Source organism: Muntiacus reevesi, chromosome 9 (genome assembly GCF_963930625.1).
Source record: "Muntiacus reevesi chromosome 9, mMunRee1.1, whole genome shotgun sequence".
Classification (NCBI taxonomy): Eukaryota; Metazoa; Chordata; class Mammalia; order Artiodactyla; family Cervidae; genus Muntiacus; species Muntiacus reevesi.
Window position 1 is genome coordinate 75,660,461 of NC_089257.1, and position 71,692 is coordinate 75,732,152.

At 46.6% G+C, this 71,692-nt stretch overlaps 2 protein-coding genes across 2 annotated transcripts; one reads left to right on the forward strand and one right to left on the reverse strand.

Moving 5' to 3' along the window:
* Nucleotides 1-6,952: 6,952 nt before the first annotated feature.
* On the forward strand, nt 6,953-39,786 carry ENDOD1 (endonuclease domain containing 1). Its single transcript, XM_065944716.1, has 2 exons — nt 6,953-7,356; nt 35,607-39,786. Exons 1-2 carry the CDS (start codon nt 7,057-7,059, stop codon nt 36,807-36,809), a joined length of 1,503 nt encoding a protein of 500 aa, XP_065800788.1. The 5' UTR covers nt 6,953-7,056; the 3' UTR covers nt 36,810-39,786.
* Nucleotides 39,787-64,087: 24,301 nt separating this feature from the next.
* Nucleotides 64,088-67,095, reverse strand: LOC136174399 (tight junction protein ZO-3-like). Its single transcript, XM_065944564.1, has one exon. It carries the CDS (start codon nt 66,945-66,947, stop codon nt 64,179-64,181), a length of 2,769 nt encoding a protein of 922 aa, XP_065800636.1. The 5' UTR covers nt 66,948-67,095; the 3' UTR covers nt 64,088-64,178.
* Between the last annotated feature and the right edge of the window lie 4,597 nt (nt 67,096-71,692).

The window sequence follows — 71,692 nt, forward strand, 5'->3', positions numbered from 1 at the left end:
CAGCATGCCAGGCCTCCCTGTCCATCACCAACTCCCAGAGTTTTCTCAAACCCAATTCCATCGAGTCAGTGATGCCATCCAGCTATCTCATCCTCCATCGTCCCCTTCTCCTCCTGCCCTCAATCCCTCCCAGCATCAAGGTCTTTTCCAATGAGTCAACTCGTCACATGAGGTGGCCAAAGTATTGGAGTTTCAGCTTCAGCATCAGTCCTTCCAATGAGCACCCAGGACTGATCTCCTTTAGGATGGACTGGTTGGATCTACTTGCAATCCAGGGGACCTCAAGAGTCTTCTCTAATACCACAGTTCAAAAGCATCAATTCTTCGGTGCTCAGCTTTCTTCACAGTCCAACTCTCACATCCATACATGAACACTGGAAAAACCATAGTCTTGACCAGATGGACCTTTGTTGGAAAAGTAATGTCTCTGCTTTTTAATATGCTGTCTAGGTTGGTCATAACTTTCCTTCCAAGGAGTAAGCATCTTTTAATTTCATGGCTGCAATCACCATCTGCAGTGATTTTGGAGCCCCCAAAATTAAAGTCTGACACTGCTTCCACAGTTTCCCCATCTATTTCCCATGAAGTGATGGGACCAGATGCCATGATCTTAGTTTTCTGAATGTTGAGCTTTAAGCCAACTTTTTCACTCTCCTCTTTCACTTTCATCAAGAGGCTTTGTAGTTCCTCTTCACTTTCTGCCATAAGGGTGGTGTCATCCGCATATCTGAGGTTATTGATATTTCTCCCAGCAATCTTGATTCCAGCTTGTGCTTCTTCCAGCCTAGCGTTTCTCATGATGTACTCTGCATATAAGTTAAATAAGCAGGGTGACAATATACAGCCTTGACGGACTCCTTTTCCTATTTGGAACCAGTCTGTTGTCCCATGTCCAATTCTAACTGTTGCTTCCTGACCTGCATACAGGTTTCTCAAGAGGCAGGTCAGGTGGTCTGGTATGCCCATCTCTTTAAGAATTTTCCACAGTTTATTGTGATCCACATTGTCAAAGGCTTTCACATAGTCAATAAAGCAGAAATAGATGTTTTTCTGGAACTCTCTTGCTTTTTTGATGATCCAGTGGATATTGGCAATTTGATCTGTGGTTCCTCTGACTTTTCTAAAACCAGCTTGAACATCTGGAAGTTCACAGTTCATGTATTGCTGAAGCCTGGCTTGGAGAATTTTGAGCATTACTTTACTAGTGTGTGAGATGAGTGCAATTGTGCGGTAGCTTGAACATTCTTTGGCATGGCCTTTCTTTGGGATTGGAATGAAAACTGACCTTTTTCAGTCCTGTGGCCACTGCTGAATTTTCCAAATTTGTTGGCATATTGAGTGCAGCACCTTCACAGCATCATCTTTCAGGATTTGAAATAGCTCAACTGGAATTCCATCACCTCCACTAGCTTTATTTGTACTGATGCTTTCTAAGGCCCACTTGACTTCACATTCCAGGATGTCTGGCTCTAGGTGAGTGATCACACCATCATGATTATCTGGGTCGTGAAGATCTTTTTTGCACAGTTCTTCTGTATATTCTTGCCACCTCTTCTTAATATCTTCCATACCGTTTCTGCTATAGGTCCAGAAATGGCCCAAACCATTTCTGTCCTTTATTGCGCTCATCTTTGCATGAAATTTTCCCTTGGTATCTCTAATCTTCTATTCCAGTATCCAAAAGATGGCTGAGCAATCTGGAAGTGCTCAGAGTTCTATGGACCATGTGTCTTTTTTTACTGTGGACTCATGGGGTGAGAGTATGCATGTGGACACATGGCTTCTTCCATAAGGTTTCTAGTGTTATTTCTAGACCTCATCCAAGGTTTAACTTTGCTAGAAAGAAGACTGTTCTGCCCACAGTTTCAGGAGAGCATGACTCAGCCTCTGACTGGCTTGGGTGTTCACCACTTTTGACTCAGAGTCCTTCTGACTCTCAACTTGAGGGTTGAGCGGGGCATGCTTTCTTAGGTTTAGTGATGATTAGGAAAATAGCTCAAGCATTCTCACCCAAATAGGAGCTACTCCTCAGTCTCCTCACCTCTCCTTGTAATCCAAGTGGGATTAATTTTCTTATTACTTGTCAGTTTCATACATGTGTTGGACAATCAGCAGAGATGAGAGGTGAAGAAGTAGCTTCAGAGACCCAGAAATTTAGTTATTTTCTAAGTTATGAGCCATGATTTCAACACATCTCTTCAAGTGTGATTTTACCTCGTTGCTACTGTCTTTACGGAGGTTCTTCTCCCAGATTAGCTTCAGTGACCCTTCTCTGCCCTCATAGCACACAGCTCCCTTAAAGAGCACCTCTCACACTGTATTGTAATTGTTTGTCTGTCTGTCTCTCTCTCTCTGTCTTCCCTACCTACTTTGAGTTCTGTGGTGCAAAGATCTGTGTCAGTCTTGCCTTGGACTAGAGCTGACCCAGCATGAAGTCTACATTACAGAACTCATTAGTGGCCTGAAAGCCCCAGCACTGCCTTCCCTGTCTAAAGCAGAGCATCAGTTCCCTTCTGCCTTCTGCTCTGGTTACCCACGGAGCAGGCGTGAGAGCAGGGACCAAGTCTAACTTTGTTCCTCCATGAATTCTCGGCATCTAGCCAGCTCTCACGGCAGATTTTTAAAAATTTAATTATTTTACTTGGAGGATAACTACTTTACAGTATTGTGATGGCTTTTGCCATACACCAGTATGAACTGGCCATAGGTAGACGTGTGTCCCCTCCATCCTGAGCCCTCCTCCCAGCTCCTTCCCCGCCCTATCCCTCCAGGTTGTCACAGAGCACCAGCTTTGCACACCCTGCGTCCTAGGTCATACTCACACCCCTCATCTATTTTACATATGGCAGTATAAATGTTTCAGTGTTATTCTCTCAAATCATCCCACCCTCTCCTTCTCCTAGTGAGTCCAGAGCCTGTGTCTTCTTTACATCTGTGTTTGCTTTGCTGCCTTGCACTTAGGATAGTCAGTGCCATCTTTCTAGATTCCATAAGTATGTGTTCATATAGTGTTTGTCTTTCTCTTTCTGACTTATTTCACTCGGTATAATAGGTTCTAATAGGTTCATCTACCTTATTAGAACTGACTCAAATGTGTTCCTTTTTATAGCTGAGTAATATTCCATTGTGCATATGTACCACAACTTCCTTATCCATTCATCTTCATGGCAGATATTTTAAAAACAGTTTGAAAATGAATGAATGAATTAGAGCCGCGAGACTCCAATGGAATTTCATGTAGGAAGTTTTCCTCTTTCATTTATTCACTCACTGTATTGAATACCCACTGTATAGCAGGCATTGTATTTATGTCTGAGTGGAGAGGTAGCAGTTAGATACAGGGGGAAAAACTAGGTTTAAGAGGCATAATCAGGGGATTTCCTGGTGGTCCAGGGGTTAGGATTCTGAGCCTCCACTGCAGGGTTCAGTCCCTGGTTGGGAACTAAGATTCTACAGGCTGTATGGTGTGGCCGAAAAAAGGAAAGGCACAATCAGAAAGGGCCTGTAACTGGGCATAGCGCAGGAAGAGGGCAAGGCGTGAGGACATGCTTGTTAGAAAGACGGATGACTGGAGGAACTAATGTTTAGCTGGATTGTGTTAAAAAAAAAAAAAGCTAGATGAAAGAGATGAAGGGATGGGAATACAAGGTGAGAATTCCAGGCCAAGGGAAGTATTTTATGATGCAAAGTCTCAGGGATAAGAGAGAGGAACTCTGCTGCAGGAACTGCAAGAAGCTGAATAGCCCTGTTCAGAGCACAGGGGCCAGGTGGCACCTGTCAGAGGTGAGACCCGAGGGGGCAGATCTCAGTGGTCTCAGCTGTCAGGTAGGGAGTCAGGCTTCACCCCAAGGCAGCTGGAGAGTGAGTGATGGGCTGTGAGAATGGGATAACACCCTCAGGTTTATTTTTAGGAAGCCACTCCAGCTGCAGAATGAATTGGAGGAGGTGAAGAGATTAATAACTGGGTATGAGAGGTGAGGTGGTAGGGGCTGCAAAGTTGGAGAAGGGTCTATGTTTTCAGACAGCCTGGAATAGAATCAACCGAACCACTGAAGTCCAAGTAGAATGTCATTTTATTCCACATCGACCATTACGCTTCCTCTGTGGGCCTTTCTGGAGGCTATTGACAGAGCTTCCCTGGTGACTGACATGGTAAAGAACCTGCCTGTAATGCAGGAGACCTGGGTTCAATCCCTGGGTTGGGAAGATCCCTTGGAGGAGGGCATGGCAACCCACTCCAGTATTCTTGCCTGGAGAATTCCATGGACAAAGGAGCCTGGAGGGCTACAGTCCATGGAGTTGTAGAGTCGGACACGACTGAGCAACTAACACGCATTGACAGATGCTGGATTGGCACTGGTGTGAGTGCTGAGGTCTAAGATGATCTGCTGTGAAACCTCACCCTGGTGAGAAGAGTCAGTGGCAAAGAGAATGGACCTCGGTGGAGAGTGAATTATCACTCATAAAGATGCTGTGAAAGACACTCTTCCCCTGGAATGTGCTGTCAGCAAAACTTTTATTAGACCAAGGTACTCCCACCATGTAGTATGTTCCAGAATGTTGGCATGTGGACATGTGTAATTTGCAAAAGTAAACTCAATATCATAGTATACTTTATCTTTGGAAAGCAGGCAAACAAAAAGAAGCTCTCTTGTTTATACTATAAAACTAAAAGATACTAAAGTAGACAGAATTACCCCAGCTGTGGGATATGCAAATATTCTGTGTATATGTGTGTTGGTTCCTGACTGGGGCCTGGAGGAAAACTAGAATCTGCTGTAGGGTGTGGAGGAGTAGTGGCAGAGATAGTTATGCTTGGGGGTGGGGTGGGGGGAAGAATCAAGAAAGTTTGAGAAACAGTGAATTAAGGTCATACAAATGCCTTAGTCATAAAACTGAGAATTTATTTTTATATTCTGCATTTATTCAAATACAACAAAATCACATATTACATCTATTATTCCAGACTCTTTGGCAGCCAGTGAGACCCAGAGAGTAAGAAGGGACAAGCCTGTCCCCAGGAGTACCTGACTAGTAGAGAAGACAGACTGATTAATACCCTAACATCCAGGGTCCCCAGCCTCTGGGATCTAATCCCTGATGATCAGAGGTGGGACTGATGTAATGATAATAGAACCTGCCTGCCAATGCAGGAGATATAAGAGATGCGGGTTTGATCCCTGGGTTGGGAAGATCCCCTGGGGGAGGGCATGGCAACCCACTCCAGTATTCTTGCCTGGAGAACCCCATGGACAGAGGGGCCTAATGGACTACGGTCCATAGGGTCACAAAGAGTCGCACATGACTGAAGTGACTTCGTAGGCCTGCATGCATGCACAATAAACGTAATGCACTTGAATCATCCTGAAACTAACGCCCCAAACCCATGGAAAAATTGTCTTCCACAAAATCGGTCCCTGGTGCCAAAAGGTTGGGGACAGCTGGTCTAACGTGATAAGTAGCATAATGAGCATGTACAGGGAACACAGAGAGGAGAGGGACCGATTTCTAGTTGTTTAATTGTGTTTAGAGTTGACAACATGAACTGACATTGGGGAACATGAATAATCCTATACAATAATATAAATATTAAAAAATCCCATGAAGCCTATTACTCCATATCAAAGGGGATTTCAAGTCTAGCCATTTCTGTGACATCACAGTAAAGGTGTTTGTCTTTTTTTTTTTTTAAGTAAGAAACAAGTTTAGGTTTCATTTCAGGGACCAGACCTAGTTAACATTTTCAGATATTGAAGCCCATAAGGGATTTGTTAAGAACAACAGCTTAAGAAGCTCCAAAATGTGTTCTCCTGACAATCTGTCTCCTATTTTACAGGCTCACGTTACCAATGTGCTGTGACTTAGAGGAAAGGCCAGGCTTAGGAAGCAAATGGGCCTGGACCAAACCTGTCTCCTCACTCACCAACTGAGCCATCATGGGCAAGCGTCAGAACACTCTGGTCCAGTTCCCCTGTGTCACACTTAGGAACTGAGATTAAACATAATATGTGAGTGGAGGCGCCCTGGTAGGCATTCTGACTCTGTCTAGAGAACCAGCCCAGTCCCAGCTGCCGTCTCTCATCTGTGTGCCAAGTTACTCAGTCACATCTTCACGCTAACAGACCCTGCCTCCCCCAGGGAGCTTCTCACAGCTCCACGCTCCGCGTTCCATTATTCCTTTAATAGACTGTTTCTTTGATTAAGGACAAGCTTTCCCACTGGGTTTCGTCATCCGGACCGCAGGGATCCTATTCTTGTTTACCACTGTACGCTGTCACCGAACCCAGCTTGGCACACAGACACTCGGGAGAGAATAATGTACCAACCGACCTACCAACCAGTGAGATCGGCCGGTCTCGTTCCTTTCTTGGTTTTGGTTTTGATTCCAAGTAAACCACAGAGCTGAACAGTCTACCTAGTTTAGGAATTTCCTACAACAGGACTTCTTAACTTGGGTGTTCCCGCTTCTGACCTGCTAAAACTTCAACGGAGTTATGTCCATGTGCAGGCGGATGCTAAGATTTCCATTGGGAAGGGGGGGGAGACTGATTTGTATCGGATTTCACCGGGGGGGGGGGTCTCTGCCCATCCGCCCCAAAGAACCACAGTTGCTGTGGGCATCTCACGCCGCCTCTTGGCATCCTTGGGGATCCCTGCGGCGCGCTGTCTCCGGAGGCTTCTAGGCTCGCGCCCCGGGGGGATGGTCCCCCCGGATGAAGCCGACCTGGTTCAGCCCTTTCCGCATGGGCAGCGCGCGTCCCCGAACCTGGGAACTCGGACGGCGGAGCCCAGGCGCTGCCAGGTGCGGGGTACCCCGGGGGGACGCGGCCGGCATCCCCGCAGCCGCGCGCCCAGCCCCGGGCGGGCTGGTGCGGGCGTCTTCAGAGGGGCTGGCGCAAGGTGGGCGCGGCCTCGGAACGCGGGACCGCCCCCGCCGCCGGGGCCGCCCAGCCCGGCCGGCCAAGCGCGCCCCACCCGCGCCGCGCCCGGCTTCCGACTTCCCGGCTGCCAAGCTGAGCGGCCTCGCTCTCCGCCCGCCCGGCCCGCAGACGCGCCATGGGCCCCGAGCGCTGCCTGGCGCTGGGCGGCCTCCTCGCCCTGGCCGGGCTGCTGGAGGCCCGGCTGGTGCGCCAGGAGGAGGCCGGCTTCGGCGAATGCGACCGCTTCTTCTACGCCGGGACCCCGCCCGCGGGGCCGGCGGCCGCTGCCCACGTGAGGATCTGTCAGCGATCCGAGGGCGCCGAGCGCTTCGCCACCCTGTACAGCACCCAGCACCGCATCCCCGTGTACTCGGCCTTCCGCGCCGCGCGCCCGGCGCCCCTGGGCGCGGAGCCGCGCGGGCTGGTGGAGCCGCAGGTAAGCCAGGCGCTTCCCGAGCCCCGTCGCCGGACTGGCCTCGCAGGGCGCTTGGCAGCCCTCCGCGAGCGATCGGGAGGGGAACGGCGGCCCCGGGCTTCGATGCCCGAGTCCGGAGACCCGGGTTTCCGACCTTCCCCGCCGCGCCCCCGGAATTATAGCCTGCCTAGACCCCTGTCAACACCCCGGGCCGGAGCTCGGCCATCTGCGAGCCTGAGATGAAGCTACGAGGGTCCGAAGTTCCCAGTAGGCGGTTACAGCATAGACATCTGCAGTGTCTCATTCATTTCCTGAATTGTGAGGAGCGTGAGACGGTGACCCAGGAGATCAGTCGGGTCTGCAGGACGCGGGGGCTGGGAGCTCACAAGTTGTTGCCACGATTCTGCAGGATGGGTGGGTAGATGAAGGCTCAGAGAGGCAGCCAAACTTGCGGAAAGATGCGGTCGGTCTTCCTACTAGGGAAAAGCCTTCCCTTCTGCACAAGGCATTGAGTAAATCCCATCTGAAGTTCTGTTGGATTGCGCCATGCACTCGGTCGAGTCCGACTCTGCGACCCCATGGACGGTAGCCCGCCATGCTCCTCTGTCCATGGAATTTTCCCAGGCAAGAATACTGGAGTGGGTTGTCATTTCCTTCGCCAGGGGTCCATCCCGACCCAGGGATCGAACCCGCGTCACCTGTGCCACCTGCATTGCAGGCGGATTCTTCACCCCCTGAGCTTAGGTCAATGAAATAAAGATACAGATGTTTTAGAAATGGGATGGGATAGGTACAAGTAGTAGGGAATCATTGACTGCCCCCAGCTAATGGGAGGGACAAACCGGTTTTTCCTGACTCTTTCTTTATATCTATTGATATATTTTCAGACCGCTTGGAAAATCATGTGGTCTCTCAGGGGGTTTGGGTTCTGTCTGGTGAGAGTGACCAAACATTCCGAGAGGTCCCCAGAGGTCCTGCTGAACCTGCCTTAACACACTCTGCCCTAGTCAGCTCAGCCAGCTTCTGTCTAAAAGTTCCGGTCAGGCTCCCCTGCCCGACAACCAAGGGCACTTCATCCATGGGGGGAGGGGGCAGCTGGACACGCAGCCCACCCCCCCACCCCCCTTTTCTTTTCCTTTTAAAGAACTGGCTGACTTTGATATTTTTCTTATTTTTTTCCCCCAATGTTTTCATTGATGTATAGTTGATTTACATAAGCCTACCCCTTCTTGATGGCCACAGCTGCCCAGAACCACACCATGAGCAGGGGACTGACTTTCTGTTGTTTTATTCAGAGCCCTGGGTTGTAGTTTCTATCATCTCACTCAGCTATTTCTAGCTCTAAGACCTTGACCATATCTCAGCCCATCTGCACCTCTGTCCTCTTTACCTTCTCCACATCCAGCTGATGAGCTCAGGCTTATGAAAAAGCCTTGGCAAATTAGATACTCTTAGGCATACACTGGGGCTTCCCTGATGGCTAAGACGGTAAAGAATCTTTCTCCCACTGGCTCACTGTAAACTTGGGCAGATTGACTTAGAGGTAATAACAGGGTGGTTCTGAGAATTAAATGAGTTACTTTATACAAGGTTCTCTGAGGAGTGCCTGATACATCAGCCCTAGCTGTTATTATAACATAAGCCAAACACCCTCTGTTTAAAAAGGTAAACAAAGCCCTATTAGATTTAATCAGTCTTGGAGGTGAGAGGAGAGAGCCTTTGGGTCAGGGTGACATTTGTGCTGTGCCTGGAAGGATGTTCAGAAGGGGACAGGGATGAGGATATTCCCAGCAGAGGGAATATGCTTAGTGGGACGTGTGTAGCTGATTCAGGGATTCGTGTGGAGGGAATGGTCGGAGCAGCTGAACCAGTACCAGGAGGTAGATGATGGTCAACTGGTGCTCAGACTGAAGGGGAGTGGTGGAAGGGCGGGGTTGGGAATGGAGTGATCAAGGAAGTGGGAGGGGTGGGGGGCATTTAGGCACTTACTGAAGGAGCCCGAAGGAGCATGACTCATTCAGGAGAGAAGAGAGGGACAGGATTTTCGGGGAGGCAGTGGAGACTCTGGGCCCTGAGAAGTGAGGAATAGGTCTGGGGGGGCAAAATAGGATGGGGAAGGAGGAAGGAGCCGGTGAGGTGGGTGGTTGTTGTTGTTGTTTAGTCACGAAATTGTGTCCGACTCTTAGCAGCGCCATGAACTGGAGCCTGTTAGGCTCCTCTGTCTTTGGGATTTCCCAGGCAGGAACATTGGAGTGGGTTGCCATTCCCTACTCCAGGGAAATCTGCGTGACCCAGGGATGGAACCCGAGTCTCCTGCATTGGCAGGCAGATTCTTTACCTGCTGAGCCGTCAGGGGAGCCCTGGGTTGAGGAGGGGGCAGCTCGAGAGCTAGGAGGTGCAGCAGTTGAGAAAAGCCCAGGAGGCCAGGGGTCCCTCCTGGGGTGCTGGCAGTAGTCCGGTGGCTGAGCCCAGGCAGAAGGATGCTTTCATCTGCAAGGTGGGCTTGTGCTGGCCGTCCCTTCCCACCGTAGTGTCTGACTGAGTCAGCCAGGAGCCAGTGGGTATTAAATGGAAGGCAAGGAAGGTGAGAGGGGGGAGAAGCTGCCAGATCACAAGGCTGGAGGGCCCTGGAGCTCACTGCAGCAAACCTGCCTCCCCGCCAGCGCGCCTGCTGCAGGAAGATGCTCAGGGTTCAGCGTGGACTTCGGCCACTTCCAAGCCCTCTGTAACGCTGAGTCACCTGGTGCCCACATCACTTTTTTGTGAGGTCAGCATTACCGAGAGGCCCAGGAGACAGAAGAGGAAGAGGCAGGGACCTAAGGAACTGGGTGTTCGCCTTCGGTGGTGAGTCAGGCAGGGCTGTTCTAACCCTGGGGCTCCCGAGTTTAAGTCAGCGGTTCTCAAAGCTGGTCTGCAGTCTCCCTTTGGGAAAAGAAAAGAAAACTTCCTAAATCCAAAGAGATGGAAACTTAGCCACCTGTGTACTTAGAACCTTTAGGGTGTTGGCTGCCCAGTGCCTCCAGGACAAATTTCACGCCGCAGAATGCAGGTTATAAGGTCCCCTTTCCCCAGGCTCCTGTCTGCAGCTCCAGCCTGCCTCCCACCCCTGTGGACTGTTCTAGCATTATCCAGCTGCCTGGAGGGCCTCTCATATACCATTCTGTGGGTTACGGTTGTTCCTTTGCTCACGCTCAGTCCTTTCACCCTGAACACCCGTCCTACACTGCCCCCATCTCGCCCTTCACTGCTTCCCCTACTCCATTCTTTAAGACTGTCCAGGTGTCACCTCCTCCAGAAAGAACAGCCCACCTGAGTGAGGGCCACCTCCTGAGTTAGACCACCCTGCAGCATTCCCTGTAATTTCTCTATTTTGGTTCTTACCACATTGTTTTATAAAGGTGGCTTGGGCTTCCCTCGTGGCTCAGCTGGTAAAGAATCACCTGCAGTGCAGGAGACCTGGGTTCAATCCCTGGGTTGGGAGGACCCCCTGGAGAAGGGAAAGGCTACCCACTCCAGTATTCTGGCCTGGAGAATTCCATGGACTGTGTAGTCCATGGGGTGGCAAAGAGGCAGACACGACTGAACGACTTTCGTTTTCACTTTCCCAGGTGGCTCAGTGGGAAATAATTCACCTGCTAATGTAGGAGACATAGGTTTGATCCCTGGGTTGGGAAGATCCCCTGGAGAAGGAAGTGGCAATCCACTCAGTATTCTTGCCTAGAAAATTCCATGGACAGAGGAACCTGGAAGGCTACAGTCCTTAAGGTTGCAAAGAGTTTGACATGCCTGAGCGCTTACACGTGCATGCACACGCGTGTGCATGTACACACACACACACACACACACACACACACTGCTTTATAACTACCTGCTCATGAGTTTGTCTCTCCAGTGTGAGCTTTTGAGAGCTGAGGGCCACATTTTACTCATACTTGCCTTTCTAAGGCCCAAGACATTAGAAAGCACTCAGTAAGTTCTGGATAAAATCATATGATGTTCAGGGGTTCAATCCAGCAGCAGGAGGTGAGATATTCTGCTTGAGCTGTCTTGGTGGAGAGCTGCCTGCTTTAGAAGCTCGCCTCCCAGCTGGCCAGCCGCCACTGTTCCAAGCATATTCCATATGCAGAGCTGGAACCTTCCTCTAAATCCACCCCACCAGTTCTAGCTCTGATGTTTGGAACTACCTCAAATGATTTAGCTCTCTTTAGCATCATGTAACTGGAGAAGAAAATGGCAGCCCACTCCAGTATTCTTGCCTGGGAAATCCCATGGACAGAGGGGAGCCTGGCGAACTACAGTCCATGGGGTCACAGGGAGTGGGACACGACTTAGCGACTAAGCCCCCATGACCACCAGTGTCATATAACAGGTCCCCACATTTGAGGGGCCTTCTGAGGGACACAGTGAGAACTTCAAAAGGAAGCAGAGAAGACAGAGGGGTGTTGTGGGTTTTATGTGGAATATGGTCACCTTAAAATTGAGAATGGGGAGAAGGCAAGAAAGAGATGGGATAGCATGTGTCCCTGTTAGCTGAATGGAAATGGTCTGAAGGGTTTGGAGTCAGAACTGAGGACTGGGTTCTGGTTTAGTACAGGGAACGTTGACCTTTTAGTCACTCAACTTATTTCCATTTAATGGAAGAATTTTTGGATAACGTACTAGTGATGTCTTTGCAAACGATTTTGTCAATTCACGCTAGAAGTCAATGTATAAGATCCTGTCATTTCTTAAAAAAAATTTTTTTTTGGACATGCGACATGTGGGATGTTAGTTCCCTGACTAGGGATTGAACCCATGGCCCTGCAGTGGGAGCACAGAATGACCACTGGACCACCAGGGAAGTCCCCAAGCCTTTGTCATTTTACACGTGTGACTGTTGGAAGGAACTGGCTTTACAGTCTGCCTAAACTTATTTAATCTTACAAAAATACTGTGAGGTAGATCTTATTCTCCTCATTGTAGCTATGAGGCAACTGGCTCAGAGGGATTAATTAATTGTTGTGCCCAAGGTCACATAGCTTGGATTGGAACTCATGAGTAGTTGCTCCTAGTCCAGAGCTTTCGTTTTACTGTGGAGATTTTTGACCTCCCATGGTTCCACTGCATTAGTGGTCATAGAACTTTAATTCTCATCTTTCATGAAAAGGGAAAGTGTGGTCGCTAAGCTGTGTCTGACTCTTTGCGGCCCTGTGGACTGTAGCCCGCCAGGCTTCTCTGTCCGTGGGGTTGTCCAGACAAGCATACCGAAGTGGGGAGCCATACCCTTCTCGAGGGGATCTTCCCAACCCAGGGATTGAACCTGGGTCTCCTGCATTGCAGGCAGATTCTTTATTGACTTGAGCCAGCAGTACATCTTTCAGATGGGAATCTTAATTTCTACCCCATTTCTCTTTCTCCACAGTCACAGGACAAGTGGGGGCACGTATCTGGCCATGTGAATGTTGTTTAGGTGTCAGTGACTCCAGAGTAAAGCAGATATTTTGGTCAATGGCAAAAGTATTTTCCTAAAGGGCCCAGTGAAGTCATGTTTCAGATCTTAGTAAATGTGCGTGAACAGTTGTCACGGCTAGAACCTCAGTTAAGCCTTTAATCTTTCGTCTCCATCAGTACCTTTTTGCTTGTATCTTCTGAAGCTGTTAGACTGTTTCATTCATTCTAACACCAGCCCTCTTTTTATTGTGTCAGAGAACAGATACAAAGACGATATCATACACTGACGTCTCAGAGTAAGCGGCTCAGCAAATGGGACATTTCTGATTCTTTCTTCCTCATTACGAAAACTGACTTCGGATCCCTGCTTTGCCATTTACAAGCTGTGTAATCAAATTCTTCCAGTCCTATTTTTCTGATCTGTTCATTAAAGATAATAACAATGTTGACCTTGTAAAGTAGTTGTGACAAACAAGATAGCACATATAAGCGTGTAGCATAGAACCTGTAACATGGTGAGCTCTTAATAGTAATGTGGACACTGGTAAGGTCTTCCTCTAATAGGTGTTAGACAGACACGCACACACACACACATGAATGGAATGCCGGATGAGATAGGTGACTCCTGCAACCCTGCATGTCTCTCCTAAAACATCCATCTGTGTACTTCTCAAATGCTTGGTCTGTGTGCCACAGTCACATGATGGATGCTCAGAAGATATACAGTGAGAGACAGTGACTGGAAGATGGATGATGGGCGGATGAGTATAGGTGATTGGAAAAACCAGAACAAAGCAGGGCCAGAGCTGTCTGCACCCGCCCTGTCCTGAGCAACCAGGAGATGGATTGTCGTAAAGCAAACAGAGCAACTGCATTCCAGGCTCCTGTGCCGAGCCTGAGGAGCGCCCGGCAGCGCCTGACTCACAGGGCAGCTTCCACAGTCATCTGCTCACAATTTCTCCTTAGCAGGTAGTAAAAACAGGAGTCACACATTCTGCCCCTTGCTGCCTTTTTCTTCATATTTGAATTGAGTGTCTCCATCGGATTCGTGGTCGCTCTCAGGAGCAAGTTAGGGTACTTGCCCTGGACTGGCAGAACATTTGAGTGACTCTTTGTCCTGGAATTGTCTAGTGTGATGGATCTGTACACCATTCTTTCAGTCCAGACTTACATTTGAGCAGTTTAGGGAAAGGAACTATCATTTATTAATCCCTTACTGTGTGCAAGGATCTTCACAAATTAGCTCATTCATATAACAACTCTAGGTCTTATAATCCATGGTTCGTGGTTTAGGAAACTGACGTTCAGAAGCATTAAATAGCTTATCCAAGGTTATCTCTGCCAGCTGCTTATGCTGCCTCACTCCAAAGCTCTTAGCTCTCTTTTTGCTCTGTCATGCTGCTTTCCAGTGACAATGTCAGTATTTTCTCTCCAGATTCTTAACAGACTGATATGTTATTTTCATTTTACTGAATTAATCCAGTTCTTTGGATGATGTCTGGCTGGGTTTCTAACACACTGTTCTGGAAATCTCAGTTACAATTCATGATGATTGAATGGAGCTTGCCTTGAGGAATAAAGATTTTATTTGTTGGGTTTCAAATTCCTCTTCCTTTCAAACTGACAACTCTACAAGTGGAAATATGAGAAGATAAATACTCCCACTTGCCAGGAGTATTCATTGCCAGTGATCTGGCCTTGCTCGCAGAATTCCTGTTTGGTCAACAGTGTCTTTTCCTTTATGTTGTGTATCATATCTTCTGAGTGGTCCCGTAACCTATTGGTTCCACAGAACCTGACACATATGCTATTTGGCCATTGAAAGGAAGGAGACATAAGAAAGAAACCAACTCATCGAGTGAACCCAAAATAGAAGCACCATTTAGTCATGCTTTGATTGACCCAGTGCCTGACAGATGTATGGCTCATTCACAGGAGGTCAAAGGAGGGCATTTTATATTTTTAATAAAAATTGAAAAATGAGTACTTCTTTTTCACGGGAAATAGGTGACTGAACTAGGGCTTGAAGACATAAATTAAATTACATGTTCCAGTTGACTTGCACCTTCATTTTAGGGGTGATTGAATTGACCAGGAGGCATGATGGAACAGGGACCATGTGAGGAAATGGCCCCTTTTTATGTATCTGAAAGACTGGGCATCCACCACAGTCTCAGAACAGACAGGTAGCACAGAGAAAGGAAAGCTGGGCTTATGAACCATAGAAAGATCTCTTCTCATTCTTGAATATGTCTGTTGTATCTGAAACCATGGAACCCGTGATGACCTCGGATGCCTCCTTCACGGCCAGGTGGGACCATTTGGAATGGCTGATGGCCTTGCTTCTGTGCCTCACTAGACAGACTTCACCCCTCTAAGCCCCACCATCTGTACCCTGGGGTTCAAGCTGCCAACATCTTCATCCAGGCCTCTGCAAAACAGCTGCCCAACTGGCTGACCCATCCCACCTGGGTCTCCTTTAGCCTTCCTCCCCCTGGAAGTCAAAGTCTTTCAAAACATTCATCCTGTCTCCAGTGACCTCACTGGAAACCCTTCAAGGGCTCCCCATTTCTCCTCAGATACAGTCCTTATCAGGGTATCCAGAGTCCTGTGTGGTCGGCCTCCCAGTCCCCTCCCAGCCTTATCGGCTGTCACACGTTGCCAGTCCTTAACCTCTGTCCACTTTGGCTTCTTCCTGTTTTGTTTTTGTTGTTGTTTTTAATTTCTGTGTTCTCTCACATCATAGGGTCTTTGTACTTGCTGGACTTTTTTTGTCTTCCATGACATTCCCAACTATGTCAGCTGCCAATGAGATGCTAGTCACTCAGTCATGTCCAACTCTTTGTGACCCCATGGATGCTAGCCTGCCAGGCTCCTCTGTCCATGGAATTCTCCAGGCAAGAATACTGGAGGGGGTTGCCATTTCCTTCTCCAGGAGAATCTTCCCAACCCAGGGATCGAACCCAGAACTGCATTGCAGGCAGATTCTTTACCATCTAAGCCACCAGGGAAGCTGTCAGCTGCCAATAATACTCTCTAAAGGCACCAAAGACACCTTTCTTTGCTAGCGTGGTGCAAATGTACATTTATTTGTATGACTGAGCGCCCCTGACTAGACCCCGAGTCCCATGCATGCAGGATACAGTCCTGTCACACTCACCATCCTAACACAGAGGCTGGCAACCTTTTCTGTAAAGGGCCACAGAGTAAATAGTTTAGACTGTGGGGCCATTTGGTCTCTGTTGCAAGTATTCAGCTTGGCTGTTCTAGCACAAAGCAGCCACAGACAATGCATAAATGAGTAAGCGTGGCTGTGTTCCAAGAAAACTTTATTTATGAAACAGGTGGTGGGCTGGATTTGGTGCACAGGCTGCGGCTGGCCAGCTTCTGGTCTAGCGCGATGCCAGCCCTGAGTGTGTGCTTATTAGTAAATGTTGTTGAATATTGAGCACTCAGCAGGTACGGGTTGAGCGTTGGCAGTGAAATCTGAAAGCTGTGCAGTCTTATTCCTCTTAGGGCATGTCAGCCCTAGATTGAGACCTACAGTCAATTTCCATGAACTTTTTTAATGTGGTGGTGGTGGTGGTTCCTTATATTTAGGCCTTTTTAGGATGATAAAAGTAATCCTGTGCTTATGGTTAACAAAAAAGATTTCTGAGCATTTTGGAAGTATATGAAGAAAAAGATCCCGCTTCTAACAGATAGTCAGTCTTCACAGTTTGTGTGTATGGGTGTGAGGATGAGTGTGTGTGTGTAACATTCCAGAAATTTCTATCACATACAGAGAGAACTGTGCACACTCATATCCTTTCTTCTGGTCAAGCATCAGCATCCTTTTGGATTCTGTGAAACCATATCTAACTAGCCTCTCAAACAATCAGCACCCCCATGGAGTGGGAGAGGGAAGGAACTTTTGATGAGCAAGTTTGCACAGAAGCATAAACAGTTTGTCTCATGAAGCACTTTCATGTAATAAATATTTAGAAGGCCTGAGGACTTGAAATGCAAAGTCTATTTCATCACTTTTTTCTTTCACAACTTTAAAATCATGTATAACTGACAGGTGGCCTGAAATAATGCCTTCTTTGCCCTCCTGAGTAGAGGAGGTGTCATCCTCCTCTACATTAAGAAGAGAGTGGGCCTGGGTTGACCCTGGGCTGCCCCAAGTCACAAGGCCAGTAAGTGACAGAGCTGACGGCATCTCATTTCCAACCTGGTGTTCCATCACTGCTGCCAAATAGTCTCGTCTTTAGAGGAGCTGGAAGAAAAGCATACTCGCAAAAGCTTGGCGGAGAGGTCAAAGAAAGGGAAATGATTTGCCTGGGGACAGATTTACTAGCTTCAGAGGCTGTTGGTGACACAACATGGAGAAGCAGATGCTGCCTTTTGTGCTAAAGACAAGAGGTCTTAAGCTTCAACAACTCGAGAAGGATTGAGGTCAGATGCAAATAAATCATTTCCTGATATGAGATCTAGAACCAGGCATCCTGGAACGTGAAGCCAAGTGGGCCTTAGGAGCATCACTGTGAACAAAACTAGAGGAGGTGATGGAATTCCAGTTGAGCTACTTCAAATTCTAAAAGATGATGCTGTGAAAGTGCTGCACCCAATATGCCAACAAATTTAGAAAACTCAGCAGTGGCCACAGGACTAGAAAAGGTCTGTTTTCATTCCAATCCCAAAGAAAGGCAATCCCAAAGAATTCTCAAACTACCACACAACTGCTCTCATCTCACACTCTAGTAAAGTAATGCTCAAAATTCTCCAAGCCAGGTTTCAACAGTACGTGAACTATGAACTTCCAGATGTTCAAGCTGGTTTTAGAAAAGGCAGAGGAACCACAGATCAAATTGCCAACATCCTCTGTATCATCAAAAAAACAAGAGAGTTCCAGAAAAACATCTACTTCTGCTTTATTGACTATGCCAAAGCCTTTGACTGTGTGGATCACAACAAACTGAAAAATTCTTCAAGAGATGGGAATACCAGACCACCTGACCTGTCTCCTGTGAAATCTGTATGCAGGTCAAGAATCAACAGTTAGAACTGGACATGGAACAACAGACTGGTTCCAAGTCAGGAAAGGTGTATGTCAAGGCTGTGTATTGTCACCCTGCTTATTTAACTTATATGCAGAGTACATCGTGAGAAATGCTGGGCTGAATGAAGCACAAGCTGAAATCAAGATCACTGGGAGAAATATCAGTAAGCTCGGATATGCAGATGACACCAACCTTATGGCAGAAAGTGAAGAAGAACTAAAGAACCTCATGGTGAAAGTGACAGAGGAGAGTGAAAGAGCTGGCTTAAAACTCAACATTCAGAAAACTAAGATCATGGCATCCGGTCCCATCACTTCATGGCAAATAGATGGGGAAACAATGGAAACAGTGAGAGACTTTATTTTTTGGGGTTCCAAAATCACTGCAGATGGTGACTGCAGTCAGGAGATTAAAAGATGCTTGCTCCTTGGAAGAAAAGTTATGACCAACCTAGACAGCATATTAAAAAGCAGAGACATTACTTTGCTGACAAAGGTCTTTCTAGTCAAAGCTGTGGTTTTTCCAGTAGTCATGTGTGGATGTGAGAGTTGGACTGTAAAGAAGGCTGAGCCCTGAAGAATTGATGCTTTTGAACTGTGGTGTTGGAGAAGACTCTTGAGAGTCCTTTGGACAGCAAGGAGATCCAACCAGTCCATCCTAAAGGAAATCAGTCCTGGGTGTTCATTGGAAAGACTGATACTGAAGCTGAAACTCCAATACTTTGGCCACCTGCTGCGAAGAGCTGACTCATTTGAAAAGACCCTGATGCTGGGAAAGATTGAAGTCAGGAAGAGAAGGGGACAACAGAGGATGAGATGGTTGGATGGCATCACTGACTCAATAGACATGAGTTTGAGTAAAAACTCTGGGAGTTGGTGAAGGACAGGGAGGCTTGTTATGCTGCAGTCCATGGGGTGGCAAAGAGTCAGACACGACTGAGTGACTGGACTGAACTGATGTGAGAGCTGTGATGTTGCAAAGGACCCAAGGGCTGTCAGGTCCCCCTCCCTCATGAACTTGAAGATAAAGATAGCACTTTGCCTGTTAGCTTTGGAGCTTGGCCATCTCATAGTTAGTTATAGTCTTGCGTGGAGACTGGCTGTGAGCCTTCCCCAGTTTTCAGATGAAGGTGACACATTATTGAGCTGACAGTGGGACCTTGCAGGCTGCAATTCTGCACCCAGGGAGCTCATTGACCCGGCTTGTCGCTGCTCTTGCTTTTCTGCTGTCAATATTGGATGGCCTTCTGCTCCTCCATTCCTGTCCCAGGCCAGTCAGAGCCTGGGAGTTTCCTCTCACTCATTTGCATAACAAATGTGGTCACAGCTAATCACAGATGAAAGATTATCTTCAGTTTGTTTTCTGTGAATAAATTGGGGTTTATATGGACAATGCGGGAGACCCAGGTCGGGAAGATCACCTGGAGAAGGAAATGACAACCCACTCCAGTATTCTTGCCTAGAAAATCCCATGGACGGAAGAACCTGGTAGGCTACAATCCATGAGGTCACAAAGAATCAGACACGACTGACCGACTTCACTTTCACTTTCTTTCAGTGGCAGAAACAGGCTCACCCTGTTTACTATCTGTACCTTCATCTCTTCACTCCTGGGCAGCAGGGGGAGAATGTTAGCATCTCGATGGAAGAGTCCCAAGACATCAGGCTGCTGATTGATTTCTCTAGTAGTATCTTTATTATCGTTAGCGTCACAACCATTTATTGAGTTTTGGAGTCTAAGCCCAGAAATAGGAGTCCACTGAGTTTTGGAGTCTAAGCCCAGAAATAGGAGTCCACGACGTGGGCCTGGGACGAGACCTAGTCCCTGCCCTTAGGTGTCTTTTTACCTGGTGAAGAAGGTGGATTAGACGCAAGAAATGCCCCACTGGAAGGGGCAAGGACTGGGCATATGGAGTCATTCAGAAGATGGGTTTTGCAGTGAGACGATTTGGGCTGAGTCCCAACTCTGTCCCAGCGTCACCAACTCAATGGACATGAACTTGGGCAAAGTCCAGGAGATGGGGGGGACAGGGAGGCCCGGCCTGCTGCCATCCAGGGGGTGGCAAAGAGTCGGACATGACTTAGCAACACAGCTTAACAACAACAACTCACTCTGTTAGTTACTGACTGCGTGACTGAATCTCACAGAGCCCAGGTCCCCATCTGTGGCCCAGAACTCATAAATCACCCCTACCCTATGGATGAGGGCTTCCCTGGTAGCTCAGTCAGTAAAGATCTGCCTGCAATGCAGGAGACCTGGGTTTGATCCCTGAGTGGGGAAGATCCCCTGGAGAAGGAAATGGCAACCCACTCCAGTGATCCTGGCTGGAGAATTCCATGGACAGAGGAGCCTGGCAGGTTATGAGGTTGCAGAGTCGAACACGACTGAGTGCCTAAGACTCCCACCCTGTGGATGAGTTTGGGAGGCTCAGGATGACTGCATTGTGTCTGCATACTCAATACACGTATGTTAAGCATGTGGGATGAATAAGGAGCCTTTGCTTCCCAGACCATGCCTTCCTTGGAGACAACCATGATGGGGGTTCCCATCCCCTTAGGTCTGACCCTGAGGTCAGATGTTTCAGTAACACGTCTCAGTGTTCCTGCTGAAATGCCCTTTTTCCCTCTGCCCTGCTTCATTGCCACTTTGCCTGTGACTGGTCTCAGCTTTTCCTCTGCGTTCAGCCACTCCCACTCTGTCCTCTGGGTTCCCCTGCCCACTGATGCTCTCCTCTGCTGAGGGATGTAGTAGGAGTGCCTTCTCTCAGTCCCGGGGGTGCCCCTCTTATCCTTTCCCAGACTCCTGCAACCAAGGCATGTCTCTTCCTTTTGCCCAAGACTTAATCCAGGTATCTAGAAACTTCCTGCTCTGCAAGGTCCCTGCCTCAATTCTCCTGGGTTCCCATAAGAGTAGGACTCCCGGGGTTTCATGCTTGTTGCTGCATGAATCATAAACGTACCCAAGCTTGTGCGGGGGAAGGGCAGGACGGTCGTAAGAAATCACTGGTAAATTCACAGGCACAGGAAGAGAGGTACACACAGGCCTCAAAGGATCCGGAACCGGGAAATTTCTGGAAAGACAGCAGCCCCACAGAGCCTTCAGGATCTCTCTCCCACCCTCCTCTGTCTTTTCGCTCTTAACCAGCTCTTCCGTTTCCCATGGGTCAGCCTGGCTGCCAAGCCTGAAGGCCATCTAGCAACCTCCCCACCCTGACGATGTCAGGCTCTGAGCTTCTTGGATGGAGAATCCGAGAGAGCCATCTGGTAGGCTGCCCGCCAAACTGGGAAGTTATGCCTGGGAAGGAGGTGGGTGGGAGAGGTCATGTGATGAGGAACACTGCCCCTTTAGGGACAGGGTCAGAAGTACTAGGTTAAGCTAGACGTAAGAGTTGAGTGTGGCGCATTGGCTGATACGGTTGGCAGAGCTAGCGGTTGCCTGGGAGAGTGTAGGGTGGGCAGCCAGATTAGGCTACTCCAGGGACCCTCATTACTCAATGCAGCCTGGCCTGTGTACCAACCATGTGTGTGATTCACACTACAGAAGACCTTGAGGTGGGTGTGATCTCCCGGGACTGGGTGAGTTGGGGCCTTGGGAAAGATCTTACTGAGGCTGTATCAGCCAGGGTCTGAGAAGGAAACAGACGGAACTTTCAAAGTGGTTTAACTGTAAGAACTGAATGAAGAAACTACAGAGATTTAAGGGAGTCAACAGGCTGGTGGTTCCCTGGCGGCTCAGATGGTAAAGAATCTGCCTCCAATTCAGGAAACCCGGGTTCAATCCCCGGGTCAGAAAGATCCCCTGGAGAAGGAGGTGGCTACACGCACCAGTATTCTTGCCTGGGAAATACCCTGGACGGAGGAGCCTGGAGGGCTGCAGTCTGTGGATCACAGAGGAAGACACAAGTGAGCAACTAAGCATACACGCGTGCACGCAAGGAAGTCAATAAGATACACTCAAGTACCCAGGGCCTGGCTATTGTAGGAAGCTTTCACCATCCCAGGCCTGCGAGGCCTGCAGGGAGCCTGGTAAGAGCTGTGACTGCAGAGAAACTCAGCCGGAGTCAGAACTGCAACAGCCAGCTGGGGAGGTGGTTGTTCAGTCGCTCAGTCGTGTCCCACTCCTTGCATCCCCGTGGACCTCAGCAAGCCAGGCCTCCCTGTCCTTCACCATCTCCCAGAGTTTGGAGGGAGCGAGGGGATAAATCATGTGCCTTCTCTCCTCCCATTGGCTGCTCCAGTCAGAAGCCAGAGGGCAGGAGAGCTCAGATGGTGTGGTCCCTGGAAATCAGGCCCCTGGGACACAGAGCAGGCATGGAAGAGGGTGGAGAATGGATCTGGGAGGCCAAAGAAGAGCACCCCACACGGCAGCTGTGAGGTTAGAGCCAGGCCTGGACCCCCAGATAGGACATAAGTAGCAGAGAGGATTGGTGAAGGCACCCCAGCGAGTGCTGACATGGGCTGCAGCACAGAGGTAAGCAGGGCAGCGTTTCCATAGTAACCAGGTAACTGACTCAGCTGGGGGACGAGATTGCACTTTTCTGGTTGATGAATGAGAAGATGTGACAGGAGGCATTGGAGGCACTGGAGGGGGGAGGGTGGCCATGACTGTGCCACTTTGCCACTTGGCCTGCAAGTACAGGATGCTATTGAAGATGTTAGAAAGAGTACTGAGATATGACCCAAAAAGTACAGATGGCAAAGAGAGGCTTCTCGCTTCACATGTAAGGTGGGAAATCTATGAGTACCCACTTTTGTGATCAGAACATTAGCTGCCCTGATGAGTGGAGGATCTGAATGGCCCTGTAGTGCTTTATTCTCTTTCTGGGCTTTACCATCCCAGCTCTCGCAATTTGAGGATGACACCTCTCACAGAGTATTAATAGGCTGTGAAAAATTCAAGCCCAGCGGGGCCACCACCAGAGCTGACCCCATCAGCGTTTGTGCTTCAGAGTTGTCCATGGACCCCCGGCCCCGGCATGAGCATTGCTGGGGGTGGTGGTTAAAAATGCACTCTTGAAACCACCAGAGGCTTCTCTAAGCACCTCCGGTGTGGAGCACAGGAATCTGTATTTTTAATAAGATTAAGTTGCTCCTAAAACAGACTGAATTTTGAGAAGTATTGATTTAAGGGAACACCACTAATTTCCTATGGAAGCTGCCCAGGGAGGGGCTTATTTCCACTAAAGACCAAAGATGAATCTGATAGTGATCTAGCACAGGGGTTCTCCATTTAGAATCACCTGGAGAACTTTAAAAAAAAATCATGAACTGATCTCCAAGCACCACCCCTGACTCAAGCTTTTTGAAGCTTCCAGGCAGCGCTAGCGGTAAAGAATCTGCTTGCCAATACCGGAGCCACAGGTTCCATCTCGGGGTCAGGAAGATCCTCTGGAGACACAGAGGGAAATGGTAGCCCACTCCAGTCTTCTTGCCTGGGAAGTCCCAAGGGCAGAGGAACCTGGTGGGCTACAGTCCGTGGGGTTGAAAGGAGTCGAACACAACTGAGTATACACAGGTGATTCTAAGAACCTCTGATCTTGCCTGCACACAGAAGGGGGAAAAAATTAGAAACAGCGATGTCTCAATTTAACTGACTTTTCTGAATTCTGTAGCACATAGTCAAATGCTAAAAATAATTGCTCTGGAAAAGAAAGCAACAGTAGAGTGGAAAACTGGCTTCAGCGAGTAAGGAGGAATAGGACCAGGAGTGTTGTAATCCGAGAGGGTATCACAGGTTCAGAGAGGCCTTAAAGGCGCCGCCTGGGGCTGTCTCAGGCTCCTGGGGAAGTGGCGGGAGATGTCCCACGGGAGTTTGTCTGCCCTCAAGGCCTCCCTTGCCCTCACCCAATGCCAATTTAGGATTGGGTCTTTTTTCTTTTTCTTCCACTTTCTCTTTTTTTCTTCCACTTTATCTTTCCTTTTTTTAAAAAAATATTTATTTAGTTTTACTTGATTGTTGATCACAATATTGGTTTGATCTCTGTCACACATCAACATGAATTCACCACAAGTGTACCTAGGTCCCCTCCCTCTTAGAATCTCTCTTCCGACTTCCACCGTTTCCCGCCCCTCTAGATTATTACAGAGCCCCCGTTTGAGTTCCCTGAGTCATACGGCAAATTTGGGATTGGATCAGTTTTTCACCCCTCCCCTTTCATTTGCATGTGTTCGGATGTTGAAGACAAAGGAAGGTCTCACTCGGAAGGGCGCCATCGTTTCCTCCCCTCTCCTGTCTTCTGACCCAGGAGGGGAGAATGCCTCGGTCGCGTTTCTTTGCCTCTGCACGGCTCCGGTGTTGCAGGCGCCTACCGAGTGCCCGGTACCGGGGCAGCTCCTCCCGGAGGCGGGGGAGTGGGGGCAGCCTGGAGGAAGGGTGACTCAGGGCAGGAAGGCTGTTCAGGAAACAAAAAACCCTGCATTTCTCATCCCCTAAAAAAAAAAAACACAAAAAAGCATCCTTCTGATTCTTCTAAAGCTGTTTCTACTCCCAAGAGGATAAGGAAGATTTTTGGTGCCAAGCAGAGAGGATTTATTTCTTTTTTTCCTGCAGTGGGTGGGTCAGAGCTCTGCTCATGCCTTTGCTGAGAGCTGAAAGGCCTGGCGGTTTATTTCTCCTCAAAAGTCCTTCCTTGCCTCTTGTGGCCCCGCTGGCCTCCGCTTCTTTTTTGAAACACAGCTTTTCTGAAACCTGGGTGTTTTCCGTGGTGAGTCCTCAGATCTAGTTCATTCTGACGCTGGGAGCGTGCGGAGGGCCGGCCCGCAGCCTCCAGCTCCAGCTCTGATAAGGTTATCTGATGTTCCGATGGTCAGCTGCCATCTCGGTTCCTTGCGAGGGGGGCCCTCCCACCCACCTGCTGATGGGCCATTGGGTGACCGAGTTTCTTTAATGTGTTTATGCATCACAGTTCCCTGCTGTCAACTCATCCATGGACTTGACTGTGGTTGAAAAACAGACCAACCCCCAGAGGAAGCATCCTGTCCCCGTGGCCACAGTTAGATAGGAGTTGGCAAGGTTGCTTGCGACCACAGGGTCTGGTGTGAATGGTTATCAGCGCGTGCTAAGGAGACTCCACTCTTCCTAGGGCGAATCAGGGCGGAGCTCCAGCACCCTTTTGATCATCCTTCTCCACCACCAGCTTTCCCAGGGAGAAATCCTGCAGCAGAGATAGAGACCTGTCCGTTCTCCCTGGAGCCCCTCTTTCCTGGTCTGCAAGGACATCCTGTGCGCATCTGAAGGTTACTGTGGCTCTCACGGGAGATCATTCTTTCAGCCTGTTGAAATTGTCTCCCCCGTGTCCTGCGCCGACCCTTCCCCACATTGCCTTTGGGGTCGGCCTGCCCAGCACCGGGTTCCCTCATCTCCCGCACCCCTCAACCATGTCTGTACTCCGGCCAGCCCCCTCCCCTTGCCAGCTGCCCCGCCCCCGAGCCCACCCCGCTCCTCTCTGCTCCTGCTTTTGCCCTCCCAGTGAAGGTGCCATAGGCGATCACCTGCGGCCCTTGGCCCTGCCCGTCTGGACGCAGACAAGAGCCGGAGCTTCCCGTCTGGGTCCCGCAGAGCGCACCCTATCTCCGAAAGCGGCTCCACCCCTCAGGAAAGACCTTCCCCAGTGACGAATCTGCACGGGTGGCCCTGGGTCCTGAGACTTGTCTGGATTTCGCAGCTCGGGAGCCCTCTGGGACAGGGGCCCTGCTCAGGGACGCCCTCCCCTCTAGCCCATCAGTTCCCTGAGATGCTCATTGTCCCCCTGAGATGCTCCCCAATGCTGCATGTTGGGAGACCTAGGCTGTCCCACCCTCCCAGGGCCCCTTCTTCCTTGGGGGCTTGTGGGGGGCTGGTGGAGCATATTTGCTCACCCCTGTGGGCCCTGCTTCTCTGCTTCTCCTGCCGAGGCCGTGTTCCTCCTCTGCCTTTATGTAAAATGAAGTCACTCAGTCATGTCTGACTCTTTGCGACCCCATGGACTGTGACCCACCAGGCTCCTCCATCCATGGGATTCTGCAGGCAAGCATACTGGAGTGGGTTGCCATTCCCTCCTTCAGGGGAACTTCCCGACCCAGGGATCGAACCCATGTCTCCTGTGCTATACCCTCTGAGCCACCAGGGAAGCCTGCTCAAATGCAGGTCTGTCTGCAGCCTCTTCTTGCCCAAACCCAGTCACACCCACCACCTGTCTTCCTTCCTGAGCCCACTGGGGAAAGTGCCCTCTGAAGCCTCATGAATGGCTCCCTCATCATCACAGCCCTCGGCCCTTGTCTCCAGGCTTCCTTTTCCTCTGATCCTCCTCTTGCCAAAGCTCTGTCCTCCCTTGACTTTGACATGATACTGGACAAGTGATTCTCCCGCGGCTCCAGCAGTTTCCCAGTTGCCCCTCCTGCCCACCCCCCAACCCATCCTCTAGTTCCTCCTTCCTCACTGCCCTTGCTCACCTAGAGGCTGGGCTGCTGCTGCGGTGGGGCTAGGAGTTTTTGAATCTGATAATGCCGGGCATGGCCTTGGCTGTGCCATTGACAAATTGAGTGGCCTTGTACCTGCCCCTTACCCGAGTTTTAGTTTTCCTGTGTGTAAAGTGGAGATGATGATACTAGTTACCTGGTAGGGTTTTGTGGAGAGTCAGTGGGTTTCTGACCCATTTGAAAAGACCCTGATGCTGGAAAAGATTGAGGCAGGAGAAGGGGACGACAGAGGATGAATGGTTGGATGGCATCACCAACTCAATGGACATGGGTTTGGGTGGACTCCGGGAGTTGGTGATGGACAGGGAGGCCTGGCATGCTGCGGTTCATGGGGTCGCAGAGTCAGACACGATTGAGCGACTGAACTGAACTGAATGGGTTGCTGCACTGCAGTGATAGTCATTTGTACCCCTGCTTCACCAGAGTCCCACTTGTCCTGCTATTTACTTGAGATTTGGTCTTTACATTGACTTTAAATCAAGTCATTGGAAAACAAATTTAGTCTTATCCTAAATAATCATATCCGTGAAGTTGTGTGTAGGAATTACTGGTTATATCTTCCCAGGAGAAATTAAACATGAATGCACAGCTGTTAAAATAGAAGCATCCGTTGGTTCACTTCTCGCTGTCCACAGGAAACCACAGAGTTACGTGCACGGTCCTGCGAATCTTACAGGAGTCATGCCACGGTGCCCCGACCTCAGGGTGCATGTGTACCAGGATGAGCCTTTATTGATGTTATCCCTCTCTGGCCAGCCTTGCTTTTGTGCCCAAGCTCCAGTCCTGTATCTTCAGCTGCTATGAAATGTTTCTGCCTGTCAGTTTGGTCCCTTTTAGAGGTCAGCCTGTTCACTTTTCCTCCATTGCACCTCATTTTCGGGTGGCCTGGGCTCCAGAGTTGGACGTCATCTTTCACCTTCCAGGGACCCTGCCGGGTCTGCCTCCACGTCCTGGGGCACCTTCCTTCCTGAGTTACGCACATGTCCTTTCCTTTCCATTCCCTCAGCTCCCTCATGGTCCAGGCTTTCCTGCCCAGTGTGGGCAGGTGTCTATTTCCCTGGAATTACACATCCCTAATGATACTCTGGTCTCGGGGAATGTCCACTGTGTACAGATCAAGTCCAGACTCGGAAACGCAGCATTGAAAGGACCCAGAGAGCAGAGTGGAGCTGGAGTGCTTTATGGTCGCTGAAGTCAGACCACGTGGGTTTGCAAACTCAGCCTCCCTCACCGACAGCGTGACATCCACACGCTACTCAGTGACTGAGCCTACGTTACACTTTCTGCAGAGGAGGACGTAGGGATCCTGTTAGGATTAAAGAAGGCATGTCCTGTAACACCCTTCCATGGTGCCCACTACCTAGAGAGCACTCGGTGAGCTTTAGTTGTAATTATTCTATGACGAGTTATCTGTGTATCAGATCATTTATAATTTGGTCCCCCGCTATCCCTCCCAATTAAAACTTTTCCTTACCCAGAGTCCCATTTTCACAGACTCCCCATCTCTCAAGCCTTTGTGCAGATGTCTCCTTAAGCCCTACTGACCTTTCTGTTTCTCTAAGGTTATCAAAACCTTGCATATCCTTCTAACCCTGCCTCAGCTTTTGTTTTCTCCAAAAGCTAAAGATATCTTATCTTCTCTGACTGTTTATGGTGTCCTTCCTTCCTCTGGAATCTGATTGCTCTTTTTCTTCAAAACATGTATTTGGTACTTAACTTTATCTGCAGGACACCGTGGTTTTTCCTTGGTTTCCTATTTAGTTTTGTGTGTGTCTGTGCCTTGCTTCCCTAAGTAGATGGTGAGTTTCTTGATGCCATTTGGAGGCATGTGAAGCAGGGATTCAGAGCAGCAGCTGTGGGACTGGTCTTCTTGAGTTGACGCTGTGACATCACCACTCACCAACTGTGTGCCCTTGAGTATGCTACTTAATCTTGATGTGCCTCAGTTTCTCCACTTGTCAAAAAATGATAATAATAGTACCTAGTTTTTGTGGATTTAGATGAGTGAGTACTTAGTGGAGCTGCTTACTGATTTAGTACATGTGAAATTCTTAGAACAGTGCCTGCCATGTACTACTCAGTAAGTGTTGCTGGTTGTTATTATTATTGTTATTATTATTAATATATTAACAATATAATTGTTAATATTATTGTTGTTATTATCATCATTCCTCCTGCTTTCTCCTACAGTAGCGCTCACACCTAAATAGGCTCAGTACATATTGTTGAATGGGCGCCTATTTCCCCTCCAATTATCCTTCTCAATTTTCTCTTAGTCTATTTTTCTTCCATGCATATTAGCAGGAAAATTGAAAGTCTCCTTTTATTTAATTCCAAAAGAGGGGGGAAAAAATCCCATGGGTTTAAGTAGCTTTGGCTGTCTGCTAACATAAACAGACCAACTCACTGAGAGAAACAGGTTTTTTTCTTGGTATTAAATTTGAAAAGGAATTTATTGTAAACTTATTAATGGGGCAAGATGCTGGTGGATGGGGAGTGCTCATTCTTCTAAAACTTACCTAACAAGTTGCAATTAGGAAAAAAAAAAAAGATTTTCCATTAAACCCAGGAACTGTATCAAATTACACTGGCAGCCCAGGAGGACCGGTCAACAGGGAGGGAGATTACACAGAAAGCTTTGTACCTGTCCCTTCATCCAGAGAGTCTGCTGAGAAACCAAAGAGAAAGATTAGTGGTGCTTGCAAAAGGGCAAGGGCAACCCAAAAACTGAAATCTGAAATTACCTCTTACATCATAGCTGTATTTTTGTCTTTAGGGAGCAGGGTTGTTGGTAATTTAGTGTAATTGCAGTAACCAGCTCATTAAACTATGTCTGCAGAGAGCCTGGAAAAAACCAAAAGACACCTGCCCTTTATGTGACAGTGTCTCCAAGAATGCATTCGACTTTTAAATATTCTTACTGTTTTCAGTACAGTTTTCCATACACGAGTCAGATATTTTAGTTACACACACACTTGGCTGTTTCTTCAGAAAGCAAGAGCCTACTAAGACATAATGGTTGTTCTGTAGAGTTTAGTAAGCTTGATGATGGGGGGAGCTGTTTTAACCGGTTCTATTTAAACTTTCAGATGATTCTTTAACAAATGACATTAGAACTGTATCATCTTGAGATCAAAACAAAGTTTTGTCATAAGTTTAAAAAGAGGTTTTAAGACAGGAAGTAGAAATCGTGATGGACGTTTCTCCCAGGGGAGGTCAGTTAGCAGACTGTTACAAGGCCCTGGGATTTAATATGTTTTATGATGAGATGGTAGAGTGATTTCTTTTTTTTTTTTTTTTTTCACACCCCTTTCCCCTGTAGAGTGATTTCATAATGGAATATCCATTTTTAATGACTCCAAATTGCAAATACAAAATCAATGGAAATGAATTTGAATAAGACAGAAATACCTACACAAAGAGATGAGAGAATTATACCTAATAGATAAAGCAAAAGAATTAGTAAAGAAATAAATAAAAACCAAACAGGTGGTTTGTAAGCCGGCTGGTATGTTTTGGCAAAGGGCTGGGAGTCCTTGTGTCTTATTCTTAGTGAGAGACTTCAGCCTGTAAAGTGAGTTCTTGACACATCAGAGAAAGGTCTTGGAAGATACTGTTCTACTTACACCAAACAGGAGGTGGCCTAAATAGAAAAAAAGGAGATTTAAGCAAAATAAGTACATTTGGAGATGATAAATCTATAGTGAGTTATAAAAGTAAACAAGGCATGCTTTAGCAGAAACTTTATAACCTTAGACAAAGTTCCTGGGCAGCTGTGCAGCTCCTCTCCTTCCACTGCAATCACATAGAAATATTGAATTTTAAAAATATTGTCTATATATTTAAATTAAATTCATATTTCAGCAAAAAAGTAAGAAGGAATTTTCAGGTGCCAGAAATATATAAGAAATCAATAACCAAAGCTGTGTGTGGGAGGATACATGGAAGCTAGGGGCTAGGGCTCTAAACTGCCTGTGGACAGAAGTCAAGGTTGCATAACCTATTCATGACGTGGGTCTGGAGCTAGGCTCTCCAGGTAAAGCTTGGGGCTGGCAAACTGTCGCAGGTTCGGTGAACCAGGCAGGAAAGCTACTTGCAAGTTATTATAGGAAGTAGCTGCCTATACCATGTCATTAGTGGAAACAGTCAACCTCCAGGAGTAAGCTTGAAGCTGTCATTTTTCCTTTGTATGGGTCCAAATTTGCACTGTTTTCTCCATGTGGAAACCCTAGCCTATGAAAATAACTCAGAAGCTAGTCCAGTATCAATGAACTCTTTAGAGCTCCAGCAGAGGCAACTGCAAATGCAGCCCTATTAGATTTGTTTTTGTTTCCATTTTTGTCTTTTTTTTTCAACAGACCATCATGGACCTTTTATGAAGACAAGCTCATGGGCAAAAATTGCAGAGCACTTAAGTATACACACCACCCTAAAGTCAACCAATAGGAGCAACAAAGTAAACTGAAAAGCAGAATAAAATAGACAACAGATCTTAAAGGGAGTTTAAGAATTTCAAAACTACATAAAGATTTTTAAAAAAGAACTTCTCAAGAGAAGGAAAAACAACAGAATTTTCAATAGAACCAAATAGAAAGGCTAGGAAAGAAAGAAGAGTCATTGAAATGAGAAACAAAAAGAAAAAAGAAAAAAACCTCAACAAAGTAGGTAGTAAACTAAACATAGCTAAGGAGAGACTTAGTGACTTGGAAGACAGATCTAGGGACTCACCTGGAATGCAATATAGAGAATTAATAAGATATAAATGGCTCAGATGGTAAAGAATCTGGCTGCAATGCAAGAGACCTGGCTTCAATCCCTGGTTGGGAAGATCCTCTGGAGAAGGGAATGGCTACCCATTCCAGTATTTTTGCCTGGAGGCATCCATAGATGGAGGAGGGCTACAGTACATGGGGTCTCAAAGAGTTGAACATGATAGAATGACTAGTGCACAACACTATGAAAAAGAACAGAAGTCACAAAAAGGATAGGGAGGATAGAAAGAGAGGCTTTGATGTGATTGGATCCTCAGAGGAGAGAACAGAGAGTTCATTGAAGATCAGTATATGTTCTCATAAAATATTCTTTGGTATTTTGCTCAGAGATTTAAGACTGTGTTCCCCAGTGGCTCAGACAGTAAAGCGTCTGCCTGCAATGCGGGAGACCTGGGTTCGATCCCTGGGTCGGGAAGATCCCCTGGAGGAGGGAATGGCAACCCACTCCAGCCCTCTTGGTTGGAAAACTCCATGGATGGAGGAGCCTGGTAGGCTATAGTCCATGGGATTGCAAAGAGTCAGGTACAACTTAGCAACTTCCCTCATAAGACTAGGTTAGATAAGCCTTGAGAAATCTATTATTTATTTTCTGTTTTAATTTTGACTGGTAGCATCCACGCTGATTTATGTATATTATATACAACACTGTACTGAACTGCGACCGGGCAAGACAATCCTAGAATGCCTGGCAGTTTTTCTCAGTGGAGTTTTACTGTGCTCACTGTTCTCTGTTACAGCTGCGAATGTAGAGAAAAAAAGCAAGTAGCCAAGTAAGGTGCTAATAGAACCAGCGTCTCTGGGAGACCAGCCAGCTGCCCAGTTGCTAAGGGTAGTAGTATGCTTCCCTCATAGCTCAGTTGGTAAAGAGTCCGACTGCAATGCTGGAGATGTGGGTCAGGAAGATCCCCTGGAGAAGGAAATGGCTACCCACTCCAGTATTCTTGCCTGGAGAATCCCACGGACAGAGGAGCCTGGCAGGCTACAGTGTATGGAGTCGCAAGAGTCACTCACGACTGAGCGACTAAGCGCAAGGGTGCAAGCTGGAAACTCCTCTGGCCAGTTGCTGCTGCCTGAGCTGCCACCTTCCTTGGCTTGTGAGGCTGGAGGCTCCGCCTCCATGTGCTCTGGGCAAAGCAGAAAAGAAGCATGAGGGCCGGTCTGCACGCGTGCCCGTTCACCCTCTCCTTTCCGCGCTCCCTTCTTTCTGGGGACTGCAGCGCCAGGGCGCTCAGACATCCGCTTCTCTCCCTGTAGATTTAAGGAATTTCATTTAGTCCATGTCACAGAGAGCAAAGGGGACTGTGATTTCTCTTTTTGTTTGGTTTTCTACTCTCTAGTATAGAACACTGGTAGAGCAGTGTCCATTAATATGGGGAAGCATGGCTTAGTCATAAGGAATGTGTGCCTTAGGAATAAAATGACTGACTTCAGTTCAGATTCTGTCCTGCTAATTATTGGATGACTTTGGAAAAATTCACCTTCCTGTGTTTTAGTTTCCCCACCTGTAAAATCAGGTAGAAAAAAAACGACCTTCTGTAACATTATATTGAAATCATTTAATTGGTAGTTAAGAAAAATTAGTCCTTGACCTCCTGTGTATTACTATATAGGTACCAGATGCAGACATTCCATCTTTATTTCAAACACTATATTCTACCTTGTCATCAAACCATAGGGCCACTTTGGGGTTCATAACCATACAGTGACCATGGATGTGGGGTTCTGAAGAAGGCCAGGGAAAGGGAAAGGAAGACGGGCTCAGCAGTCGCCTCGGTTCATCCTGGCCCACTCCCGTGGACCTGCGAGCTGTGGGCAGAAGAGACTCCGTTATTGCAGATATCTGGAGCCCACTGAACTCAAGTGGCCTGAGAGGACGAGGAAGCAACCAGCTTAGTATCCTCTGACCTTAGCCACGGGAGAACATGATCTGATGTTTGGGAGTAAATCAACCCACAATCCTGATTTCTAAGAGCAGGATGTTGTAGGTCGTCTCTTCCACATATGCACACACTGCCCACCGCCCCCTCCCCCCCACCGCCCCAATCTCACTCTCTTCTTTACTTACCCCTCTCTTTTATCCCTCCCCTTTTCTTTTCTTTTTATTTTATTTTATTTATTTATTTAAAATTTTTTTTTATTGTAGTGGGTTTTGTCATACACTGACATGAGTCAGCCATGGATTTACATGTATTCCCCATCCCGATCCCCCCTCCCACCTCCCTCTCTACCCGATCCCTCTGGGTCCCTCCCCTTTTCTTTTCCTGCCTGGCCCTTTTAGGTTCCTTCCCCTTCTTTATCTAAGAATCTCTCTTCTCTGTGTTCCAGCCTGCCCTCTGTCCTTGGAGGCATTATTTCATCCCTGGGTGGCTCTTGGACAGAAGATGAACCAGTGTGTTGCCCTATGCTCTGTCACATGGCTACCAGTAAAAAAAAAAAAAACAAAAAACCAGCTCCAGACTTCTTCTAGATGGGATAAAGAAGCTACACCAGGCTAAATGCAGAAACAGTACCCTAGTAAGCAGGGAGAATAAGCAGGCACCCTAAAATTCCTGGCCTTCCACCCAAGACCCTACAATCTTGGCTCTGCGGTATCTTGATCTCATGATTCAGGAATGAGGCAGGTATTTCCATGGGTTGTATCTTCTGGCTATAGGAGAGCAAGGGCAGCTTTGCAAAATGGATGAGCTTTTTATCTCTGTCCTGTAGGGGTGTGGTGGGAGTGGGGACCATCCGGGATCATTTCTAATTCGAAGTCTGGGGGCAGGGACGGCACGGCCTTAAAAGGTGAGGCTGTGGAATACTCCATTGGCTTTCATGACTATTCCTGCTTTCACACCACCTTGCTCATCTGTTGCCCTCACTAATGCTACACATGGGTGCATGAGTATGCCTGCATTTGCTGTTGCAGAGCTGGAGAAATGCAGAGTGGGTTGCCCTCCCCACATGAGGTACTGCAGTCCACATGGCCTTGACCCTCTTAGGTTTAGCAAGTGGCACCAACTCTAGGGAATCAATTAGTAAGAATTTACTTATTTTAATTCATTTCTTTTTGTCGTTTTGAAAGTAACATATAAACAATCTGTGGGTTGATGTAGGTAACAGTTGCACCAAGAGAAACAAGAAAACAAGGGAAAAAATGTATTACTTGTATCCTTGGGAGTCGATCAGCCATAGTGGACATTTTCATGTGTTTCAAACTTTTTTCTTGCTCATTTTTAGGCTTAAAAAATTGTTGTCATTTAATTTTACAATCTGCCTTTTTCTTTCAAAATTATAGCACATATTTCTCTATCATTACAAGTGCTTTTTAATGGCTTTGAGATATTTCCTTGATGGATATAACACCATTTATTTAACTGTTCCCAGTTTTTGAAAATGTAGGTTGGTTCAACTTCCTGCTATTATAAATACTGCAGTGATCAGTTAATACTGATCTCAGATTAACAAGAGTGCCTTGAGATTCTCAAGTAGTAAAGAATCCGCCTGCCAATGCAGGACTCATGAGTTCGATTCCTGGGTTGGGAAGATCCCCTGGAAAAGGAAAAACTTATTCCAATATTCTTGCCTGGAAAATCCCATGGACAGAGGAGCCAGGCAGACTATAGTCCATGGGTCACAAAGAGTTGGACATGACTTAGTGACTAAAAAACAACAAGTTGAGATTCTAGTATGTGTCAGTCCTTGACTGGGTCCTATGTACAGGGTCCATGGTGTCAAGGAATTTATAGTGTAATTTGGGAGCTAAAAACAGAGTTTGGGGTCAATCCTGAGCTCTTTCCTTTCACCTATTCAGATTGGCAAAGTGAAATATATATTATACTGCTGAATTTAAAATGAATAAGAGCATAACTAAGAGGGATATATATAGATATAGATATAGATAGATATGTCATTATTGATATTCAACAATTGGCCTAGACAGAAAATGCATTGTTAATAATTGCAAATATTATGAGGAGATGAAGTTTGAAGAGCAGCTGGTCTAATTTTATCTTGGCCTGGGAAGTATCTAATATAACTGACAATAATCTATACATGTCCCTCTATTTGATTTAAATTCTCTGATTAGAGTTGATTGCTCTTTGTATACCCCAAAATATGCAAAATCCACTTAAGACTACGTTCTTTAAATTGCCGCTCACATTGGTGACTGATTATCTGAATTCCAGTTCTGATTTTTACGGGCCTGCTGAGATTTACTTTTTCCCTTGCTTTCGATTTTACAGTCAGTTTGAATCTCATGGGAAAACATACCTGGAAAAGGGTATGACATTTATAAACCCACAGCAGATTGAAAAATGGTGTTCTCAATTTGTGTGAGTGTGTGATAGGTCATTACTGTAGGACAGGAGTGGAATATACAGAGAGTGGAAGAGGATATAGCTGGCTTGAAAGATGCTTTTAGACACTAGGGTTGTGGGGTATTAGGACAAAGTGAGAATGTGCTTCCAAACCAAAGTGTTGGAACTGTGTGTATAGTCGGGACGTCACTAGAGTCTGGGCAGAACGGTCCGAGGGTCCCCGGTCTGCTGTGAACAGGGATGCATCTCAACCTCGCTCTCTCCTTTCAGATTGATGACCCCAACAGCAGCCTGGAGGAGGTGACGGATGAGGCCGAGGCCGTCAGGTCTGTGAACAAACTGGGGAGCAACCAAGCCTTGAATGAAGATTTCCTGGGTTCTGATTACCGGACCGGGCAGCTCTACCCCTTCTCCCTCAGCAGTGACCCCCACTCAGCCACCTTCACGCTCACAAACGCGGCTCCAATGACCCCGTCCTTCCAGGAAAGGTGGTACGTGAACCTCAACAGCCTGATGGAGCGAGCTCTGACCCCGCAGTGTGGCAGCGGGGACGATCTCTACATCATCACAGGCGCCGTGCCCTCGGACCTCAAGGTCAAAGACAGAGTGAGCATCCCGGAGTTCGTCTGGCTGGCGGCCTGCTGCGCAGTCCCTGCGGGAGGCTGGGCCATGGGCTTTGTCAAGCACACCGGTGACCGGGAGGTCATCGAGGATGTGATGCTGAGGGACCTGGAGAAGCTGCTTCCGTTCCCCCTTCAGCTGTTCCAGAACAACTGTGGGGAGACCGACCAAGACACGGAGAAGATGAAAAAAATCCTGGAGGTGGTTAACCAAGTCCAGGATGAGGAGCGGAGGCTGGACTCTGAGGGGGGCTCGGGGACCCTCTCCGGCGTGAGGGGCACCAGGTCCGCCCTGCCACCTCCCGAGACATCTGGGGAAGGGAGTAGCCTTCTGGGAAGACTCCTGGGCTTTGTCGCTACCCCACTCATCAAGCTCTGCCAGTTAATTTATTACCTTGCCTTCGGGATCCTGAAGTACACTGTGTATGTCCTGTGGTATGTCACGAAGCAGGTGATTAACGGCCTAGAAAGTTGCCTTTATCGCCTGGGGTCAGCCACCATCACCTACTTCTTGACCATCGGGGAGGAGCTGGGCAGCATTCCCTGGAAGGTCCTCAAAGTCACGGTCAGGATCACCAGGGCTGTGCTCCGGATCCTCTGCTGCCTGCTGAAGGTGGTCTGCCGCGTCGTGGGGGTCCCTGTCCGGGTGCTTGTGGACGTGGCCACGTTCCCGGTGTACACCATAGGCGCAGTTCCAATCGTCTGCAGGGACATTGCCTTGGGCCTTGGTGGCATCCTCTCTCTGCTCTTTGACACGGCTTTTGGCACCATGGGTGGTCTATTTCAGGTCATTTTTACTGTCTGCAAGCGGGTTGGCTACAAGATTACTTTTGACAATCCTGGGGAGTTATAGGAAAAAAAAATAATGAGTACCCGGTCCCAGTGAATTTGATTTTTTTTTGATAGAGAAAGCTGGAATATTTTGTCTATACTATGGGTTTCTGTTCACATCAGTTATATTTTGGCCTTTGGTGGGGGTGTCTGCCTGTTTCATCTTGACCCAAGAGACATGTTCAGGGTGGGATTATGTGTAGGTTTCCTGCTCAGATGTGGGTGAACTTCCAAGCCGTCTGCTTCAGTCAGTCACTCTGATACAGGAGACCATGTGAGAGATGCTGGTGTTCATTTGTGATCAGTAAAAATAACAGAAGGAGAATCTGGAGGAGGACCACTTTAAACCCAACTGTTTCTGAGAAAAGTAGAAAGGGATTTATTCCTGCTATTACTTTCTGAGACTCAAGACAAAACTGATATAAGTATTCCTGGCCAATTTGTTATCATTTTGCTTCTCTTTCTGCCCAACTCAGCTTGACTTGGTGAGGTGCAGACCACTTCCTTGTTGAAATAGCTCTCTTAAGATATAGAATCTGTTACATCCCTTAGCTTTCCATGACTCCTGAGGATCTGTAAGGTTGTTTTGTTTCTCCAAAGTTGAATTTTGCTGCATTTTTCCTTTGAGTTAATGGTAAACATTATATGCAAATATAGCATAACAAATTCTGAATGCAAGGACTAAGATTGTTTGCCCCTTGAATGCTACCCAGGTATAAAAAAGAGAGTGCAAAGATCAGACCTTTGCTCTGAATAGGTGCCATAGGTCCGAGGATATCCTTAGCTAAGCTTGGATTAACTTGACATATATTAAATCTCTGGCTGAGAAGATGGAGCTCAAAGACCTACATGTTAAGCTAATACAGAAATTCATATTCTGCAAAATACTAGACCAGTCTTTCTTATACTTCCCGCAAGTACCCAATACAGTAAAATGCTCTGACTTCTGTCCTTAAATGGTGATTTTAGTATAAAGGTATAAAAAGTAGTCAGAAAATTATAACTTTTCTGGCCATCTTGGAAAACAAAATCCATAGACATATATATCTAAGTTTATATGTATATAATCTTGATTAAGAATCATTATCTCAGGAAATTATTTTTATAGTGTGTTTGATGCTAGAAAACATAACTCTTCCATTAAAGCAAGTTATTTATGGGAGCTAATCTCCAATTTTTTGATCAAGCACTTGTCATGTTAATCCTTGCACTGAAAAACGATAACAGGAGGAAGCTGAAGTTCTCAAACTTTGCTCTGCCTTCCAGAGCTCAGAGGGAATCACCTGGATTTTTCTGAGTGTTCTAAAGAGTTCCTGTGAGGTAGAATAGGACCCAGTGTAAACTACTGATTTGGGGGTGCAGGCCACCGTGCATCTGAAAGTTCAGTGCAGAGACCTGGGGTCCAGAAAGGCAGCAAGGAGAGAAGGATGGGCGAACCGTCAGCATCAAGTTGATGCCCAAGAAATGTGAGCGTGATGAGAGTTACTTTTTGCAGAAAAATAATGGAATTGGACCTGAAGTAGCAGGGCAGCCAGCAAGCTGCCGTCCTGATCAGTTTGTTACGTGAGGCAGGGTAGTAGGACACCAGACCGTGAACCTGTCATAGCGAGCAGTGCACTAGATTATCTAAGACTCTAAAGCAGTATTTTACCAACACTTCTGTTGGTGACCATAAAAATCTGCAGCCAGGCTTTCTTTCATTTCAGTAGTGTGAGGAGCCATGGAGGAGAAGGGTTTGCTTTGGTACTGATGGGTCAGGTAGAATCCTGCCAGATGAAAGAAAAGGAATTTCAGAGGGGACCAGAGAGATGGTCTGACCGGAGATAAGCTCGGCCTGACCAAAGCTGCCTCTGATGAGGAAGCTAACACCTGATGCTAACTGATGGTTTACCCAAGGCCTACCAGGAGCCAAGGTCTTCTGCTCGGGTCCCTTCACACCTCAGATGTCAGATCTGTGCCTCTCTGGTCTAGGGCCGGGTTTTCTCCATCATCCGTTGAACAAACTGGACTCTGATGAATTAAATGGGTTTGGCCCATGTGATGAAGCAACTAGCCGTCCATGCTCACCAGTATGCTTTCTGCCTCCCGTGGAACCGATGTCCCCTCAGAGTATCTATCTGCATCCCGAAAGGCCCATGGGGGCCATCCATGGCAGCTTGAGCCTCTTGGCACATGCAAGGAGCAGGGCATCTGAACTTTTCTCGAGAACCATTCAAAAATGTCTTCCTTTTCAGTTCTAATTGTTCAGCATCTTATTTATTTATTATGGTGTGGCCTTTTCTTAAATCTGGAAAGGGATGATAAAGGGCAAACTAATCCCCAAGGTTAGTAGGTGGCTGAGAGCCTCCACTCTGGACTGCCGACCTTTGTGCTTTTGGTTCACCGGCTCCGGCAGGTGGCCAGATTGCTGGCCCGTCCCACTGAGTCCCTTTGGCCTTTGGGGTGGGATTTTGAGTTGATGAGCTCCATCTCTGGCTTGAAGATTTTTCTGTGGCTCTGCTATGTTCTTGGGCCCTTGGAGAGGTCAGCCAGCTCTTCATCATTGTGGAGCTGATTTTCTAGTCTGGATCAGCCAGGCCTTCGGACACTCCTCCGTTCCACTGTGCCTTTTGGGTGTTCGCTTCTCACTCAGCATCCCATCAGTACTTGCCCCTGAATGCAGATGAAGGGATCTGGAGAAGGAACTAGAGTGAAACACTGGTCATTCATCCATCCAATGTGTATTTGAACATCAAAGTTGCAGAGATTGACAATACGTGCATCCCATCTTTGAGGAGTTCAGATATCTAGTGGGGAGGACGTGGTGCAGCTGATCCATGTACCACATCGTGGTAAGCCTACAATGGTACTAGCATCCCTGGAGCACAGCAGGAAAACCCACAAAACATGGACATTGGGGAAGCCTTTTAAAGGGTGTGATGAGTCAATTTGACATTTTCAAGCTATGTACAATGCTGTGCACCTTGCAATGCTCAATAAAATAATTGTTGACAACTCGTCAGATGTTCTGGAAAATATATACAGGGGGAGAATCCTGGAATGAGGTTTGGGGGGTTGCCTTTGATTTTTATTTTTTTCCATTTTCTTCTTGATTGACATTAACTCAAATCATTTCCACTCCCATCTGGATTTAAAAAAAATTTTTTTAATCATACATGAGAAAACAGAGAGGTTAGGTCAGTGAAATAGGCCCTGGACCTTCTTTTCCATGTTATGTCTCTGAAAAGCTATTTGGGGCATGAAATATTTGAAGCACCCAGGAACCTCCTGCTTCACTGATTGTGAATCACGTAGGAAGTTACAGGAACGCTCTAAATTTTTTATTCATTAGGAACCCCCTGTCCCCTAGTGTGAGAAATGACACAGTCTCTGGAGGGAGGTGGTCTTCTGTGGCCTTCAGTGGGCACCCAACCCTGGGGTGGGGATGGCAGTAGCTCTTGACTGCCTTCTCCGTGTGGGCAGGGTCTTATGTATGATTTGGTGTCTTATTCAGCATTTCACCTAAACTTGTCACACACCGAGTTTTCAAAATGTTACACTAGGAGCCCCGTAGTGTGGACTCCTTGGCCTTCATAAATAGGTCCTCAGGGTTCTCATCGTTTCTTTCTATAAGTATTATCTCCCAGATCATGGCTTGATTTCTAATAATTACATTTCAAACCTATTTTTTTTTTAATTTGGAGTATAGCTCATTAACAGTGTTGTGATAGGGGGCTTGCCTGGTGGCTCAGTGGTAAAGAGTCCACCTGCCAATGCAGGAGACGTGAGTTTGACCCCTGATCTGGGAAGCTCCCACCTGCCATGGAGCGACAAACGCTTTCCACCACAACTCCTGATCCTGCGCTCTAAAGCCCGGGAACCGCAACTGCTGAGCCCATGAGCTGCAGCTACTGAAGCTCTCGCCCTACTGAACCCCCACAATGAGAAGCCCACACACCACAACTAGAGGGGAGCTCCTGCTGCCGCAGCTAGAGAAAAACCCTCACGGCAAAGAGGACCCAGCACAGCCGAACATAATTAAGTAAATAGGTTATATATATATAACAATGTTGTGAGAGTTCCAGGAGGACAGCAGAAGGACTCAGCCATACATACACACGTACCCATTCTCCCCTAAACTCCCCTCCCACGTGGGCTGTCACATAACATTGAGCAGAGTTCCCTGTGCTACGCAGTGCGTCCTTATTGGTAATCCATTTTAAATAAAATATTATTTTTAAGCCTAAATTTCAACCCAGAAAGTACTGAGACCAGTTGTCTTCATTGAATGTGTGCCATCCAGTCGGTATTCATAATGCGAGGCTCTCGGCAGAGGATCAAGGTCAGTCCTGGAGGGCGTGTTGCCTAATGTAAGCCCAGCCCATGGAGTCAGAATAACTGAGGCTCCGGTCCAGGCTTCACTGCTTAACAACCACGGGATCCTGGGGAAGTTCCCCCCAAAGCCTCAGCTTCCTCGTCTGTACAATGGGGCTAGTTATCACTACCTACCTCGGAGAACTGTTATGAGAATTCAGTGAGTTAATGACGATGAAGCATCATCCCCATGTCTGTCGCATGGTGAGTGCCCAGTAAATGTTAATGCTATTGTTGGTCACAATATCCCTACATCTTGAGTGAAATGACGAAGTTGCCTTAGATGTCAGGACGTTTCTGGATCAGAGCTGGGAAGCGGAGGGTTGAAGTACAGCCTGGGAGTTGAGGTCGGGAATGAAAAGGAAGGAATCCAGAGCCTCATTGGTGGTGTCAGTGTATCTGAAGAGACAGGCGAGGTCTAGAGTCTAGAAAGGGGATTCTGAGAACAAGAACTCTACTTGTTTTTAGCACCTTTTCAGAAAGCGATCCCGAGGTTGCCCAGTGGTAAAGAATCTGCTTGACAATGCAGGAGACAGAAGAGATGAGAGTTCGATCCCTGGGTCAGGAAGATCCCCTTGGAGGCAGGCACAGCAACCCACTCCAGTATTGTTGCCTGGAGAATCCCATGGAAAGAGAAGCCTGGCAGGCTGAAGTCCCTGGGGTCGGAGAGTTGGACACAACAGCGCGTGTGCTCAGGAAGGGAGGCGTGAGCATATCTGGTCTCTGGACTAGAGAAGTATATCCCCTCCAGACCCTTCCTTCCTAAGTCCATAGTTTTATAACAGATTCAGTTTCTCAGGAACCCTGTTACTTCAAAGAGAGTTAACCAGAGAGTGTGTACACATTAAGGCTGAAAAGGATGATGACCTTCCCTGTAAATAGTCAACCTTATTTATAGTCAGCCTCTTGTGAGTTAAAGCATTATGCATTTGTCCCCAAAGATTAATTGATTCTGGAGTATTGATTAGTTAGGATCGCTGGATCCCCTCAGTTAATCCTTAGATCTTACCCTAGAATGAGCAGCCCATCCTCCCCACCAACTCACACGAACCAGGAACAACCTCCAAGAGGCCTGGCCTGTCAGCTGAAGTGCCATCCTCGGGTGATCACATCCCATCCAAAGTGGATGCTGACAACACATTTGGACTTTGGAGGCTTGAGTAGGCTATACAACCGCCTGCTATCACTGAAGATCACACATCTTTTAAAAATAAGAGATTATTTTTATAAAGAAGAATACATACTAATCAGACAAACCAAGAGATAATTTTGATGAATAACTAAGAAATTGTAAGAGGTCTACGTATCCTCTATGTCCTAACTTGACCCTCTTAATGGATCACTCTGATTCAAACATTAAAATTAGTCATGCTGGTGGATGCCCAGAGCTCGTGGACTTAGCTCTTGAACAACCGTTTTCATTGGCAAGTCCCACCCCATCTTCTTGACCACTTTGTCCAGCATCTGTTCATCCCTCTGCCTACCACTGTAACTGAAGCACTGATTAGGTACCTACCTGGTTTCTAAAATTTGACCTTTCAGGACAAGTTCTGCCTCTTTTTATCTTGATCTAGTTACCTCCCCAGAGAGATCACTTCTCCAGCCAGAGCCCCTTCCTCCGGACAGTTGCTCAGGCAGCTCCATCTGCAGGGGTCCAGCCTCCTGGACACTTACACGTGACCTGAAGGCTCCTGGGCAGTGGGACCAGCCTGGCCCAGAGTTATATGTGTCTAACTGGCCTGACACCCTTTTCCAGGGAAGACCTGTAAAACCTGAGCCAAAGGACTGCTGTACATTTGTTTACTGTGAAAGCAAGAGGAGAATGTGTGATGTACAGTGGAAATGTGTACAGAATAAAGCATAGCTTTAAGAAATAAAAAGTATAGAAAATATAATTCATGCTTAATTCACTCAGTTGTGTCTGACTCCTTGGCGATCCCATAGACTATACAGTCCGTGGAATTCTCCAGGCCAGAATACTGGAGTCAGTAGCCTTTACCCTTCTCCAGGGGATTACCCCAATCCAGGGATTGAACCCAGGTCTCCCACACTGCAGGCAGATTCTTTACCAGCTGAGCCACCAGGAAAGCCCTGGTGCTTAATAAAAAGCATTATTGAGAATAAAGAAAATAATTTGTGATGGGGGTATAATTTGTAGGCAAGGTGATACCTAGAGGTATTTCAAGCCAGTTCTCATTAAGATTCTCATATATGTCTATAAGTTCTTCCTAAATACAAGTATAAGCTTGGACACTCCTTGCCCATCTGAACAAGTTTATTGGCTTTCTTTTCATCTGAAGGTGGGAAACTCACCCACATAGAACCCTAGAGTTTGCAGAGTACTTTCATCTGGAGCAATTCACCTGATCTTCCTGAACACTGCACACACCAGAGTATTGACAGGTTTATCCACAGTCATTTAGCCTTTGACAACAGGAGTCTAGAGTCCCTTGGGGAATATTTCTTTACGTTTCAAATGGAGAAGGGCACACTTGCTAAGGTGGACCAATAAGCAGTTTTAAAAAGTGGAGGTTTTTGTTTTTAACTTTGTGGGGGCAAAGAGAAGTTCCATCCAGGACTGTATGGATCAATGCTACTCTGATTTGGAACATCACTATTTAGAACCATCCTGAAGACTCTGTGTTACAGGAAAGGGCTTGTCTTTATAAGAGCCTTCAGGATTTCAATCATCTTTGAAAGAGCAAAAGGGAGTTCAAGGTCAAATTTCCCTGAAACACTACAGTGCTTCTTCCGAGAGTTATGGTATAGGGCGTGAGGGTTTTGTTTTATTTGTTTGTAAACCTGCACTCTGGATTCTGTATACTTGGGTTCGATTTTTAGCCCACCTACGACACTTTAGGGAAAGTCTCCAAACCTCTGTGAACTTTAATTCCTTATCTGTGAAAGGTGGAAAATAAAAATACAAACCTCAAACAGTTTATGTAAGAATCAAATGAGGGGAATTCTCTGGTGGCCTGGTGGTTAGGAATCGGCAATTTCACTGCCAAGGGCCTGGGTTAAATCCCTGGGAACTAAGATAAACACAAGTTGCGTAGCAAGCACCCCCACCCCCCACCCCCACAAAAAAAAGATCAAATGAGATAATATGCTTTGTAAACTGTTAAGTATTATAGAAATATAAAGCTGTATTATTATAGAAGTCTCCAGAGTTGGTTCTTTTGTCTTAAAAATCAGTACATAGTTCTTTTTTTAAAAAGGTGAATAGATATTAATGAAAATTACAGCAGTTATCCAGGAAGTGTAAATGGCTTAGCCAAAGCTTGAGTTTGACAGTAAGCGTTGAACACTGTGCCCTGAAAAGGCTCTTAACTTCAGGGCCTCAGAATTCTGCCTCTTGTCCGTCCTTAAGTCCTGTGTTCTTTCTTTCTTTTTTTCCAAGATACAGATGTCCTTTATATTTTTTAAATTACTTTTTGTTGGAATGTAGTTGCTTTAAAATGTTGTTATTCTACTGTACAGCAAAGTGAATCAACTCTATGTTTACATACATCCCCTCTTTCTCAGATTTCCTTCCCATTTAGCTCACCACAGAGCACTGACCACAGGTCCCAGTGCTCCACAGTAGGTTCTGACTGGTCACCTATTTTATGCCTAGTGTCGTACGCATGTCAATTCCAGTGAAGTCCGATACTCTTTTTTTGTTGTTGTTTGATGTGGACCATTTTAAAAGTCTAACATTACTTCTGTGTTTTGGCCAAAAATCATGTGGGCTCTTTGCTCCCCCACCAGGGATCGAACTCACGCCCCTCGCATTGGAAGCTGAAGTCTTAGCCACTGGGCCACCAGGGAAGTCCCAGGTCCTGTGTCCTTAAACTCAATGCAGCGCATCTTCATTCTGACTCTGAACTCACCTCAAGCCACTTTGCTTTCCTCCTGGTATGAATCAGCTGAGTCCCTAAAGTAGTAAAAAGAAAATGCATATGAGTCATAAACAGTAAGAGCTGAACAAGAAATGGGTGTCATAGAGTGAAAAGTCCCAGGGGAGCCTCTGAGGAATGATATAAGAACCCAGACCTCCCCTGGCAGCCTGCCAACGGGGGCCAGTCTGGGTCTGCCCCTGAGTCACTGTCCCGGACAACACCAGATGGCCACTCCTGGGTTTATGATTCCGGAGGTTGTCTCCAGCCTCGGATTCCCCAACCTATTTGTGGACGAGGCACATCCAGGTGTATCCTGTTCTCGACATCCAGAAGGAAACTTCCAGGGAGGTGAAAGTTCCAGGAGTGAGGAATGAGCAGGCTGCTCAAAGGAAAGGTTGCCTGTGGTCCCCGGGAGACCCGAGTTCGCTTCCTCTGCGTCACTGCGCCTTTTCTGGATGCTATCACAGGACCGTCTTTAGAATCTTGTCAAATTGCTCTTCAAGAAGCACTTTCACATCAGTGCTTCACAGAGATTAAGTTCTAGCCATTTCTCTCTACTCTTTGAGGCTTCCCCCAAAGTCAGAGAAATCTCCTGGGACATTATGGGAACGACGGCAGAACATCATTAACACTGCCACTGTTATCACCGTCACAATTGTTATTCTTGTCATCAGTTCTTCCCAGACTTGCAAAATTGACGAGCAGGGGAACCATTAGGTGGCAACCAACCCGAGAGCACTTAAGAAATTAGCCTCCAATTAAAATAAATTAATTAATTAAAAAAAAGAAATATAACACTCATTGTTCCCAAATAACACCTCCCTCCCCCCAGCAGCCCGCAGTATTGCCAGAAATCTCTCCCCTTGACTCTCTTCCCTTCAGCTGTCTGTTTTCTTGAAAATACAAACAGCCCAAGGAGATTTAGCCCATTGTGTTACTATTAGCAACTTAGAATAGATGATCCTATGAAATCCTTCCTACCAGCTAGATGGAGTCCCACACACAGGACTTGTTCTGCCAGGTAAAAGGCGTGGCGGGAACTCTGCTGGAGGATCAGGAGGTTGCTTAGACCAGTTTCCCACGGGGCTGGAGCTTGGCCCAGGCAAGCCCTGTGTTTCCAGGTCTGGGGACAAAGTGTGGTAACCCTCTGAGATCTGGGAAATAATACAACAAATTGCTCTCTACTTGTCAAATAGACAATCAGCCCATAGTAGATCGAAGTAGAAATATACACCTGAGAGAAGCAACAAGGCTCATTACCTGCAGCGTGCTAGTTAATGTCAAACAACCAGCTCACGGTGGGTGGAGACCACCTTGATGTGGAATGTTTGCCAATTTCTCCAGTATAAGGACGCCCACAGTGCCTGATTTCCAGCTGCCTGTGTAATGCCGCCATGAAAAGCATGATTGGGAACAATAAAATCTGCTCTCCTTAGCTGGCCACACGGGCTTCCCTGGTGGCTCGCCCGGTAAGGAATTTGACTGCCAATGCAGGAGACCTGGGTTCAATCCCTGGGTTGGGAAGACCCCCTGGAGAAGGGGATGGCAGCCCACTCCAGTATTCCTGCCTGGAGAATCCTATGGACAGAGGAGCCTGGTGGGGCTACAGCCCATGGGGTTGCAAGAAGCTGGACATGACTGAGCAACAAACATGCATTCACTCAAGCTGGCCACACACACCACAACTCCAGAATCTAATCGAGGGCCTTACAACATATATAGAAAAAGTGTTTTCCAGCACAAAAAGGTTTTCAGCTGTCATATACCAGGAAAAGAAAAATAATCGAGACAGACACTGACTATGCCCAGAGGAGTACTCACCAGGAGAGAGGAAGGCCTTGCAACTTTAACTTTGAATACCTCCAAATCCAAAAGCTCCATCACCTGCCCTGTAAAATGAACACTTCATTATTTTTGGCTCGATGCTGTTAAACTTCAACCTACCTAACACTTCTTTTTCTATCCCACTCCAACCAAAGAAACTTCTGATTGTGATAGAGCTTCTGATGTTGTTTTGCTTCTAAGGTGAATGTACACTGAACTTAGATTTCAACCTCCTTCGACAATGCTTTATCTTTGCAAATTTTAACAAGTGAGGAAGTTAAGTATTAGTCACTCATTCTTGTCTGACTCTTTGCGACTCCATAGACTGTAGCCTGCCAAGTTCCTCTGTCCATGGAATTCTCCAGGCAAGAATACTGGAGTGGGTAGCCCATCCCTTCTGCAGGGGATCTTCTCGCCCCAGGGATTGAACCCAGGTCTCCTACATTGTAGGTAGATTTTTTACTGTTTAAGTCACCAGAGAAACCCAAGTTTTAACAAAGTGGCTTTCAATATGTTTTGGTTTCCCACGTAGCTTAAGAACATACTGTATTAAGATGCTGGTGGAAGTGTTCCAGTCTACAAATCAGTTCTATTTTTCAGTTAACTTAAGAAAGTAATCATAATGCTGTTCCCCTCAATCTCGCATGGGTCCTAGTATAAATCCCTTTCTAGAAGGCTATCACTTCCAGAAGCTCATCAGAACCTGCATATGTGCTTTTAAATATGAGAAAATACCTTGGGGTGTAGTGTCCAAACCAACAGAGAGAATTCTACACAGCCCTGGTTAGCTTCCCCTGAAACACCACGGTCACCTTTCCAGCTCCTCTTTCAAGACTTACTTCTTCATTGTGTGACCTCTCTCTAGGAATCAGATACCATGAGGGCGCCCTGAAAATCAGCGAAAACACATCTGCTGCCATTGTACTGCAAAATGGTAAAATGCATTTGTCAGGATTTCTTTGGTTGCATGCAACAGAAACCCCTTTGAAGCTAGCCCAGTCCCACATTTACTGGATCCTGTAACAGAAGCTTGGAGAGGGTCTTTGGATTTCTGTGACTCACATGACGGCAGAACACTACTACACCCTGCTGTTCTGTGTTGTCCCCTCGAGTAGAGTCTTTCCTCATATAGCGCAGTCAGGGGAGCTACCAGTAGAGTACAGTCTATCTTGGGTCAATCCCTGTGGTCAGGAAGATATCATAAGATGATTGACCCAGTCTGGGTCATGGAGCCGTGGGATGGTGTTGGTGTCATAAGAAAGATGAAGGAGGTGGTGCAAGATAAATACCTACAATAGACCCTCATGGATTTAAAACATAGTGATGCCCTTTCAATATTTTAAAACATAGTGATGCCCTTTCAATATACGAGGTGCTTTGTGATTTATAAAGCCCTTTGACATTTATCAGTGGACATATGAACACCACCTGTTTTGATATCTGACTTCTCTTAGAAACATAGAAGCTCTGGTAACTCTGGGCCAGCATTTTTCTAAGGCCATAATCATCTAGAACTGAGTAGACAGTTGTCATGGGCCCCATCTTTTCTTGATCATCCCTCTGAACCACTTGGCTCATTTAAGTTACTTGCTTTATCTCTTTTAGCCACCTGGGTTTGCTAATCCCTAACATAAGCTCATTTCATTTCTGTCTATTCCTGTGAATACTAATTTTCTAAATTGTACAGATTTTAAAGCAATATTCAGAGATTCAACTGACTTAACTAAGATGAGACAGTTAGAAGGTGAGACTTGGAACCTAGATCTTAGAGTTTAAGGTTTTTCAGGGTCACCATACGAGGTTGTACAGATTGTGCCCTGTACATCATGTCTGTGTGAATGCAGTCCTCTAGAGCTGTATAGTTAGCACTATATGTGTAGGCCCTAAGACTATTTTCCCTTCCCTTTCACTGGTTGTAAAACTGTTACGAATTTGGTTAAAAGAAGTCAATTGTCAGTTCCTTCAAATGTTTATTATAGAACAAATACTCAGATGACTAAGAGAAATGATGAGTGGTCAGGTTGGAACAAGGACCAGCAAGTGTTAACACAAATAGACACCTTGTCTAGCTTGTGGTGATGATGCCCGTAGCTCTGCAATGAAGAACTTGCTCCCGGATGGCCATAATTGTGCTAAGGGCGATTTTGCTGTCTTTCCATTTCCCTTGCTTTACAAATAATCCAATCTCTCCCTAGATTTCAGTTTCCACATGATTAACATGAGAGGTTTGCCCTCAATTTTCCAGTAAGATGGTAGTGCTTAATCCTGACTAAGCACTGGAATTACCAAGAGATTTTATTTATTTTCAACAGATGCTTAAGTCCAGTCCCCAAAGATATGAACAGAAGCTTGACCAAAAAAGATATGCATATGTCAAAAAAAGAAGAAAGCACATGAAAAGATGCTCAACATCATCAATCATTATGGAAATTCAAATTAAAATCACCGCAAAAGGTACTACACACACACCCCTGCCAGAAGCATGCAGATGTGGAACAATTGCAGCTCTTATTTTCTGTTGATGCAAATGTAGAATGTGCAAGCACTTGCAAAAACTGTTTGGCAGCATCTTAAAATGTTAAATATATACTGCTGTATGATTCAGTCATTCCTCTCCTAGGTATTTATCCAAGAGAAAAGAAAACACGCATCTGTACAAAGACTTGTGCATGCATGTTCAGAGCAGCTTTGTTTGTAATGGTCCCAAACTGGAAACAACTGAAATGTCAGTGACAGATGAATAAAGACATTTCAGTATATCCATGCAGCAGAATGGAATCCCACTCAGCAGTGAAAGGCAATTGGCACACAGCCACATGGGTAAATCTCAAAATGATTCTCAGTGAATGAAGTCAGACCAAAGAAAACAGTATGTGATTCAAGTTTTATAAAATCCTAGAAAATGGAAACAAATTTATAGCAGATCGATGTTTGCCTGGGGATAGGATGGGGAAGGGAGAGAAGGATTACCAAGGGCATGAGGAAACTTTAGGAGGCGATGTCTGTGTTCATTATCTTGGTTATGGTGATGAATCAGGATGTACATTTATGCCGACAAAGTTTTTAAAAATATGACTGTTGTTGTTCAGTCCCTAAGTTGTGTCTGACTCTTTGCAACCCCATGGGCTTCAGTCCACAGGCTTCCCTGCCCCTCACTATCTCCTGTTTATTGTGTATCAATTATATAATGCACACTACGATGTATATCATCAATGCAGCTATAAAAATACTGATGCCTGGATCTCGGGTGTAAGATTCTGATTGAACTGGTCTAGGCATCAGTATTTATAAAACCTTCATATAGAATTCAGATGTACATCCATGGTTGGTTCTATGGTTTTAGGTCATTACAGTTGCCCTGGGCCAGGTTCTTTAGGACAGCCTTTCTCTACTTTGTGGACTAGAGCCGAAAGGGACGGTCCCACAGCAGCTATTTCTCATGCAAAAGGATGCAAGCTGCTCAAATCCATTGCCTCAATGCCCAGGGGTCTGGTCTGACTGCTTAAAGCTGGAGTCGCCTTGACCTTTCAGAGAACAGAAACACTTCACCCCTGATGTTTATCCATCTCCTCCAGCCAGGCTGATGTCTTCTTGGGACTTCCTTTCCTTTCAGAGTTGCCTTGGGTAAGAATGCTGATGATACTTAGAGCAGACAGAGATGTCAGGTGGGAGAGTTCTGTGTGTAGAAACAGTGTGATTTGCCTCAGCGAAGGTGCTTCCTAGTAACACCCATCATCAGTACAATCTCAGGCAGGCTGAGAGACTGATACCAGATGCTTAGGCTTCAGAATGAAGGCAGCCAAGTAGGAATCGCAGGAAGTGGAGGAGAAATCGTCCCCATCCTGGTGCTCCCAGTGATGGCAGGAAATCTTGGCCCGTGGCATACACCAGGGAACACGGCAGTCCAGAACTCAAATGAGGGGGATGGTCTTTTTACCAAGACACTTTCTACTCAGCCCAGAGACACAGAGAGAAAGATATTGCTCCAAGTCCCAGTGTACCTGTTATTAGTTTGGGAAAGTCATTGAACCTCTTTTTACCTCACCTGTAAAATGGGGCTACAAGGTCATTTTCGTTTATTTTCAGAGTTGTTGTGGGGGGTCGCATAGGGAAGCATCTGTGACCATGTCTTATAAACACGAGGGGGTTGCTATCTGCCGTGATTGTCTCAGAGTTTCCCAGGATGGAGAAACAGAGGGGTGGCCTCAGTTGGCAGGAAACTGGATAAACCTGAGGAAGGACATCACCGCACAGTCTCCAGAAGCTGAATTTGCTGTGCACGTGATGTGGGTGGTACCGTAATCATAGTATAACAGGAGCAGCTAAAATTCATTGAACGCTTTTGCTCTAGACATTCTGCTGAAGTGCACATCTATTTTGTCCAAAGGAATTTTACAAAGGAAGGCATCGAGGATTGGGGAGGTTGACACCTTGTCCAAGGTCACACAGCCAGGAATGAACTTGGGTCTTGACATGCCACAATCCAGCTTTAGGGCCTATAGTTATAACCACCTCAGCTTTCTCCTCTAAGGAGGTCTCTCTCCACTCAGTGTTTTCATAAATGCTTCAGGTATTCCCTGCAGGTGTTCTCTCTCAATCCCCAAGGAGGCAAGGCTCTGCCAGGAGCCTTTGTTCTAGAATTTTCTCTGCTATCTGGAGATGAGACTGGTGTTTGTGACCAGGTTTTCAATACAAATATTGTCCCTCAGCATCTGAAAATAAGCCTAATGAAATAAGCTTAGGGTTTTCAGATGGGTCACAAAATGTAGGATAATCTGCCTTTAGAGTTTCTGATTAATATTCATTTGCTGAATACTTCATGTCCTCTAGGCTGCTTAGAAGGCTCAGATTGTAGACCAAAGATACACTGTGTATTTGTACACTTTACAGTACAAGCTGGATGGGGGTGGCGGGGGGAGAGTGACAAATATAACATAGCAGGCAAACAGCAAACACCCTCAGTATATACGTATTACAGAAATGCCTAAGAAGAACATTATTGCAATTTTCTGTTACATAAAGTCACAGTTTATCTTTTTTAAGGAATGAGCTCATGGAAAGGAAGATTAGGAATGCAATTTTCCCAAATGATATCTTTTATTGATACGTAATTTTACTGTCATATTTTTTTTTAATGGGCAAAGGATCTCAAAATAACATAAGCTCCTGTCTGGAAAAGGGAAATGATTTTTTAATGCAAAATCATTACCAAACAACTTATCTTTAAGAAGGGGCTGATTTATAAATGTCTTCAACCACTCTGACTAGAGGTGAGCTTGTAGAACAGGGTTCTACCCATTTCAATTTCCTGGTGTGAAACCCCCATCATTGTGGACAGGTGCTTAACTCCTGCCTTTTTCTCTGAGCAATTCCAGCCCCTACATTTGAGCTGTTTGATTTCCAAAGTTCATGAAGAGTCCTCTGCAGGAAAACCAAGGTTGAGTATCTCTGATCACAAGTATTGTGGGGACCCTGAATGTATTAGTTCCAGTTTAGACTGTATTAGAGACTGCCCAGGTCGTCTTGGGGCAAGAGACTTGCCAGACATGTGCCGAGGACTGTGCTCATAGCCTTGCCAATTTGCAGCAAAATGGTACAGATGGAAAATTCAGAGAAACTGTGGAGAAAAATCCAATCTCCCTTTGAGAAGGACTAAGAACTTTGGCTCAACCGGCATCCTGTGTTGCCTCCTAAGCCCCTTTGGTTCCCTTCAGCCTGGAGGCATGTTTAACCTGCCTGGAAACTGTCCTCTGCATCTTCTAGCGTCGCGGGCTGCAGGGATTAAGCTGAGTCAGATGAGGGACTTCCCTGGTGCTCCAGTGGTTCAGAATCCGCCTTCCAATGCAGGGATTTTGGGTTCCATCCCTGGTCAGGGAAACTAAGATCCCTCATGCCGAGGGGCAACTCAGCTCCACTAGAGAGCCCCCATACCACAACTAAGACACCACACAGGCAAAAAAAGAAAAAGAAAAGAAGAAAAGAATTGCTTTCTTTAAAAAAAAAAATTGAGTCAGATGAGGAACTTATCCTCAAACAACTCACGGTCAGGTTGATCGACCAGTTCAAGTGCCCTTGGCTGCAGCCTGTTTTCTTATGTGTTACCAGAACATTGTGACCCTGGACATTTATTCATTTACTACCAGCTAGTATTGCCTTGTAAGAGTGAGAAAATGGATAAAAAGTGCTCAACTCATTGCTGGGCGCATAGAAAGTGTCTCCAAAACAGCCTCTGTTATGCCAGAGGAGTTGTGAGCAATGGTGTCCTCCTTCCTAACTCCCACGGTAGGCAGTGGATGCCCGCTGTGAAGCATAGCTTTGGATTCCTGATACCGTTGCAAGTGGTCACATGCCACAGACCTTGAGCCGTGTTCTTCCTGGGAGAGGTGTTTCACGCTACCCCATGCAGGGCCCCAACTTCCAGATGTCGGATTGAACAAAGAAGGTAAAGAAGGTGATCTGACCATCAACACACATCTCTCTCCAGCGTACTTATCTAAGGAATTTCAGAATCACTTATTTTGGGAAATTCAGTATTCTGTAGAAGTTTCTCCAAATGCTAACATTATGTAAGGACACACCATTGTTTCCTTTACAAGGCAGAGTTAAAAACAACTTTAGGGGGTTGGTTTAGATTGAGTCAGTGAAAAGAGCAAAGAAGAAATCAACTTTCAATAATGAGAAACCATGTCTATCCCCAGGAGGGAGCTAGTGTTTTAATGAAAATGCAAACTGATCAATGAAGAAAGCCTCACAGCCTATTTATATTTAATTGCTGAAAAATGTGAGCAGATTTTATCCTTGAAAATTATTTCACTCCTATCCCTCATCACACAAATATTCTTTTTCTTGAATGAGTATCTCAATCAACTGGACAATGACAAATATCTAGTCAGGCTTAGCTGGATGTTAAGTGAATACTGTAATCATGGCTAAACTTCTTTTTAAATTGAAGTTTAGTTGATTTACAATGTTGTGTTAATTTCTGCTGCACAACAAAGTGATGAACTTAGATATATATGTGTGTGTGTGTGTGTGTGTGTATATATATATATATATATATATATATATATATATATACACATGTATACATTCACACTCATTCTTTCCTCATATTCTTTTCCATTATAGCTTATCATAGGACATATTGTTCCCTGTGCTATATGGGGGGCTTTCCTGGTGGCTCAGAAAGTAAAGAATCTGCTTGCAGTACAAGAGACCCAGGTTTGACCTCTTGGTCAGAAAGATCCCCTGGAGATGGGAATGGTCACCCACTCCAGTATTATTACCTGGAGAATTCCAGGACAGAGGAGCCTGGTGGGCTACAGTCCATGGGGTCACTAAGAGTCAGACACGACTGAGGGACTAACTCACTCCTTGCTACATAGTAAGACCTTGTTTATCCATTCTACATGTAATAGCTTACATCTGCTCATTCCAAACTCCCAGTCCATCTGTTCCCCCAAGTTCTGCTTCCTTGGCAACCACAAATCTATTCTCTATGTCTGTGAGCCTGTTTCTGTTTTGTAAATAGATTCATTTGGATCAAGGTTACACTTGATCCCATTATATGCATTGCTAAACAAAATAGACACGATCCTCCTAGGGACTGCGGGAGGAGTTTCCTGAAGCCCTGGGGTTCAGAGTGGACCCCGCCTGCTGCATTCCCCTTGGGCTCTCTACAGGCACCACCTTGCCTGGGGACTTAGCACTCTCCAGTGTGGTTTCTCTTCCCTGCCTGTTTAAGCAAGGAGCCTGACATAGTACCACCCTGTCCAGGGCCCTACTGCTCCCAGCGGTCATGCATTGGAAGTGTCACTTGTATCTAAGAGATCGCTGGGCTCAGTTGTAAGTGTTGAAACAAGCTGCTGGAGCCTGGCAGGAACAGTGGGAAGAAGAAGAAAGTTGTGGACTATTATGTAAGCTGATCATGATGTGAACTACCTTCATCATTACACTGGGAAGGGAGGAAGAGGAAGATGATGGAGACTTGCTTGGGGAGAATGAGACAGATGGGAGAATAGGTGGAGGCCTTTTGGACCAATAACAAAAGTAAGCAAGAATGAAAGTGGAAAGTGTTAGTCACTTAGTCATGTCTGACTCTTTGTGACCTCATGGACTGGAGCTCACCCGGCTCCTCCGTCCAAGGGATTCTCCGGGCAAGAATACTGGAGTGGGTTGCCATTCCCTTCTCCAGGGGATCTTAGCGACCCAGGGAATGAACCTGGGTCTCTTTACTGGGCCGATTCTTTACCGTCTGAGCCAACAGGGAAGCCCAAGCAAGAATGAAGGTCTGACTTTTCACAGGCCTTCTTGCCATGACTCCATGGACCCATCTCTCTAGCAGGGGTGCCAGTTTCCCAGTTCCTTCCCATTCTAGGAGGGCTTAGAAAATGTATCTCAGGCCCATCTCCCTCAAAGGGGGTCCACCAGGGCCCACCAGACACATCTCTGTCTGAGAGGGCTCTTGACTCCTCAGAAACAGTGTGAACTGGGAGAACATATCAACATCCCCCAGATGCCTCTCTTCCTAGGAGAGCTAATGATGACTTCTCAGGTTCATCTCTCTCTCCAGAAGGACCTATCATACTATTCAGACATATCTCAATCCAGGATGGTTCGTGACTCCTCAGACACTTCCTTGCAAGTCAAGGGGACCTACCACGATTCCCCCAGTTCTGACTTTTCATGCTCATCACTTCCTGCTCCAAACCAAAAGTGGTGAGATACTAGAAAGAACCTCCAGGAAGTCCTGTCCACATTGGAAGAGCCAAGGACTCTCTCATCAGTCACTTCCAAAGGAGAGTAAATATAAATACAATAGAGCTTCCCAAGCGGCACTAGGGATAAAGAACCCACCTGCCAATGCAGGAGACCCAAGAGACATGAGTTCAATCCCTGGGTCAGGAAGATCACTTGGAGGAGGGCATGGCAACCCACTCCGGTATTCTTGCCTGGAGAACCCCAGGGACAGAGGAGCCTGGCGGGCTACAGTCCATGGGGTTGCCAAGAGTGGGGCACAACGGAAGCCACTTAGCAGAGCACATAGCAACCTGGTAGCTCACTGGTAAAGAATACGTCTGCAATGCAGGAGACACAGGAGACATGGGTTCAGTCCCTGGGTCAGGAAGGTCCCCTGGAGGAGGGCATGGCAACCCGCTCCAGTATTCTTGCTGTGAAAATCCCACAGAGAGCGAAGCCTGGTGGGCTACAGTCTGTAGGGTCACAAGGAGTTGGATACAACTGAGCAACTGAGCATGAGTTCCATGGGGAAAAAAAGCAAGCAAAATCCTAATCTGCTTCCCACCAGAGTGAGAGCAGGATGGCCTCTGACCCAGACCCCTCTCCTGTGGAACAGGCCTTAACTATGTAGCTTTGATTCTGACTCCAAGAGGAAACAGAAGGCCAGCTCTTCTGATTCCAGTTGGACCTCCTTCACTCCAAATGGGTCCACCTCCTGGGCACAGGTTTTCTGGGGCCCAGATAGACTTGGTATTAACTGACACACAATGAGAATCAAAGAAACTGAAGAAGCAAGATGAAGAAAGCACAGAGTTTGAAGCTGAACTCTAAAATGCCAGTGTCTAAGATAAGCCCAGATAGATGAGGAACTTGAAACTAGATTGTTTGTATTAAAAATGGGAAGCAGAGAAGATGGGGCATCTGCCACGTTGGGGAAGGAGCCAATCAGAATGAAAGAATGCAGAGGAAAAAATGATGGAGATGAAGAAGCCACTGGAATGTTCCTTTGATTGGATGCTCAGGGGAAAAGAGGGGGACCTGTGGCCAAATACATTGAGAAGAGTAAGACCAAGGAGAACAGAAATAGGGATGGGAAGATTTGTAGCAGTGGCCTGGTACCTCTTCCCAAAAGATTTGAAATCTAGCCTGGAGGAGGGCATAGAATGGAGCTGACAGATTCAACTCATTTGAACTAAAGCATTTTGCAAGCTTGTAAGCAAGAAGGTCAGGAAGACCCCTTGGAGAAAGAAATGGCAACCCATTCCAATATTCTTGCCTGGAAAATCCCATGGACAGAAGGAGCCTGACAGGCTACAATCCACGGAGTTGCAAAGAGTTGGACATAACTTAGCAACTAAACAACAATAGCAACAAGCAGGAAGGTAGTGGAAGAAGTTGGTGGTAAGGGGAGTGTTCAGTTCAATTCAGTCACTCAGTTGTGTCCGACTCTTTGTGACCCCACGGACTGCAGCATGCCAGGCCTCCCTCTCCATCACCAACTCCTGTGTTTACCCAAACTCATATACTTTGAGTCAGTGATGCCATCCAACCATCTCATCCTCTGTCGTCCCTTCTCCTTCTGCCTTCAATCTTTCCCAGGATCAGGGTCTTTTCAAATGAGTCAGTTCTTCACATCAGGTGGCCATAGTATTGGAGTTTCAGCTTCAGCATCAGTCCTTCCAATGAATATTCAGGACTGATTTCTTTTAGGATGGACTGCTGGATCTCTTTGCAGTCCAGGGGACTCTCAAGAGTCTTCTCAAACACCACAGTTCAAAAGCATCAATTCTTCAGCGCTCAGCTTTCTTCACAGTTCAACTCTCACATCCATACATGACCACTGGAAAAACCATAGCTTTGACTAGAAAGACTTTTGTTGGCAAGATAATGTCTCTGCTTTTTAATATGCTGTCTAGGTTCGTCATAGCTTTCCTTCCACGGAGCAAGCGTCTTTTAATTTCATGGCTGCAGTCACCATCTGCAGTGATTTTGGAGCCCCCAAAATAAACCCTGTCACTGTTTCCACTGTTTCCCCATCTATTTGCCATGAAGTGATGGGCAGATGCATTGATCTTAGTTTTCTGAATGTTGAGTTTTAAGCCAACTGTTTCACTCTCCTCTTTCACTTTTATCAAGAGGCTCTTTAGTTCTTCTTCACTTTCTTCCATAAGGGTGATGTGTGTTGAGGATATGTAACTCTTGTGGCAGAAGGTATGGTCATAGGGCTGTAGACACCCAGCTGCTACATCTACCTCAGCCAGCAATCAGGGATCTCTGGAACCAGCAGCAACTTCTTGGAAATCTAGTTCTTCTACAGGCTGGAGTTCCAACTAGGGGCACCCTCAGCTTTTGAGATGCTTCAGTATAGAGGAAACACTGATTTTTCAATAGGACATCTAGAATTTGTTATGGTTAGGGTTTTCCTCTCTTTCACTTTTCTTAATTAAACAAATGCACATTTATTAGAGAAGATAATCACAAAGGCCCTCAACTCGCACTTCTGGCATCAGTGAGGATATGGACTCAAAACCGGAATTTGGAGCTGTCCTCCTCCTTAGAGAGCAACCAGCAGCACAGAGAATGTATCTGGAAGTTGGCTATAAAGAGCATTGACATTAAACAAGTTCCACATTTAGTGAACAATAACTTGGGTTCATATGAATGCAAACTCGATCAGACCCTTTATAACAAAAAGGTGAGTTACCTAATACAGCAGAAAAAAGCAAACCAAGTTGGTACAGAGATTAGCCAAGAGATCTGCAGCTCAGCTAGTGCTGAACAAGGTCAAGGTGATGAAGAAGTTAATGAAAATCCGCACTTTGGGCTATAAAATAACCACACAGAGAAGTTTAATGGTGTTGCAGTCTCCTCTTCCAGATTGACTATCTAGAGCTTGCCAAGGGCACCATACTTGGTTGTTGCTTCGTTTTGCTAAGGAACAGAGGATTGAACCCCCAGAAGGGTACCAAAAGTACCCACAGATAAGGTCTCGGAAGACCATCACCTTCAAGGTGTTGAGCAGAGAGAGGCGGACTAGGCAAGCTTTGGACTCTCTGGAACTATTTTCCTTCTACTCCCCCTTAAGAGAGAGGAGCCACCATTGGACCTCCTGGTGTGAAGGGGCCCTGCTTCTGCTGATAGACAGGTTTCCCTCTTGGCCATCGCTGCACCCATGCTCCCCGGCACCACCGGACTTCGTTACTGCTGAAGCTCCCTGGATCTAACCTTGGCATCAGGAATTCACCGCCAACTTCTGGGATCTCTTCCCAGGGCCTGGGTGCATCCTTCATCCGCGAGGGTTCACACCCAGGCCCCCAAATCTATCCACTGATTCCTGCAGTGCACTCCCAGATCCTAGAGGTCCATCAGCTTTTGGGGTTTATCCTGGGCTTCTGTGGGTCAGCCCAGCCTCTTAGAGGGCATCTCACTGACCTCAGACTACAAAGTGATTCCCAGCTCTCCAACCAGGAGGTCCTCACTGCTCTCTGAAGGCGGAAACTTTCCTGTCCTTCTCCCTAACGAGAAGTTCTGCCCTCCCCTGGCCCCAAACTTTCATTCTCTTCTGATTTCCTGTGTTTCCTCCATAGGAAAGTTTTGGTGATTTTTTGTGGAGGAGACTGCATTATCAACAGAGCTGAGGATACAGATCCTAACACCCCCATAACTCCCACCAGGATATGAATACATTGTAGCAACAAAACCAGAATAAGTTGCTAAGTAAACGGGGCCTGTGGTATGTTTTATGTAAAATAGAATTGCAGTCATGCAGAGACACAATACAAGCAAACAAGTAATAAAATTTTCAACTAAGGAGGGAGATAATGAGCAGAAGGAGTCTGACTTAGGATGAAGGCAAACTATAAAGCAGTGAAACAAACTGCTTCATTGGTCTGCTGGTGTATTCATGCCCAGGGTTATGGGTTCCCCATACCTGTGAGGTGTGGGCGGGGCTCTCAGCAGGTGAGTTAGCCTGGGAAGAGAAAGCCCAATCAGGCGGCTGTGCGCTCTGCCTTGGCTGGTACACAGTGTTCTCTTCCTGTTTCTCAAGAGACAACAGCATCCTCCTCTGTGACACAGAACTTGTATTTTTTTTTTATAATTTAAAACAAATTCTAACCCGCGTATTTGTGTCAAGTTCTTGGCTGGTAAAGCATTGTCTAAAGATAATTTTAAGAAGCCGTAAAACAGGGCTATGTGTGGGAAACAGTGACAGCTCATACATTGCAGCAGCTATTAACTACCTTGTTGGAATGAACTCAAAGGGAACTTTTTCAGAGTTTTCAAAAACCGGTTTCACCTGACTGTTAAAACCCCAGCCTGTTAAAAACGTAGACTCACTTGTGAAGCCTGGGAAAGCACCTTATACTGGTGATTCTCCCTGATGTTCTTGCTTGAAATGAGCTTGAATTAAAGGAATTTTTGGCATGTTTCTGAACCCACACATAACAGGATACATTTTGGTTTGTTTTGACTTTGTTTTCTTTTCTCCCCTTCCTTCTCCTCCCCATCCTCCCTCCTCTTCCTTCTTTCCTGGTTGCTCTAGGAGCTGGGGCCCCAGCAACGAATAAGACCCAGGCACTGCCCTCAAAGAGCCCTCACTGGTGTTCAAGTGCCAGGCAAGCCCTTCCTTCCTTGAGTGTCAGCGTGTGCAGAGGTGGGTAAGTGGGTGTGTAAATAGTCGACCTCAGGGTATGAGGCAAGAAGGTAGAGTCTGAGAACTGCTGTTCAAACTACAGACTGACACAGAGAGAATACAGCAGCCAGAGTCAGCACACAGGGAGATGCGACCAATGCGGGGAACGCATCCCACATCTCTGCGGGTGGTACCGCGTGCACGAACTGCCCACGTGTTTGCTTCTGGCCCTGCACTGAGTGTTCTGTATCTCTGCCCGACTTCCCAGTGTTACCATCCACCGCCCTTCCTGGCCAGGACCAGGGGTTAATGAATGTTGGGTTACGCAAACATTCAAGAAGGAATGTCCCACTCAGTGGGGGGTGGAGCTAGAAGATTCCTTCCTACTCCGAGATTCTCTGCTTATAGAGAGGGCCCGGGATGTGGCAGGTGCCCACTAAATATTGACTCAGATGATGCCTGCCTAGGATTGAGTTCATTTGTACCTGTGTTTTAGCTCTCCATGTCAATCAGCTTACCTTTTCTGTAAGTGTAGGAATCCTTTAACAATCACTGTGCTAATCAATTTGCATGCATTACCTCATTTACTTTTCACAACAGCCCTAGGAGACAGGACTTTGTTGCCATATAACAAACTGCCCCATAATTTAAACAACAGTTTATCATTATCCATCATGGTTTATGGGTTGACTGGGCTCAGTGGGGCCATTCTATTTGAGGGTGAGGGGGTCACAGTCAGATGTTGAGTGGGATCACATGCATTTGAAGGTCCAGTGGGGCTGGACGCCCAAGATGGCTCATTAACTTGGCAGGCAGGGATGCTGCTGTTGGCTGGGACATGGTGAGCAGATGCCTATGTCATGATCTCGCCGAGGGCTTGGGCTTCTCACAGTATGCTGGCTGGGTTCCTACAGGGCACATTATAGGAGACCCAGATATAATGACTTACTCCCATATGCTCTAGCCTTGGAAGTCCTAGAAATTGGTTCTTTTCATATTCTCATGGTCCAGCAAGTCACTGAGGCCAGCCTGGAGGCCAGGGGATGAGAAGTAGACTTCATCTTTTGATGGCAAGATCATTTCAGAAGAGCAACGGGGGTGGTCAACACTGTTGTGGGAATTTAAGAAAGATACTATCTCCCCTTTGTTATTGTTAATCAGTGACTCAGTCATGTCTGACTCTTTGCGACCCCATGGACTGCAGCACGCCAGGCTTCCCTGTCCTTCACCATCTCCTGGAGTTTACTCAAACTCATGCCCATTGAGTCAGTGATGCCATCCAGTCATCTCATCCTCTGTCACCCCCTTCTCCTTCTGCCTTCCATCTTTCCCTACATCAGGATCTTTTCTAATGAGTCAGCTTTTCCCATCATGTGGCCAAAGTGTTGGAGCTTCAACTTCAGCATCAATCCTTCTAATAAATATTCAGGATTGATTTCCTTTAGAATTGATTGGCTTGATCTCCTGGCATTCCAAGGGACAAGAGTCTTCTCCAATACCACAGCTCAAAAGCATCAGTGCTTTGGCATTCAACTTTTTTATGGTCCAACTCTCACATCTGTTGGGAAAATGGACTACTGGAAAAACCATAGCTTTGAGTATACAGATCATGTTGGCAAAGTAATGTCTCTATGTTTTAATATGTTGTCTATGTTTTGCCATAACTTTTCTTCCAAGGAGCAAGCGTCTTTTAATTTCATGGCTGCAGTCACCATCTGCAGTGATTTTGAAGCCCAAGAAAATAAAGACTTTCATTATTTTCATTTTTCCCCATCTATTTTCCATGAAGGGATGGGACCAGATGACTTGATCTTCATTTTCTGAATGTTGAGTTTTAAGTCAGCTTCTTTACTCTCCTCTTTCACTTTCATCAAGAGGCTGTTTAGTTTCCCTTCACCTTCTGCCATGAGGGTGGTGTCATTTGCATATCTGAGGTTATTGATATTTCTCCTGGCAATCTTGATTTCAGTTTGTGCTTCATCCAGCCCAGCATTTCACATGATGTACTCTGCATAAAAGTTAAATAAGCAGGGTGCAATATACAGCCTTGATGTACTCCTTTCCCAATTTGGAACAAGTCTGTTGTTCCATGTCCCGTTCTAACCATTGCTTCTTGACCTACACACAGACTTCTCAGGAGGCAGGTCAGGTGGTCTGATATTCCCATCTCTTGAAGAAATTTGGACAGTTTGTTATGATCCACACTGTCAATGGCTTTAGTGTAGTCAATGAAGCAGAAGTAGGTGTTTTTCTGGAACTCTCTTCCTTTTTCTATGATACAACAGATGTTGGCAATTTGATCTCTGGTTCCTCTGCCTTTTCTAAATCCAGCTTCAACATCTGGAAGTTCTCAGTTCATGTACTGTTGAAGCCTGACTTGGAGAATTTTGAGTATTACTTTGCTAGCTTATAAGATGAATGCAATTGTGTGGTAGTTTGAACATTCTTTGGCATTGCCTTTCTTTGGGATTGGAATGAAAACTGACCTTTTCCAGTCCTGTGGCCACTGCTGAGTTTTCCAAATTCGCCGGCATATTGAGTGCAGCACTTTCACAGCACCATCTTTTAGGATTTGAAATAGCTCAACTGGAATTCCATCACCTCCACTAGCTTTGTTCATAGTGATGCTTCCTAAGGCCCACTTGACTTTGCATTCCAGGATGTCTGGCTCTAGGTGAGTGATCACATCATTGTGGTTATCTGGGTCATGAAGATCTTTTTTTGTGTGGTTCTTCTGTGTATTCTTGCCACCTGTTCCTAATATTTTTTGCTTCTATTAGGTCCATACGGTTTCTGTCCTTTATTGTGCTCATCTTTGCATGAAATGTTCCGTTGGTATCACTAATTTTCTTGAAGATATCTCTAGGGTTTTCCATCTATTCTGTTCCTTTATATCTTTGCATTGATCACTGAGGAAGGCTTTATCTCTCCTTGCTATTCTTTGGAACTCTGCATTCTGATGGCTATATCTTTCCTTTTCTCATTTGCCTTTAGCTTCTCTTCTTTTCTCAGCTATTTGTAAGGCCTCCTCAGACAGGTATTTTGACTTTTTGCATTTCTTTTTCTTGGGGATGGTTTTGATCACTGCCTCCTGTACAATGTCACAAACCTCCATCCATAGTTATTCAGGCACTCTGTCTAGCAGATCTAATCCCTTGAATCTATTTGTCACTTCAATTGTATAATTGTAAGGGATTTGATTTAGGTCATGCCTGAATGGCCAGGGGGCTTCCCTGATAGATCGGTTGGTAAAGAATCTGCCTGCAGTGCAGGAGACCCCAGTTTGATTCTGGCTGGGGAAGATTCACTGGAGAAGGGATAGGCTACTCACTCCAATATTCCTGAGCTTCTCTTGTGGCTCAGCTGGTAAAGAATGTGCCTGCAATGTGGAAGACCTGGGCTTGATCCCTGGGTTGGGAAGATCCCCTAGAGAAGGGAAAGGCTACCCACTCCAGTATTCTGGCCTGGAGAATTCCTGCCCTGAAAATAGGTTCATCTGTACCATTTTTCTAGATTCTACATATATGCATTAATATACAATATTTGCTTTTCTCTTTTTGACTTACTTCACTCTAAATGACAGACTCTATGTTCATACATTTCTCCACAAATGACCCAACTCAATTGTGTTCCTTTTTATGCCTGAGTAATATTCCATTGTATACATGCACCACATCTTTATCCACTCATCTCTCCATGGACCTTTAGGTTGTCTCCATGTCCTGGCTATTGTAAACAGTGCTGCTATGAACATTAGGATACATGAGTCCTTTTGAATTATGGTTTTCTCAAGGTATGTTGGAGAAGGGAATGGCAATCCACTCCAGTATTTTTTTTTTTTTTGCTGTGAAAATACTCTATTAAATACCAGGTGGAGGGAGGCAGGTTTCTAGGTTCTGTATGGAAGTCTGAGTCTCAGCTCCAGGGAGGAGGACAGGCCAGCTGGCCACCTGGAAGGGGATCACAGGTCAGTGGCTGGTCCCCAGTCATAGCCGTCTTCATCAGAGGACTCCACATCTCTGGCTCGTGTAAACTTTTTCCTCAGAGCTTTCCTCTCATATGTCCGCATGCTGTCTTGTCGCCGTTGACCTTGTGGGTGGCGGCTATCCATCTGTGCTCCCTGGGGAACGGAGGGGCTCCCATGATCCTGCAGCATCCGGGGCTCATCCCCCAGCACGGGCTCTGAGGACCGGGCCAGGGCTGGCACCCGGGGTCCCTCATCCACGTCTGTGTGGGGGCCACCCTCTCCATCCGTGTAGCCTTCACCGTCTGTGTAGATGCTGCCCTCGCCATCTGTCTCGTAGTCGCTGTTGACCCGGCTGTCGCAGCTCAGGTCCGCGGAGCTGTCCACCAGGCTGTGGTGGGGGAGGTCCAGGTTGTCTTCTGAGGAGCTGTCCAGCTGGTCCTCAGCCGTCCAGATTGGCCGCGTCTGCTGCTCCTGGATGATGGCCTTGAGCTCTTGGTACCAGGAGTCACTTGTACCTTGCAGGGGGATGGTGGCTGTGAAGAGGTGGTCGCTGTACTTCCTCAGCTTCTGGGCCTGGGCGTAGAGGCGGCGGGAGCTGCGGCGGGAGGCGGGGGCCAGCCACTGGCGCAGGGCTTTGAGGGCTGTGCGGCCCTCAGGAATACAGAAGACCACAATGGGGTAGTACTGCACGTAGTTGAGGCACTCAATGGCTGAGGGTGTCACATCCAGGAGCGCGTGCTTGTCTTTCTCCGCAATCACCCGCACAGTGTCCAGTCTGATGATCTTGGAGGGGCTCTCAGTCCTTGACACGCTCTCTGCAATTTCAAATTTGTCAGACATCTCAGCTGTCAATTTCTGCATAGCAATGTCAGCCACGGGTCCCAGTATCACCACCGGGCGCTTGAAACTTGCTTCTCTCAGCACCACGCGCTCATATGGTGGGTAGTGACCCTGTTTGGTTAGAGCCGACAGATCCTCACGGCTCCGATGGGTGGTCTTCTTGGCTCCCCGACGAAGACCCCGCAGCCACCAAAACTCGGCCCGTGAGTTGGAGCCCGCTGAGGCTCCAGGTGTGACCCCCACAGCCCGCTGGGCAGCCTCCAGACTGGCCAGCTGCTCAGCCCTGCTCTGGTTGGGGATGATGCCCCGCTCCTTCTCCCGGAGGTCACGCCCCATGCGCACCGCCAGCCACTGGCCTCCCCGGGTGGAACTCTGCCCGGGGCCGGGGTACAGTGTGTCCAGCACGTGGAAGACATCTCCGCGGGTGAAGCCCAGGCCAGACGGTGGGCTGGGCTCCATCTCAAAGTGCGTGCGGATGTAGAAGGAGTCGCCCAAACCAGACCGCACCATCTTCTGGAAGATGTCCTGCTTGCGCTGTGTCACCAGCTCCACCTCCTCGCCAATTGGCAGTCCCAACAGGAAGTTCACAGCCTCCTCCCGGGTCAGGTTCTGGAACGGGGTATCATTCACCTGCAGAATCTCATCTCCCTCCTGGATGCCCTGCCCGTCAGCCGGGCTGCCCGCCTGAACCCCGGACACAAAGATGCCCACGTCATTGCCTCCGGCCAGCCGCAGACCAATGTTCGCGCCCTTGAAGAAGCGGACCACCCGCGAGTCTGGGCTGTACCCGTGGTCCTCCACACTCTGACTGCTGGGCACCCTGTAGATGTCATAGTTTCTTGGCCTCGGGGAGTCTGGTTCTGACGCGGTCCTAGAATCCATTGAACTTTCCTGCCGAAGCTGGTGGCTCTCCACCAGGGAGTTGGTTTGGCTGGTGTCTGGACTCTGCTGCCCATGCTGGGGTGGTGGTGGGATGTGAGATGGTGGTGCCTGGGACAGTTCTGAGCCGAGGTCTGAGATGTCCTCCAGGAGGGAGCTGTCGCTGTCACTGACGGCTGGAGGGATATTCACCAGGAACTGGCCTCGGTCCCTGAGCACCAGCAGAGTCAGTTTCCCTTCTGATTTCTCGATCAGTTGTCGGGTGTCACTCAGTGACAGATTCTCACTGGACACTCCGTTGATCTGGAGGATGAGGTCTCCTTCCTGAAGCCCACCATTCTGGGCAGCCAGGCCCGAATCTGTGATGTGCTTGATGAAGATCTGACTGCCCAGTTTGACCCCAAAATCATCACTCTCTCTCTTCCGCACCAACACGGACTTCACGGGCCGCATTTGCACATCCTGCCGCGGCAGCCGCTTGAAGCCGGACACCAGGGCCAGCCCGTTGGCCTCGGAGCCGCCACCCTGGCTCCTGCGCCCGTGGCTGTTGGCCCGACTCCAGCGACCTGCCCTTGGCCGACGGGAGTGCTCGCCCCAGGAGCGGCCAGAGCCGCTGGACATGTCCCCCTCATATCCCCGGCCGTGGTCAACCTCCTCCAAACGCCGCAGCCTGTCTTCCTCATCTGAGTCCTCGTGTCCCGGGGCAGAAGTGACCTTGGTGGCGGGCACCTGGACTTTTCGGGGACGCTTCGCCGTAATGTTGGCCATCTTTGTGCAAGTCTTGAGTATCTGAATGGCGAAGGTGGAGGTGACACTCTCCATGGAGACCCCGTTCACCATGACAATGTGGTCCCCTGTCTGTAGCCGGCCCTCAGCCGGCCCTCCAGGCACCACATCGGACACAACCACAGATCCACCGGACCGGTCTCGGCCACCGGAGATTGTGATGCCAAAGCCTCGGCGGGGGTCCTTGCTGATCATGGCTGTGTACTGCTCCCAGATGGTCAGCTCCTCCATGTCCAACACCTGGAATCTCACCGCCATAGCCCACCCTGGGGGCTGTCCAGCGCCTCTGGCCCAGGGCGGGGGGCCTAGAAGCAGTCAAAACTGGACCCCACCCTGGTGTGAGGGAGGAGGCTGGGGAGGGTCGCGGCGAAGCAGGTGTCCAGCACTTGCCCCGCTCCAGCCCGCTCCGCCGCCAGGCCACTCCAGTATTTTTACCTGGAGAATTGCATGGACAGAGGAGCCTGGTGGGCTGCAGTCCATGGGGTCACATAGAGTCGGGCATGACTGAGCAACTAACACACACAGAGTCTATGCCCAGGAGTGGGATCCACTTCTTTACCATGGTGCTTTACCTAGGACAGTGTTCTAAAACTTCGATAACAAAAGAGTCACCCCTCTCAAAGATGTAGTATCATTTTCAAAAATATAAAAACATAAATTCTAGTAAAAATTTATAAACTAGAAATATAATCAATTAGAAATATAGTTCTAGTGGGCTTTGGGATGTTATATTTGAGGAATACTATTGAAAGAAAGACTAATGTTTGTTGAGTGATCCAGGTTATTACACCACTCTATATAAACTCAATTAATTATCACAATAATCTTTTTCTCTCAGATTAAAAATGAAATTTGGGGAGGTTAAATAATGTGCCTAAGGTCACACGACCACTCTGTGACAGAGGCAGGGTTTAAACACAGGTGTGTCCCAGTGCACTTTCTATGTGCTTCCCACGCAGCTCCACAGTACAGCACCCAGCGAGCAGGCTCCGAGATGAGATGAATGGGAAGGAAGTTAGCTCAGGAGTGCTCAGGGATCACAGCTGTGAGGGAAGGTGCAGACACAGGTCCAGGCACAGGAGAAGGCAGGCTGTGATGCGGTCAGAGAAGAGAACGCAGCAGGCCCTTCAGAGTCGTCCCCGCTAGAGGGAAGGGGTCGGGACCTTTATTACCCCCCAACCCCCATGGTCGGCATCGAGGTAAATGGTTGCAGAATAAGCAAATGCATCAGTGGTGAGACCAGACGGAACTGTCTAGGGAGGCGCCTGGCAGAGGGGAGGGCCCACAGGGGTAAAGGCAGCCTTCCCTAGCTCCGGGCCAGGAAAGTCTTCCCTTCAGGACTCTAGAATACTCAGGACCCTCCTGAAAATGAGAAGCCAGGTCTCTAAGCCCAAAGTGTTGAGGTGAACACTCCAAGTTCCTCCCTGTAACCTGTCCAAGGAACCCTCAGGGCAGGCTGCTACATTTTTAATGTTGTTGAGTTTAGGCATGGCCCCACATTGAATCAACTTACAGTATTGAATTTATTCACTGGAGGATTCCAAGTGGTGATACACACCCACTGAGGAGTTCCTAAAAGTAAATAATTCAGGAGACGTTCATCAGAGAGGCCAGTGCTGGGAGATGGTTGGCTGATAAGAGATTAACAGCCAATCACAAAGAGAGGCATCTTTAAAGGCCGCCACTTATGAGGTTGGGATGGAAGAAAGGAACCGCATCTTTCCTGTCCTCTGTCTGATCCAGCCTTGCCTTCAATCTCCATGGGAAAGGGGAAGAGGAGAGTGGGGAGGTCAGAGGTCAAGAGGGGAGAGGAAAAATGAGACAACTTGAGGGAAATAGCATGGTTTATCGAATATATGGTATCTCATTTAATCCTTATTGTTGCTATTTAGTCGCTAAATTGTGTCTGGCTCTTTTGCAACCCAATGACCTATGGCCTGCCAGCTCCTCTGTTCATGGGATTTCCCAGGCAAGAATACCGGAGTGGGTTGCTATTTCCTTCTCCAGGGCATCTTCCTGACCCAGGGATCGAACCCAGGGGATTCCTCCATTGGCAGGTAGCTTCTTTACCACTGAGTCAGCAGGGAAGCCCTTAACCCTTATTACAACCATATGAGCTACTCTTTTTTAAAACATTGTTCATGGAGTGTAGTTGCTTTAAAAACTCTGGGAGAGAGCGGAGGACAGAGGAGACTGGGTGCTACAGTCCACGGGGTCACAAAGGGACTCAGTTATGCATATGCATATATTCACTCTTTTTAAGATTATTTTCCATTTTTTGCCATTAAAGATCATGGCCTGTGCTATGCAGTAGGTCTTTATTAGTTACCTACTTCATATTAACATACAATAGCATGAGTGCCTGTCAATCACACTTTCCCGATTTCTCCCTCTCCTCCTGTCCCTCTTGGAAACCATAAGCTTGTTGTCTACATTTGTGACTCTATTTCTGTTTCGTAAATAAGTTCACTTGTACCATTTTTTTTTAGATTCCACATATAAAGTGATATCATATGATATTTGTTTTTCTCTGTCTTACTTTACTTAATATGATAATCTCTAGGTCCATCCATGTCACTGTAAATGGCATCATTTCATTCTTTTTTATGGCTGAATATTTTTCCACTGGATATATGTACCATATCTTCTTTATCCACTCCTTTGTAGATGGACATTTAGGTTGCTTCCATGTCCTGGCTATTGTAAATACTGCTGCAATGAATACTGGGGTGCATGTACCTTTTTGAATTATTATTTTCTCTGGATGTATGCTCAAGAGTGGGATTTCTGGATCGTGTGTGTGTGTGTGTGTGTGTGTGTGTGTGTGTGTGTATTAGTCGCTCAGTTGTGTCTGATTCTTTGTGACCCCATGAACTGTAGCCCGCCAGGCTCCTCTGTCCATGGGATTCTCCAGGGAAGAATCCTGGAGTTGGTTGCCATTCCCTTCTCCTGCTGGATCATATGGTAGTTCTATTCTTAGTTTTTAAAGGAACCTCCATACTGTTCTCCACAGTAGCTGCACAATTTTACTCCCCACCAACAGTGTAGGAAGGTTCCCTTTTCTCCACACCCTCTCTGGCATTTAATATTTATAGACTTTTTGAAGATGGTCATTTCAACTTGTGTGAGGTGATACTTCATTGTAGTTTTGATTTGCATTTATCTAATAATAAGTAACACTCAGCATCTTTTCATGTATTTTTGGCCATCTGTCTTCTTTAGAGGAATGTCTACTTAGATCTGCCTGGTTTTTGATTGCATTGTTTGTTTCATTGACACAGAGTTGCATAAGCTATTTGTATATTTTCGAGATTAATCACTTGTTAGTCACTTTGTTTGCAAATATTTTCTCCCATTCTATGGGTTGTCTTTGTTTTGTTTATGATTTCCTTTGTTGTCCAGAAACTTTTAAGTTTAATTAGGTCCTATTTACTTATTTTTGTCTTTATCTTCATTAGTCTAGGAGGTGGATCAAAAATGATATTGCTAACCTAGATTACTGTACCCAGCAAGGATCTCATTCAGATATGAAGGAGAATTCAAAAGCTTTACAGACAAGCAAAAGTTGAGAGAATTCAGCACCACCAAACCAGCTCTTCAACAAATGCTAAAGGATCTTCTCTAGACAGGAAATGCAGAAAGGTTGTATAAACGTGAACCCAAAACAACAAAGTAAATGACAAAGGGACCACACTTATCAATAATTACCTTAAATGTAAATGGGTTGAATGCCCCAACCAAAAGACAAAGATTGGCTGAATGGATACAAAAACAAGACCCCTATATATGCTGTCTACAAGAGACCCACCTCAAAACAAGGGACACATACAGATTGAAAGTGAAGGGCTGGAAAAAAATATTTCACGCAAACGGAGACCAAAAGAAAGCAGGAGTCGCAATACTCATATCAGATAAAATAGACTTTCAAATAAAGGATGTGAAAAGAGACAAGGAAGGACACTACATAATGATCAAAGGATCAATCCAAGAAGAGGATATAACAATTATAAATATATATGCACCCAACATAGGAGCACCGCAATATGTACGGCAAACACTAACGAGTATGAAAGAGGAAATTAATAGTAACACAATAATAGTGGGAGACTTTAATACCCCACTCACAACTATGGATAGATCAACTAAACAGAAAATCAACAAGGAAACACAAACCTTAAATGATACAATGGACCAGCTAGACCTAATTGATATCTATAGGACATTTCACCCCAAAACAATCAACTTCACCTTTTTCTCAAGTGCACACGGAACCTTCTCCAGAATAGATCACATCCTGGGCCATAAATCTGGTCTTGGAAAATTCAAAAAAATTGAAATCATTCCAGTCATCTTTTCTGACCACAGTGCAGTAAGATTAGATCTCAATTACAGGAAAAAATTTGTTAAAAATTCCAACATATGGAGGCTAAATAACACGCTTCTGAATAACCAACAAATCATAGAAGAAATCAAAAAAGAAATCAAAGTATGTATAGAAATAAACGAAAATGAAAACACAACAACCCAAAACCTATGGGACACGGTAAAAGCAGTGCTAAGGGGAAGGTTCATAGCATTACAGGCGCACATCAAGAAACAAGAAAAAAGCCAAATAAATAACCTAACTCTACACCTAAAGCAATTAGAGAAGGAAGAAATGAAGAACCCCAGGGTTAGCAGAAGGAAAGAAATCTTAAAAATTAGGGCAGAAATAAATGCAAAAGAAACTAAAGAGACCATAGCAAAAATCAACAAAGCTAAAAGCTGGTTTTTTGAAAAAATAAACAAAATTGACAAACCATTAGCAAGACTCATTAAGAAACAAAGAGAGAAGAACCAAATTAACAAAATAAGAAATGAAAAAGGTGAGATTACAACAGACAACACTGAAATACAAAGGATCATAAGAGACTACTACCAGCAGCTCTATGCCAATAAAATGGACAACTTGGATGAAATGGACAAATTCTTAGAAAAGTATAACTTTCCAAAGCTGAACCAGG

Excerpts from the sequence above, each read along its gene's own strand:
- ENDOD1 (XM_065944716.1), top strand. The coding sequence starts at position 7,057 with ATGGGCCCCGAGCGCTGCCTGGCGCTGGGCGGCCTCCTCGCCCTGGCC. Across the intron at positions 7,357-35,606 it reads GCGGGCTGGTGGAGCCGCAG|ATTGATGACCCCAACAGCAG; the intron begins GTAAGCCAGGCG and ends CTCTCCTTTCAG.
- LOC136174399 (XM_065944564.1), bottom strand. The coding sequence starts at position 66,947 with ATGGCGGTGAGATTCCAGGTGTTGGACATGGAGGAGCTGACCATCTGG.